General features: G+C 51.6%; 4 protein-coding genes across 5 annotated transcripts; all 4 read right to left on the reverse strand.

The window, feature by feature from the left end:
* Nucleotides 1-9,898: 9,898 nt before the first annotated feature.
* C1QB (complement C1q B chain) lies at nucleotides 9,899-16,717 on the reverse strand. The gene is made up of 3 exons (XM_052635746.1): nucleotides 16,599-16,717; nucleotides 11,839-12,030; nucleotides 9,899-10,615 (listed from the first exon to the last, which is right to left on the reverse strand). Exons 2-3 carry the CDS (start codon nucleotides 12,005-12,007, stop codon nucleotides 10,041-10,043), a joined length of 744 nt encoding a protein of 247 aa, XP_052491706.1. The 5' UTR covers nucleotides 12,008-12,030; nucleotides 16,599-16,717; the 3' UTR covers nucleotides 9,899-10,040.
* Nucleotides 16,718-21,952: 5,235 nt separating this feature from the next.
* On the reverse strand, nucleotides 21,953-23,140 carry LOC128043406 (heterogeneous nuclear ribonucleoproteins A2/B1-like). The gene has a single exon (XM_052635748.1). The coding sequence runs from the start codon at nucleotides 23,108-23,110 to the stop codon at nucleotides 22,001-22,003; it is 1,110 nt and encodes a 369-aa protein (XP_052491708.1). The 5' UTR covers nucleotides 23,111-23,140; the 3' UTR covers nucleotides 21,953-22,000.
* Nucleotides 23,141-24,805: 1,665 nt separating this feature from the next.
* C1QC (complement C1q C chain) lies at nucleotides 24,806-29,145 on the reverse strand. The gene is made up of 3 exons (XM_052635747.1): nucleotides 29,064-29,145; nucleotides 28,600-28,789; nucleotides 24,806-25,588 (listed from the first exon to the last, which is right to left on the reverse strand). The coding sequence occupies exons 2-3, from the start codon at nucleotides 28,769-28,771 to the stop codon at nucleotides 25,032-25,034; spliced, it is 729 nt and encodes a 242-aa protein (XP_052491707.1). The 5' UTR covers nucleotides 28,772-28,789; nucleotides 29,064-29,145; the 3' UTR covers nucleotides 24,806-25,031.
* A 4,259-nt stretch (nucleotides 29,146-33,404) lies between these two features.
* C1QA (complement C1q A chain) lies at nucleotides 33,405-36,384 on the reverse strand. 2 transcript variants are annotated; one of them, XM_052635745.1, is made up of 3 exons: nucleotides 36,279-36,384; nucleotides 35,199-35,368; nucleotides 33,405-34,148 (listed from the first exon to the last, which is right to left on the reverse strand). In XM_052635745.1, the coding sequence occupies exons 2-3, from the start codon at nucleotides 35,359-35,361 to the stop codon at nucleotides 33,577-33,579; spliced, it is 735 nt and encodes a 244-aa protein (XP_052491705.1). In that variant the 5' UTR covers nucleotides 35,362-35,368; nucleotides 36,279-36,384; the 3' UTR covers nucleotides 33,405-33,576. The 2 variants fall into 2 exon arrangements, with proteins under 2 accessions (XP_052491705.1, XP_052491704.1); XM_052635744.1 differs by lacking the exon at nucleotides 36,279-36,384 and adding an exon at nucleotides 35,734-35,796.
* Nucleotides 36,385-69,280: the final 32,896 nt, after the last annotated feature.

Raw genomic sequence — 69,280 nt, forward strand, 5'->3', positions numbered from 1 at the left:
CGGCAGGACCTGATTCTGACATTGTTCCTACCTTGCCTTTCTCCCTTCCCTTCAACAGCTATTTACTGACCTAGTATTATTGACATCTATCTCCAAACCCTGTACTCTCTGGAGTAAGAAAGATTTACTGATTAATTTGTTAACAAACACACATTTGGTTTCATTCATTCATCTGATAAGCACGAGTCTTCCAGGCTCTCCGACCTGTGACATGTCTGTTTCTAGCCTCCTTTGTTCCCTTAGGGCCCTGGCTACTGTCTGTACAGGTGAGGATACTGGATAAGTGAGGTGTGATGGGGGATTTGCGCACTTGCATCCTTCTTGATCAGTGACCTGGTAATAAATTTTGTTTCTTTCCCTATGGGGAGCACAAGCCCTCCTAGGTTCCTGATCAGTACACTTGGGGAGGGCCTGAGAATCTCTGTCGCAAGGCGAGGCTAATGCGGCTGATCTAGTGCAAATCTTTCCTTCTGTGGGGAAGTCTGAGGCTCAGAGAGGTGTAGTGCTTTGTCTGAGGTCAAACAGTGAGTCGGATTCTGAGGCCAGCGTGGAGCTAGGAGCTCTTGACTTCTCATCCAGGGTGCCTTCTGCTCTGCCAGGTCCCCTCGCTGTGGGTGTCCCTGCTTGGGTGGGCCCTGCTGGATTTCTTGAACAAACACCCTTTTCTCTTGCATCTGGCCAACAGGATTGTCTATGAGAATCCCTCCTGGCTATGTGCAAAAATAAACGCAGCTCTCAGCCTGCTCTGAGAGGAGGGCGTGTATTTGTGTGTGTGTGTTGGGTTGTGAGGGCGGGAGGTAAAGGAAGGGCACCTGGTGCCCGTTGTCAGCAGGAAACCAGAAAGGCGGGCATGTAGAGGAGAGATGGGAGCTGGGCCCGCAGTGCTCAGAGCCAAGAGGTGCTCGGCGTCGGGGAGATGGACCCTTCGCCCTTTGCCCTTGCCTGTGTCCGCCAGTGAACTTGCTCAGCATCACCGTCAGAACATCATCACATCACCATGACGGCAACAATAACAGCAAGAGATTCGTCACCGAGTGCTTGCCAGCTCCCAGCTCCTGTACTAACTGCCGCCGGTGGTCAAGAGAATTCCAGTTGGCAGCGGATCAACAGGCTGAACCAGGGCCTCTACCCCTGCCACTTAAAGGGTGGTCCCTAGTCCAGCAGCATCAACTTCCCCAGGGATCTTGTTAGAAAAACAGACTCTCAGGTGCCCCCCCAGGCCTGCTGCACTTGAAGACGCGTTTTATCAAGACTTTGGGTGGGTTTTGAGCGCGTGAGAGTTTGAGCGGTCTTGCAGCATCACAGCACCCCAGTTCCAATGACAACTCACCAGCAGTAACTATAGCCAATCCCTGTGGAGAACCTTCTGTGTCGGGGGCTCTGCCCATAGAATCCCATTTAGCCCTCATTAGCTTTCGAGGGTGTCTATGATCATCACCCTCAGGGTACAGATTGAGGAAACAGGAACAGGTACAGACTGAGTAGCGGTAATGGCAGCAGTAAATTAAGTGATCAGCCTGTGCGTGGCGAGGTGGGGACTGAGTACAGCTGCTCGGTCCTTCCGATTGATGAGCCCCCAGCCTTTCCTCCCTCAGTGTGTTTCTCATCTTGTATAGGTCCCAGCAGACAAGAAGCTTGTCTTCCCTTCTTCCCTCAACCCCATCGGGCTCATGGATCCTTGTGGGAGGAGGCTGGGCTACTGCCGGTCACGGCTTTCATGTCCACCAGCTCAGCCTTCTCACTGGAGGCAGAGGGCACCCTGCATGGGAATCACCTGGGGTGTTTAGGAAAGTGTGGATTCCTGGGCCTCCAGGTCCTACAGAATCAGAAGTCCTAGGAGAGGGAGCTAGATACCAGCAGATTTCTGGGGGATTTCCTCACCCATGGCAGTTAGAGACCCGCTGCCTTTGGTCAATCAGGGTAGGAACCGCAATGTCCATTTTTACAGTCCAAGACAACGAGGCCTAGAGAGTTTTCCTGTCAACGTCCCCAGGTTGGAACCTAGCAGGAACCTAACCTAACGGAATGTGGACTGGCTTGGGAATCAGGCAGTTCTGCATCCAAGTTCCTGCTCTTCTCTTTCCAAGCCTAGAACCACAGTTGGGTCTAAAGCAGAATGGCAAGTCCAGCCCAGAGATGGTGTGGCTTGCTAGCTAAGAATGGTTTTATGTTTCTAAATGGCTGAAAAAAACAATCAGAAGGAAAATATTTTGTGACATGAATATTATGTAAAATTCTAATCCCAGCATCCTTAATGACTGATTGGAACAGAGTCACGCTCACTTGTTTTTATCTTGTCTGTGGGCTGTTTTCATGCTACAGAACAGAGTTGAGAAGTATAGCAGAGATTGTATAGCCCCCAAGCCTAAAGTAATTCCTATTGGGTTCTTTACAGAAAAGGTTTGGCAGCCCCTAGTACATGGAAGTGGTTCTCAGACTTCAGCCGCATCATAATCACTTGGAAGGCTTGTTTGAAAACACAGAATTCAGGGCCCTATCCCCAGACTTCCTGATTCACTCAATCTGGGATGGGGACTGAGAATCTGTATTTCTAACAAGCTCCCAGCTGATGCTGATGCTGGAACCGCGCTTTAAGGACCCTGGTTTAGAGGAACTTGGGTCTTCAAAGCTGACCCTCAGCCCCCCTCCAGAAGCTCACAGCCTGCCCAGGGAGCAGGATGCACTTGGGGAGAAGGAAGGAAGGAGGCAGGAGCTTCAGGTCCCATCTCAGCCGCCTGCCAGCTCCTCTTCTAAGCCGTCCTTCTCCTGGTATCTGCTCCCCCCTGGTGGCAGCAAGGCTAGAGCTGGCCTGGCTTGTTCAGCCTTGACAGGCCATCCTTCCATTTGGAAACACACCTCAGAGATTTCAAAGTTTACGTATCCTTTCCCCAGGGAGTCCACCTCTAGGAATTTAATTCAAGAGAAGAATCACGGCTGCATACCAGGATGCAAACTGCATCATTTGTCTGTAAGGGGATGACACAGGACAATAGGGAAGTCACTTGACATGCTCGCATAGTTGGTACAAATGCTCAGGCAGGATTTGATCTGAAGTCTGTCTGACTCAAGAACCAGTGGCCCCAGCTGCCACCCCACACAGCCCCACCAGGGTCTCTTGCCTGCTCCGGAGAGCAGTGACTCTGCAGCCAAACTGCCCTGTGTTGAATCCTTGTTGTGTTACTTACTAGTGTGTTATGTCAGGCAAGCCATGCCACTGCTCCGCGCCTCCGAGACCCCCTCTGTAAAAGGGGGACATGATTGTAAAATTCACCAAGCGTCAGGCACTCTGTGAGCTGTTATTATTACTTATCAAGCCCTTGCCTTCCTTCTTTGCTTTTACCCTCCTTTCCCTTCCTTAAGTGGCTCAAAGCTTTTTGGTCCTTGGGAGGGACTGGGCTGGACGTGGAGAAGCAAGGATAGGGTACCAAGGTGCCTGCCAGGTGGCAGACCTGAGAGGGCTGCCCACGCCACGCTGGGAACTGCCCTGCCCACCCTGCAGTCTAGGCAGGAGGGCACAGACTGTAACACACGGTTCCCTGGGTTCCATGGAACACGTGGTTCCCTGGATCCACGTCCTAAATTTTCTGTGTGGCATGGGCAAGCAACACCCGCCCCCGCCCCCGCCGTGAGCCTCAACATTCTTATCTATAGAATGGGAACAATTAAATTAGGAGAGTGGTTCTTTAAGTGTGGTCCTCAGGCAGTAGCAGCAGCAGCATGTGGGAACTCTCAGGAAATGCCAGTTCTAAGAAGCCCCCCTGGTGATTGTGAGACCTGCTGACGTTTGAGAACCACAGAATTAGAAGATTTGCTCCTTAGGCTTGTTGTAACTAGTGCAGGGGAGAATATTTGCTGGGCGTTTAGGTCAATAATCACGAACTATGATTATTTCTGAAAAATATTTACTTGCCTGTGCCAGCTCTTAGTTGAGACATGTAGGACCTAGTGTCCTGACCAGGGATTGAACCCGGGCCCCCTGAATTGGGAATGTGGAGTCTTAGCCATTGGACGCCCAGGGATGTCCCCTGAACCACTATTATAGGCCTGCTCCTTCTTGGCCTCAGCTGATTGGGCAAGGAGTGTCCTTGTTCCAAGCTGGGTCAATCAGATTATCCCCTCTCCTGGGAACTGGGGATTGGGGATGTTAGTCTCTGTATTACTTCCTCCAGGGGTATGGGCTGACTTGGCAGTCAAGGCTGTCATTGGGGGCATGCATTTCTCTCCATTTGCCTAACAGTTAAGAGGACCAGTCTGCAGAGTGAGGCTCAGATCCAAGAGCTCTCAGAGGAAACCCCAGTCAGGCTCTCATGTCACCGAGACTGGGCTGTCCCACCTGCTCCTGGCTCCTGTAGGGGAATTCTGGTCTCTCCTGATAAGCCTGTCGTTTTGTACTTTATGTTTCTAGGAGATTTCTCGGAAGCCTTGAAACTAAAAGGACTCTGGCATGTCGAGGGTTATGAGTCAGGGTCAAAGTGGCTACATGAAGGTCAAGGCACACAGGCCCAAGGAGATCACTTCCCTTCCTTCCCCTGTCCAACTGTTAGCCCATCCAGGAGATCTGAGTTTCAACCCCATCCCCTCTGAGAAGGGGCACAGGGGAAAAGGCAGGTCCAGACAGTGAAGGAATAGGCGAAGTCCCGAGACCCATCTAGGGTCACCTCTAGAATTCCCCATTATTCTTGGTTTTGGTTCCTGTTTGATGAAACCTCAGCTGTTCCCCTGGAGAGCTGAAGAAGTGAACCCTCCCCAGGGGGTGGGAGAGAGCAATAACAAAGGTGAGGGGTTTAGATATATTCATGCTCGTGTAAAGCAAGGTATGTTTGACTGCAGTGGGCATGACTGAACACACAGTGAGAGTCCCGGGTTTCTGGCAGATCTGGAATCTGAGTGGGGAGGCCCAGAGGGGCACTGTTCAGAGTGCTGTTGTTGGGGGGATGCTGGTGGAGGATATGCGGCAGGGTCAGGGTTTATGGGTCAGAAGTCAGAGGAGTGCGGTCCTGCAGGAGAGGCAGCTGGCCTGAGGCAGCACCAGAGACAAGCTCTGCTGTTACCTTGGCCGTGGCTGGCTTTGCCTGGATCCTTGTGGCCGGTTGGGAGGCCCTAAACATATGTGACCGGCAGCCAGATCGGCCCTTGGGGTGAAGGGTGGCCACGTGCAGACAGACCCAATGGTAGAAGCTCGAGAACATGGACCCTGGGGTCCCATGTGTTCAGGTGAGAGGCTGGGAGACTGCAGAAGGGAATTCCAACAGGAGAGGGTATTGAGACCTTCTAGAACTAACAACACCCAAGAAAGATGTCCTTTTCCCTTCTTCCCTCAACCCCATATGGCTCATGGATCCTTGTGGGAGGAGGCTGGGCTACTACTGGTCACGGCTTTCATTTTCCACCAGCTCAGCCTTCTCACTGGAGGCAGAGGGTCCCCTGCACAGGAATCACCTGGGGTGCTTGAGGAAAGTGTGGATTCCTGGGCCTCCAGGTCATACGGAATCAGAGCCCTAGGAGGGGGAAGCTGGACACCAGCACATTTCCAGGGGATTTCGTCACCCATGGCAGTTAGAGACCCGCTGCCTTTGGTCAATCAGGGTAGGAATCTCAAAGTCCATTTTACAGTCCAAGACAACGAGGCCTAGAGAGTTTTCCTGTCAACGTCCCCAGGTTGGAACCTAGCAGGAACCTAACCTAACGGAATGTGGACTGGCTTGGGAATCAGGCAGTTCTGCATCCAAGTTCCTGCTCTTCTCTTTCCAAGCCTAGAACCACAGTTGGGTCTAAAGCAGAATGGCAAGTCCAGCCCAGAGATGGTGTGGCTTGCTAGCTAAGAATGGTTTTATGTTTCTAAATGGCTGAAAAAAACAATCAGGAGAAAAATATTTTGTGACATGAATATTACATAAAATTCGAATCCCAGTGTCCTTAATGACTGATTGGAACAGAGTCACGCTCACTTGTTTTTATCTTGTCTGTGGGCTGTTTTCATGCTACAGAGCAGAGTTGAGAAGTACAGTAGAGATTGTATAGCCCTCAAACCTAAAGTAATTCCTATTGGGTTCTTTACAGAGAAGGAATGCAGAAGAATGAAGCCAAGAAACACCTGGAATAACAGGCAGATTTGGCCTGGGAGTACAGAATGAAGCAGAGCAAAGGCTAATAGAGTTTTACCAAGGGAACGCACTGGTCACACCAAACACCTTTCTCCAACAACACAAGAGAAGACTCCACACCTGGACATCACCAGATGGCCAACACCGAAATCAGACTGATTATATCCTTTGTTGCCAAAGATGGGGAAGCTCTATAGAGTCAGCAAAAATAAGACTGGGAGCTCACTGTGTCTCAGATCATGAACTCCTTTTCTGCCAAATTCATACTTAAATTGAAGAAAGTAGGGAAAACCACTAGACCATTCAGCTATGACCTAAATCAAATCCCTTACAATTATACAGTGGAAGTGACAGATAAATTCAAGGGATTAGATCTGATAGACAGAGTGCCTGATGAGCTCTGGACAGAGGTTCATGACATTGTATGGGAGACAGGGATCAAGACCATCCCCAAGAAAAAGAAATGCAAAAAAGCAAAATGGCTGTCTGAGGAGGCCTTACAAATAGCTGTGAAAAGAAGAGAAGCAAAAAGCAAAGGAGAAAAGGGAAGATATACCCATTTGAATGCAGAGTTCCAAAGAGTAGCAAGGAGAGATAAGAAAGCCTTCCGCAGTGATCAGTGCAAAGAAATAGAGGAAAACCATAGAATGGGAAAGACTAGAGATCTCTTCAAGAAAATTAGAGATACCAAGGGAACATTTCATGTAAAGATGGGCTCAATAAAGGACAGAAATGGTATGGATCTAACAGAAGCAGAAGCTATTAGAAACAGCAAGAATACACAGAAAAACTGTACAAAAAACTTCATGACCCAGATAATCATAATGGTATGATTACTAACATAGAGCCAGACATTCTGGAATGTGAAGTCAAGTGGGCCTTAGGAAGCATCTCTACAAATGAAACTAGTGGAGGTGATGGAATTCCAGTTGAGCTATTTCAAATCCTACAAGATGATGCTGTGAAAGTGCTGCACTCAATATGTCAGCAAATTTGTAAAAGTCAGCAGTGGTCACAGGACTGGAAATGGTCAGTTTTCATTCCAATCCCAAAGGCAATGCCAAAGAATGCTCAAACTACTGCACAATTGCATTCATCTCACACGCTAGTAAAGTAAGGCTCAAAGTTCTCCATGCCAGGCTTCAACAGTATGTGAACTGTGAACCTCCAGATGTTCAAGCTGGTTTTAGAAAAGGCAGAGGAACCAGAGATCAAATTGCCAACATCTGTTGGATTATCAAAAAAGCAAGAGAGTTCCAGAAAATCATCTATTTCTGCTTTATTGACTATGCCAAAGCCTTTGACTGTGTGGATCACCACAAACTGTGGAAAATTCTTCAAGAGATGGGAATACCAGACCACTTGACCTGCCTCTTGAGAAATCTGTATGCAGGTCAGGAAGCAACAGTTAGAACTGGACATGAAACAACAGACTGGTTCCAAATAGGGAAAGGAGTACGTCAAGGCTGTATATTGTCACCCTGCTTATTTAACTTATATGCAGAGTACATCATGAGAAACGCTGGGCTGGATGAAGCACAAGTTGGAATCAAGATTGCCGGGAGAAATATCAATAACCTCAGATATGCAGATGACACTACCTTTATGGCAGAAAGTGAAGAAGAACTAAAGAGCCTCTTGATGAAAGTGAAAGAGGAGAGTGAAAAGGTTGGCTTGAAGCTCAACATTCAGAAAACTAAGATCATGACATCCAGTTTCATCACTTCATGGCAAATAGATGGGGAAACAGTGGAAACAGTGACAGACTTTATTTTTGGGGGCTCCAAAATCACTGCAGATGGTGACTGCAGCCATGAAATTAAAAGACACTTACTCTTTGGAAGAAAAGCTCTGACCAACCTAGACAGCATATTCAAAAGCAGAGACATTACTTTGCCAACAAAGGTCTGTCTAGTCAAAGCTATGCTTTTTCCAGTAGTCATGTATGGATATGAGAAAGTCATGTATGAAAGAAAGCTGAGCACCGAAGAACTGATGCTTTTGAACTGTGGTATTGGAGAAGACTCTTGAGAGTCCCTTGGACTGCAAGGAGTTGCAACCAGTCCATCTTAAAGGAAATCAGTCCTGAATATTCATTGGAAGGACTGATGCTGAAGCTGAAACTCCAATACTTTGGCCACCTGATGCGAAGAGCTAAGTCATTGGAAAAGACCGTGATGCTAGGAAAGATTGAGGGCGGGAGGAGAAGGGGACGACAGAGGATGAGATTGTTGGATGGCATCACCAACTCAACGGACACGAGTTTGAGCAAGCTCCGGGAGCTGGTGATGGACAGGGATGCCTAGAGTGCTGCAGTCCATGGAGCTGTTAAGAGTCAGACAGGACTGAGTGACTGAACTGAACTGAACCTAACTGAGCTGAAGTGCCTTAAATCCCTCCTACCTCTGGACAGGATTGGTTGAGAGTCTTGGTGGGTGGGGCTAGTATGAGGGGCTGCAGAGAGCAGGTGCAGGGCTGGGAGGGGTTCAGCGATGAGCAGGGTAAGGGGCTCACAGCTTAGCCCGGGAGATGGGGTGAGCATGAGTAAAGGCTAGATGAAGGCAGTGTGTGCTCAGACCTGAAAAACTGAGAACTGGGGTTAGAGAGGTCCGACAAGTAGGGGCTGTGAGAGCTGAAATGGTCCACTTTTAGGGAGAAGGTGTGACTTGAATGAGGTTTAAAAGGATGATTAGATAGGTGGAATGAAAGGGGAACGTAAGATCATTGAGGCAGGAGAGCTTGCATCTTGCCTAGAGGACAGGAAGGGCCCAGCTGGTCTGGAGTGAAGATATTCTTTGTCCAGGAGAGGCGAGATTGGGACTAGAAGGTCAATTCATAGAGAGGCTTGAATGCCAGGCTCATGGGCAGGCATTATTCCAGTTGGCCGTGGGGAGCCATCGAATGTTACTGAGCAGAGGAGCCATTGAATGTTACGTGTTCTAACTGGATGGCTGAGCCTGAGTCAGGCTGGGAAGATATTGGGAGGGAGAGCATGTGAGGAGAATCAGAAGGGGAAGGATTGTGATCCCAAGGTCAGGTAAGACTACAGAAAGGCTCTTTGGCTCTTTGGGTGGAGGCATGTAGCGTTACATGCAGAAAGCCCCTCTAGGGGCCTAGATGTCTTGTCTTGGAAGAGCTCTCAGGTCATTAGTGGACAGACCTGCCTCCCAGCTCATCTGTGGGGTTGAGAGCAATCCCTTCACCCCTGCAAATCCTCAGTTTTCTCCTCTGTGAATTGGGCATGATTTAGCCTGTCTTCAAGGATGAGTGTGGGGATTAATGAGAGAAGGAAGAAAGGGTCTCGTCCAGTGTTTGGAGCACATAGGTGCTCCGCAGATGGTGTTCCCTCCCCATCTCCCATTGTGTGGCTGGCACAGAGCTGGACACAAAGCCTGGCCCTCCAGTCACCACCAATTAGATAGAGCTTCTGCTCTCAGGAAGGGAAGTTCGGACTTCCCTGATAGCTCAGTTGGTAAAGAATCTGCCTGCAATGCCAGAGACCCTGGTTCGATCCCTGGGTCGGGAAGATCCGCTGGAGAAGGGAAAGGCTACCCACTCCAGTATTCTGGCCTAGAGAACTCCATGGACTGTATGGTCCATGGGGTCGCAAAGAGTCGGACACAACTGAGCAACTTCCACTCACTCTGCTTTCAGAGGTCATTTATTATTCAATCATTCAGAGTCATTTCAGAGGTCATTTATTGTTCCATCATTCAACCAGCATTCAAGCAACATTTCCAAGCACCTACTATGTACTACTTGTGGGGACACAGAGTTGAATTAGACCACTGTCCCTTGGGCTGGGAAACTTTATTAACTCATCCATTCAGCAATGCCCATGGAGCCCTCCTGTGCACTTTGGCCGGGATATGGGGGGTGGTGTTGGGGAGAAAGAGAGCTTGGCTGGTGGGGGTGGGGGTGAATCGGCCCCACAGGTCACACCTCTGCATCAGGGAAGAGCAGGAACCCGGAAAAGATGCTGTTGGCGCCTTCGATGCCCACCAGGGCATTCTTTTCGGTGGCCTGCAGGAAAACGGTCTCCTCCTTCTCTAGCTTGAGCACAATGCTGCCCGTAGTGACCTGGAAGGTGTTCTGGACATAGTCGCAGAAGGTGACCACTTTCTGGGGCTCTGCCTGGCCCCGCATGAGGTCCACGCACAGCTGCCCTCGGGAGCTGGCATGGTAGGTGAAGAAGTAGAGCCCGGGCACCTTGCACGTGAACTTGCCGCTCCGAGCCTGGTAGTTATCGTTGGCGTTGGTGATAATGTGGTCGAAGCGGATGGGCTGGCCAGGTCTCAGGTGCTGGTTGATGGTGCGTGAGGCCGAGAAGGCAATTTTCTGCGTGGCCCTGTAGTCTCCTGATTCACCCTTGGGGCCGCGGGCTCCGGGAGGCCCTGGGACACCCTTGGGCCCAATGGGGCCCTTGGGGCCGACTTTTCCTGGCATCCCAGGAAACCCTGGGTCCCCCTTCTCGCCATTCTCGTTGAGGTGGCTAACTCGCCCTGGAAGCCCTGGAAAAGCAGAGATGAGATAAATGAGGGGGCCAGAGATGAATGGGGACTGGAAGGGGCTGGGCTGGGAGGCAGGGAGCCTGACTGGATAGCCTCAGACAGGCCCCTCCTTCCCTCTGGGCCTCTGCGTCCCATCTGTGAACACGAGGATGGGCAGGCCTGCAAGCCTCCTTCCAGAAAGCCCCGCTTTCCACATTTGGGATGTGCTTGGTGATAATGGGGGCCGAGGGCCGTCGGGGTGGGGAGTGGTGTCTTGCTGAACCTAGAAGTGGGCATTCGAACCTTTCTCACTCCACCACTCCAAACCCCTCCTTGGTTTGGCACAAGATATAAAGCTTTCTCTTCCAGGAGAGCGGCAGAGTCTGGTTACTGTGAATGCGGGCTCAGGGGGCAGGCAGGCGAGTTTCTCACATCACCTCTGCCATTCTTAGTCGTGTCCCCTTGACTGACTCACATTGCCCAAGGCTCAGCTTCGTCATCTGGAAAATGGGGATGATGTATTTTGCGGGCTCGTGAGGATTTGCTGAAATTGTGTGATGAGAGCAGCTGGCTGTGGTTAAATGGATGTGTGAATTACATACATCTCACGGGGGGTTTGAGGGGCAGGCAGCTTCATTAAACCCACTGACAACTCTGCAAAGGAGCACCATCCTCATCTTACAGGTGAGGAAAGAGCAGTGCCGAGGGCTGAAGCCGCCTACCCTGGAGGCACCCAGGACTCTGTGGCCACCGTGGATTTAATGGTAAGACAGCCAAGGTTTGGCCTCAGCCTCAACATCGACTGGGCCTCCCCAGTGGCTCAGACAGTTAAAAAAACCTGCCTGCAATGCGGGAGACCAGGGTTCAGTCCCTGGGTGGGGAAGATCCCCTGGAGAAGGAGATGGTAACCCACTCCGGTATTCTTGCCTGGAAAATTCCATGGACAGAGGAGCCTGGCGGGCCACAGTCCATAGGATCGCAGAGTCGGGACACCACTGAGAGACTACCGCTTCACTTTCGACGTTTACTGGGCTCCCCTGGGCAAGCCAGTGGCCTTTCTGGACACCAGTTCCCCACCTGTAGAGTGGGAATCAGAATCCCTTCCTTGCAAGGTTACTGTGAAGGGCTCAGCAAGCTGATGGCTTTGCAAGTGTTTTGTGCTCTCTAAGGAGGGCCGCTGACTTGGGAGCTGGCTGACGGGGCCTTGGGGAGTGACTCTCGTGCGTTCCCAGCGTCCACAGTACCTTTCTCTCCCTTCGTCCCTGGAGTCCCAGGCTTGCCATCGGGGCCTGGTTTCCCGGGAATGCCCGGGATGCCAGGGATGGACGGCCCGATGCAGTTGCTCTGGGCCCAAGAGACACGGAGCAGATTCAGGAGCAGCAGCACCAACACGCTGCCCCAAGGGGTCTTCATCGCGGCCCTGTCTCAGCTGCTCCCTGTTGGGGGACAAGACAATGTGATTGGTCTTGGCCATTCATTCCTTCACTTGTTCCTGTTCCCTGAGTGTCTCATCCACCAGACCCTGTTCTGGGTGCTGGGGATACCGTGATGAACAAGACAGATATGGTCCCGGCCTTCATGCAGCTGACGGTCTGGGGAACTAGACACAGGTCAACATGCACGTCAATGGAACTGGTCATACGCTGTGGGGAGCGCTCTGGCTGAAATGAAATGAAAGGGGGCCCCGAGGGCTGGTTTTGTGAGGGGCGTGCTCCTGCCAGAAACGTTTTCTAGACAAGGGAGGCATCTCTGAGAAGTGATGTTTAGGCTGAGACCCAAAGGATCAGACAGGGCTGGGGCAGGAATGTTCCAGGAGGAAAAGACAGAAGGCAAAGGCCCAGAGGCCGCACAGTGTCTGGAGTGTTGAGAACCGACAGGGAGGTCAGGGTCTTGATTGCTGTGGTTTGATATTTTGGTCCAAGGGTTCTCAGTCATTAGAGTTTCTGAATTCGGGCAGCCTGTGCTTCTTCCAGTTATATCCTCAGAGCACCCCTGCACGGAAGAACCAATGTTTCTACACTGAAGAGGAAACTGAGGTTCAGAGAGGTCAAGTCACTTGCTCAGGATCACACAGGAAGGACTGCAGCCAGGACTGAACCCAGGCTTGTGTGGCGCTGAAGCCAGTGACCTTGCCAGCATAGCAGGCCACCTCTTCTGGCAGAATATTCTCAGGTCCCTCCAAAGGCTCTGGGCCCTGGTGAGAATCCTGGGGAATGAGACAGAAACCCCGGGGCATCTTGAGCTTGTCAGCATGGCCAATGCCCATGGCATCACTTCTCAGGACAGAAGGGACCTTAAAACTCGTCTCGTCCAACCTTTAGCTTCTTCCTTTTTAAAAACTGAGTTGATATTCTCATAGCATAAATTTAACCTTTTAAAGTGAGCATTTCAGCACATCCACAGCATTGTATAACCCTCTCCTCTGTCTATTTCCAAAGTATTTCCATCAATTCAATAACCCTCAGATAACATTCTGTACTCACTAGTCAGTTACCTCCAAATCCCCCTCCCCGCTTCGGTCCCTGGCAACCCACTCCTCTGCTTTCTGACTCTATGGATTTACCTATTCTGGATATTTCATAGAAGTAGAATTGTATATGCTATGTAACATTTTGTGTCTGACGTTTCATTTAGCATAATGTTTCTGAGGTTCATCTACATTGTAGCTCGGATCAGTATCTCATTCCTTCTTAATGGCTGAATAATATTCCATTGTATGGACATATTACATCTTGTTAATCCACTTATTACTGATGGGCATTTGGGAAGTTTCCACCTTTTGCTCATTGTGAATAGCACTGCCGTGAGCATTCACATACAAGAATTTGTCTGAATACTTATTTTTAATTCTTAGGTGTATCCTTAGTGGAATTACTAGGTCTTATGGTAATCCTGTGTTTAACTGCTTGAGGAACCCTCAGCTTATTGTTAAGTCTCCTCAACAACATCTCTGCCCAGGCCTTTTCCCATCCAGCGCTTGTACCATCTCAGTGATGGGAAGCTCATTACCTTCTGAGGCAGCCCATTCCACCTTTGCCCATATCCAATTTCTCCCCATCTTTCAAGGCTCCTGTCAAAGCCTTTCTCTTCCAGGAAGCCTTCCCTCATTACCCCTCAGCCCACAAAAGCTGGGCACTCTCCTGCTCTTAGACAGGCGAGCAGAGTGGTCCCAGCCCATCTCCCAGGATAACCATGAGGACCCAGGCAAGGCCATGGCTGGGAAAGAGTCACGGGGTTTGGGGACTCTAGTTCAGGCCCACAGCTGCTGTTGTCTGATCCTCACAGCACTCTGGAGAAGTGGGTTGTGATTATTTTCCCATCTTGCAGATGAGGACACTGAGATGCAAACATTAGGAAACAACCCTTTCTAAATCGCCCAGTGAGTTGGTTAATGGCAGGGCTGCGGTGAGGCTGTGGTCTTCTTTGCCTAACAGTGCCTGTGCCAACACAGAATTTGGCACCTGGAGGCCTTCCTGAGACCAGAAAAACCTGCTGATTTGGGCTTGTGTGCTCAGAAAATCAGCCCCAGCCCCCTTGGTCTGGTCCTGATCAGTTCATGGCTCAGACTCCTGAGTGAGGCTGGAAGCTGTGCTGGGTACCAGGCAAAGAGGGACTGCAAAGATGGATGTGACCAGGGCCACGAGTGACCAGCTTGGGCTCTGTCATGCTCCCGAGAGAGGCTGACATTCTATTTATCTTGCCAGAGGTTTTACAAACGACAGTTTGACAACCTTAATAATCAATGCATTGGGCACTTCGCAGGTGTCAGGCTCTGTGCCAAATGCTTTACAGGTCATTCTTTCATTTAATTTGCTCCTTACAGCAGCCCCCTGAGAAAGCACCCCTGCTTTTTGATTTCACAGATGAAGAAACTGGGCAGTGGAGAGACTGGGAACCTTCATCAAGGTCACACAGCCATACGCGGCTGGGATTCAAACCCACTTCCACTGGCTTTAAACCCCGTGGGGTGTTTCATTAAGAGGCCTCTCTGCACGCACGCTCAGTTGCTTCGTCCTGTCTGACTCTTTGCGACCCCGTGGACCGTAGCCCGCCAGGCTCCTCTGTCCGTGGGATTCTCCAGGCAGGGATACTGGAGTGGGCTGCCATGCCCTCCTCCAGGGGATCCTCCCGACCAAGGGATCGAACCCGCATTTCCTGTGGCTCTTGCATTGTAGGCAGATTCTTTGCTGCTCAGCCACGGAGAAAGCCCAGAGGCCTCTCTACCTGGGGGTTAAAACACAGGCTTTGGAGCCAAACGGCCTGAAACAAGGAGCAACAGCATGGCCTGTGCTCAGCGCAGTGCTGGAGGCGGGGCCGGTGCTCCGTGATGGCTGTTATTATCATTATTATTATTGCTGCTGTTGTTGGGGGTGTCACCAAAGGTGAGAGGCCTGGAGGGTCACAAGGAGAGGAACACTGCTCCCAAGAGGGTCCAAACCAGGCTTCTGCTCCTTCTTAGCTATGGGCCTTAGGCAAGTGGCTGCTCTCTCGACACAGTTTCTCCTTCTGTAAAATGGGGATAATCCTGACCTCTGCCTAATCTCTGCTGAGCTTTCTCATCAGACTGCAAGGAAATAAGAGAAGGCAGGTATCAGAGAAATTGCTGGGTGGGCGGAGGTGGTCCTGGGTCCTGATTTCATCTCTGCCTCTGACATACCCTGAACCAGGCAGCATGCTAAGCAGTGACTGACGGGGTTGGTGGGAGGACAGATGAGTTAGGGCTCACAATAGCCTGGCATATTGGAGATGCTTAATGAATATTAGCTATTTTAAAATTATCAGCATCATCTGGGAATCCCCAAGTTTCAAGACACTGCAAAAGATGCTTGGAAAACTAAAGAAAGAATTTGGTCCATTTGGGAGGCTGGGCTCAGGGAGGGGGTCTGTCAGATGCAGGCGGCGCAGGAGTAGGGGGAGATCTGGTTGGCTGTTAGGGTGGTGGAGTAGGGGTAGCTGTTGATGATGAGACTCAGGTCTCTTGGGGAAGCTGGAGGTGGGGTGGGGAAATGGGGCGATCTGGGTTCTGGCCTATTTCAGGGCCAGAATCTTAGACTTGGGCCAAGACTTAACCCTCAGCAGGTCTGACCACCCTCTGCCTTTAACATCCATCACCACCATCAGCCTCACCCCTCACATCTTTCCTGGCATCATCCATCTTCCTCCAGCTCCAACAGCCCCTTTTCCCCTGACTTGGAGTCAGGCCAGTTTGACCTTGAACTCCCCTTCTGCTGCTACCTTGCCACATGACTTCAGGAAAGTACCTTAACATCCCTGAGCCTTTGACAAAGTTTATTTCCACCTGACAGGGCTGCCAGAGAATTACATGAGATGGAGCCTAGAAGGATCTCGGTCTCTAGCATGGTGCCTGACCGACCACACACCCTCCTGCACAAGCAGAGTTGAGTTGTGTCAACGCTAACTAATAACTCATCGCAACTCCACCTGCCATCATCCCACCTCCTCCTTGAAAGAGGCTAGCGGAGCTCTCTCACCAGACTGCGAGGACATAGGAGAAGGCAGGTGTCAGAGAAAGGCTGGGTGGGCAGAGGGGATTCTGGGTTCTGGTTTCACCTCTGCCTCTGGCATACCCTGAGCCAGGCAGTGTGCTAAGCAGGGGCTGAGCTGATCTCCTTTAGGGCTCCCAGCACCCCTGAAAAGTTCTGTTATTCCCCGAGAGGATCCAGGGTGAAAGGGGTTATGTCACTTGGGCCAGATCGCCAGCTCCTGAGAGGCAGAAGCAGGGCTCAGCTCCAGTCTCGGTGACCCCAGAGCCTTTACTCTGATGCCTCCCCATTACCCGGGGCCCCAGGTAGCAGCAGACTCTCGAGCTGACCTCCCAGAGGAATTGAGTCCTGAGATCTGGGATGGGGTGCAGGAACCCTCAGAGTCCAACCCTCCAAGTGGCTCAGAGACAGAGGATGTGGGGCCCTATACTCAGGAAGCACCACCCTCTGGCATACTGGTCCTGCCAGCCGGTCCCCCTATTGCTAGGCCCCGTCCTCACCTGGGAGCCTGTGTCCTCTGAGGCTGCTGGGCTGGGCAGAATGGGACCGGGTGCCGGGAGCCTCCTGCTCTCCGTCCAAAGCGGAAGTCCCATTCCTCAGAGATGAGAGGGGCCTCTCCCTGACGGCACTCTCCACGGGCCCGGCAGGCCAGCCTCCTTCCCTGTTGACCCCACTCTCACGCTTTCTGCTGTCATCAGGCAGTTTCAGGTCCCATTTCTGCAATCGGGAGGGGTTTACTGTAAATAGGATGGGTGGGTGGCCAGTTTGGTTTCGCCAGCTCAGCAGCTGTTGTGGGGATTAGGGTGTTCCAGGGGAATGTCCACAGTGGTTGGGGGGAGCACCTGCCACGGCCCCTGACCTCATGAACTTCTGCAGGAACTGTGGTGTTCCTCCACGAAATGGAGATGTGGCCAGCCTGCTGCTCGAGGGCTGCGTTTGCAGTCAGAAACCCTGATTCAGATTCTGGCTCTGCCACTTAGCAGCTAAACATCTGTTGCTGTTTAGTTGCTTCAGTCCTGTCTGACTCTTTGCAACCCCATGGACTGTAGCCCGCCAGGCTCCTCTGTTCATGCGATTCTCCAGGCAAGAATACTGGAGTGGGTTGCCATTTCCTTCTCCAGGAGATCTTCCCTACCCAGGGGTCGAACCCGCATCTCCTGCATTGCAGGAGGATTTTAGTGGCTGTATTTACAGAATTAGGATTCCAAAGAAAATGAGTTTTTTGTTGTTGTTGTTTAGTTGCTAAGTCGTGTCTGACTCTTTGTGACCCCATGGACTGTAGCCCAGCAGGATCCTCTGCCCATGGAATTTCCCAGGCAAGACCCAAGGATCCAACCTGCATCTCCTGCATTGGCAGGCAGGTTCTTTACCCCCGAGCCACCAGCGAACCCTAGGGAGCCCCAGTTTCCTCTACTGTGCGATGGGACCACAATCGCACTTGCTTTCCAGGTTGCACAGGGCGCTGCGGAGCTCAGACGGGACAGTGGAGGAGAAAGAGGTGGGTCAACTGTAAAGCGCAGTGCAGGGTTAATTGTTAGTATCAAGCTGTGTCCCAGGCGTCCCCTTTCTGGGCTCATCTCTTCTGCTTTGCTTCTCTTCTACAGCCCTGCTCTTTTTTTGTTCTCAGAAAGTAATCTAATAATGAAAAGTGAATTCTAAGTGTGGTCATTATTTATTTATATCCCTTCCTCTTCTTCCAGTGGACCTGATCCTGTTGCTTGTTGATCCTGGCATCATAGGATTCCAGGAGAGCAGGACTTGGAGGTCACACCAGCCATTGCTGTTCATGTTATATATGAGGAAACTGAGGCCCAGGGGGGAGAAAGTTATCATTCAACAAATATTTATCATGAGCCTCTACGTATACTGGAGATGGAGCCACAAGCAAAACAGCCCTGGGTTCGGCCCCCAAGGAATGTCTCTTCTACCGGGGGAGACTGGTATTAAACATCAGTTCAGTTCAATCACTCGGTCATGTCCGACTCTTTGTGATCCCATGGGCTGCAGCATGACAGGTCTCCCTGTCCATTACCAACTCCTGGAGTTTATTCAAACTCATGTCCATTGAGTTGATGATGCCATCCAACCATCTCATCCTCTGTCATCCCCTTCTGCTCCCGCCTTCAATCTTTCCCAGCATCAATCTTTCCCAGCATCAGTCTTTTCAAATGAGTCAGCTCTTTGCATCAGGTGGCCAAAGTATTGGAGTTTCAGCTTCAGCCTCAGTCCTTCCAATGAATATTCAGGACTGATTTCCTTTAGGATGAACTGGTTGGATCTCCTTGCAGTCCAAGGGACTCTCCAACTTTTTGAAACCCCATGGCCTAAAGAGTCCATGGAATTCTCCAGGCCAGAATACTGGAGTGGGTAGCCTTTCCCTTCTGCAGGGGATCTTCCCAACCCAGGAATCAAACCCAGGTCTCCTGCATTGCAGGTGGATTCTTTACCAGCTGAGCCACAAGAGAAGCCCAAGAATACTAGAGTGGGAAGCTTATTCTTTCTCCAGTGGATCTTCCCGACCCAGGAATCGAACTGGGATCTCATGCATTGCAAGCAGATTCTTTACCAACTGAGCTATCAGGGAAGCCCCGGTATTAAACGTTAAGGGGCACAATGGTTTCACTGCTTCTGTGAAGAATGTCACAAGAAGTGGCTACTGGAACCCGTGCCTCATCCTCATGGCGGATCAGGACTCAGAGCCAGGCATCCCTGGTGCTGAGATGCAAGCCCTCTCACTGAGGCTGCATTCAAGGTAACATGAGGCCCCTCTCAGGGATGCTTGCCCAGCAAGTCTCAGGAGCTGCCATAGGTCGGCAGGGCTCTCTTGACATCGGTGCTTGGAGGTAGAAAATCATTTCGCTTGTGGATGCTGCTTGATGGAAACGAAGTGTTTGCTGTAGTGGGTGAGAGACTCATTTGATAAAACCCAAGGGCCTCTGGGCCCAACCAAATATAGACCCTCCAGTAATTTGGTGGCTGGTGACAATGGGAAAAGTGAACTTGAACTTGAGGTAGACGCAGAAGGAGCCTAGAATAGGAAGCAGCATGGTTTGGGGCCAGGAGGGTTGGAATCGGCCCCCTGCAAGTTTGAATCCCAGGCCTACCTCTTTCTAGCTATGTGGCCTCAGGCAGCTTCCCCCCATATGAACCAGGGACCTGGGCACCTACCTCCTGGAGTGGTTGTGGGGGGCCAGTGAGGTAGCCCTGCATGTCCAAGGCTTAGCTGAGCACCCAGCCCTTGGTAGGCACCAATGCAAAGTTGAGAGTAGTATCATTTCTCTGAAGAGAAGACAGAAATCTTGGAGCCTGTGTGCACAAGAGCCATGCCTGGATTGGAAGTCAGGAGCTAGGGAGACCCTTGGCCCCTGAGTGAGAGCCAGCTGGTCTCATGTATGTGTACGTGCTAAGTTGCTTCAATTGTGTCAGACTCTTTGCAACCCCATGGACTGCAGCTTGCCAGGCTCCTCTGTCCACGGGGATTCTCCAGGCAAGAATACTGGAGTGGGTTGCCATGGCCTCCTCCAGGGGATCTTCCCAACCCAGAGCTTGAACCCAGGTCTCCCGCATTGCAGACAGATTCTTCACTGTCTAAGCCACCAGGGAAGCCCAAGAATACTGGAGTGGGTTGCCTTGCCCTGCTCCAGGGGATCGTTCTGATCCAGGGATGGAACCTGCGTCTCATGCCTCCTGCATTGGCAGGCAGATTCTTTACCACCAGTACCACCGGGAAGCCCAGTTGGTCTTTGACTTCGGGCCTTCCCTGATGGTGCAGTGGTTAAGAACCTGCCTTCCGATGCAGGGGACGTGGGTTCAGCCTCTGCTCTGGGAACTAAGGTCCCATGTGCTGCAGGGTAACTAAACCCATGTGTCAGAACTACTGAAGCCCACTGCCCTGGAGCCCAAGAGAAGCTGTTGCAATGTCCCCTCACTGCAACTAGAGAGCTGCCCCCTCGCTGCAACTAGAGAGCTGCCCCCTCGCTGCAACTAGAGAGCTGCCCCCTCGCTGCAACTAGAGAGCTGCCCCCTCGCTGCAACTAGAGAGCTGCCCCCTCGCTGCAACTAGAGAAAACTGCACACAGCAAAGAGGACCTGGCACAGCCAATAGATAAATCAATCTTTAGGCAAAAGTCACTCACTTTCCTCCCTGGTAGAGAGGGATTGATGGAAAAGAAGCCCAAGAACCCCCCACACCCCGTGGTCTTAAAAGAGGCCCCCTGCCCCCTGGGATGCCTCATTCCAGCTTCTCTACCACCCTTGCCTGTGCCCTTGAAAGCCCTCACCAGCTCCCCTAAGCCCAGCAGACAAGCTGGCGTTTTTCAAAGGCCGGTCCCTCCTGACAAAGAGAGAGCAACAAGAAAACAATTATGGAAAATAGAAATGGCACCAAAATGGTTGCTTCCAAAGTACAGGTCTCTGATCTGACACCGTGGCCTACATGAACGGTGTATTGATTTTTTAAACAAAAGAGAAACGAGAAGAAAGATGTATCACTTGAGGCACTGCCGGGCAGACCGCTGAGTGGCTGCTGGAGGCTCACTGTGAGTGGACTGGCCCCGTGACCTCTGCCTTGTCCCTGCCAGAGGCTCTCAGACCCTGTGGAGCAGCCTGGGTTCCTGGGCCGTGGCCTCTGTTATGTGTGTGTGTGTCTTCTCTCTTTCCTTCTCATCTAGCCCGTTTCCCATGCCCTCCTATGCATGAGCCAGGTGTGTATCAAATGGACCTGCCCTCTAGGACGCTCATGGTCCAGCAGGGAGGCAGACTTATAGGGAAATAAGTGCATAAAAGCCAACTGGAGGACGATATCTGTTGAATTCGCCTGGCAAACCGCCTGCCCACCCACATCTCTGTCCTCCCCAAACCTGTCTTTTGGTATGACCATATTTATTTGTGAAATCCAAAAAAAAGAAAAAAGAAAAAGATTAAACTCAGAAAAAAAAAAATCATGTTTGTGGTTCCCAAGGGCAGAGAACTGGTAGAAGGAAATACAGGATAAAGGTTGTCAAAAGGTACAAGCTTCCAGTTATAAGATAAACACAAAACATGTAATGTATAACAAAAACTCATACACCACAATAGCAAATACCAAATTGTGGTATGGACCAAGGAACTGAATAGACATTTATCCAAAAAATATATACAAATGACCAATAAGTTCATGACATGTTATTCAACATTTTTAAAGCTGTAATGAACAAGGGGACCAAAATTAGCACAGCTGTAGGATATTACAAAAGTTGTTAAGGGAGTAAGTCCTAAGAATATTCATCATCACAAGAAAAAAAAATTTTTGGTAATCATTTCATAATATATGTGAATCATATCATTACACTGCACAGTTCAAATTTTGATATCCTAAAACAGGAAAAAATTTAAAAGGTAAAAATGCAAAACATTCAAAGAGGACAAGCCACTACTGTTTTACTTTTAGAATTATTTTATTACATCTTCAATGTACAACAGCTTCTTAACTCTACACATGAAATACATTTCTTAAGAAGAATGATATTAGTCTTAGTCTCCCTTGATTCTGGCTAACAGTTTTTCAAAACTTGGAGAAAAATCTTGAAAAAGGTTTCCCGTGTCAACCGAATCTTGGCAATGGGACATTATCAAAGAAGGGATGATTCTGCACTCTTCCAGAGACCGCTGGAAAGGCAGAACATTTCAAAAGCTAAAAAACCAGCTCAGAAGCATTTTCTTTACGTTTTTGCTCCACAGGAAGATAGCGCTCGTACATGGCTGAGCCCACTCACAAAGTGGCTTCGGAGCTAGCTCGGGGGTCTTCTGCCGTGGCGCTGCGCATCTGTGCCTGACCGAGGTGAGCGCTCCCTTAGCACTGCTACCTTGATCATCCGCAGCCCCTCCCTTCCCTCCGGGCGGTGATTCCTTCCTCTGCATACAGTCAAGCCCACGGCCACTGAGAAGGCCCCCAGTGCCTGGTCTCTCCACAGCCCCCACGGCCGCTCCTGCCTCCTGGGCCGTGCTTTCCTCCAGTATACGACCCGCCCGTGTTCCTGCTCTCTCTCAGCTTTCCACTCTTCAGTAAATCGTACCTAGAAGGGTTCTGCTTCTGATTGCCTGAATCGCTGACATTGCGACTTGTGTGACTTCCTCCTCCATAGTTGTCACAACGGGCTCTGAAGCCCTCATCCTGGTAGCCGTCTGCAGACCCCCCACCACCGCATCCTCCCCGTCCTCCCCCGTAACCAGGCCTGAGCCCCCAGCTGCCACCTCCAGCTCTTCCTCCGTACCCGTGAGAGCCATCCCCAAACTGACATCCTCTTCCATACCCACTGGCTCCTCCTCTGAAGTTCCTTCCTCGTCCTGCTCCCACATCTCCACCAACACCATGAAAATACCCCAAACCAACATCGCCTCCTCCTCGACTTCTGAAATGTTGGCCTTCTTGCCTCTCTTGTCTAGACAAGGCCTTTCTTACTTCTGCACGATGACCATCGATGGTATGATTTTTCTGCAACACGATCTTATCCACGGGATCATGGTCCTCAAAAGTAATAAATCCGAAGCCTCTTTTCTTGCCAGACTGTCCATCAGTAACTATCTCAATGGCGCTGATTTTTCCGTACTTCTCAAAGTAATCTCTAAGATGACGTTCCTCCGTGTCTTCTGTGATCCCGCCGACAAACAGCTTCTTCACAGTGACGAGAGCCCCCAGCTTTCCATGGTCTTCTCTTGGGACAGCGCGTTTGGGCGTAACCATCTTCCCATCAATGAAATGAGGTCTGGCCGCCATGGCAGCATCCAGCTCAGCCATGGAAGAGAATGTGATGAAACCAAATCTTCTTGATTTTTGGCTGGCAGGGTCCCTTATTAACACACAGTCTGTAAGATATCCCCACTGCCGGTAATAGTTCCACAGACTTTCTTCTGTGGTCTCAGAGCTCAAGTCACCGATAAAGAGTTTACGGAATTGTTCTTTTTCTCTCTTACTCCTCTCCGAAGGAACAGATTGTGAAGCTTTCTTCATCACCGGCTTACTAGCTTCAGCCATTTTTCCCGATGCAGAGGAGGGTGAGAGAGATCTCAGGGGGCTAGCAGGGCTGAACTGGGTCCCCACGCTATGATGAGAACTTGCACCTGACCCGTCCTGACCCTGGGGTGCGAGCCTCCACTGCCCCCCACGGGAACTCAACACTGCTGCTACTGCCTCTGGAGTCTCTGCGGCCCTTGAATCAACCTTGAGTAGCTTTCAGGTTTTCAGAATAGGTTGATTGGTGAAACAGGTCGATGCAGGTTCACCTGGTTCCAAGAGCTCTTCTGTGACTCACTCCTGAGATGTAAGACAGCCTGGAGCTTGCTGGAAATAATAGTCTTCTCAAACTTCTGTAACAGGTCTGAGTCCAGAGATCTGCTTTTTGTTTTGTAAATAAATCCGCAAGTAATTTTGCTGCACCCGCAGATTCGGAAACCTGGGCTCTAACAAGTCATGCGTCTGTGGTCCAAGTTGGCGGAGGATGCTGTGGGGACACGAAGGGAAGAATCAGAGAAGGCTTCATGGAGGAGGTGATCCTTGTGTTGATTCCTGACAGCTGAGTGTGTATTATCTAGGTGGATTGTGTGAGTGGGGCAGGAGCTCTCCAGAATGAAGGAACACCATGGGTAAAGCTCTGGAGGTATGAGACAGCAGCTTTCAGGAACAAAGAGCCAAAGTGGATGGAGGTGGGTGGAAAGCTGGGCTCTAGCCTCCGCTGTTAAGGCTCACCTTGAACCTCTGTGAGCCCCACAGGGCCTTGCAGAACCAAGCTGAGACCCCAGCCGGGCTGTGGCGGCTCTCCCTGGCCTGGGTGAGTCTCATGTCTCATTGGGCTCTGAGGCCAGAGCCACAGTCTGGGCAGGAAAGTTACACTTTTTATCTCTTTGAACCTGAGCTGTCAACCCCTTGTTGTGGTCGGCACAGTGAAAGTGCAGCAGTTCACGCCCAGCTTCCTGGTTCTCCAACAAGATGACCCAGCTGGACCCACCCTTAGGAATCTCACAGTGAAGCCCAGATGGCTTATGGGAAGCCATGGTTTTGGATAATCTCCTGGGGGCCCCCAGAGTCTCAGTTATTCAGGGGGAAATCAGACTCCAAGAGTCAGATCCTCCCTCACCCATCCATGCCCACCCAGAGCATAGTTATGAATGTTAAATGATTTAATAGGTGGGTTAGCATCACACCCGGTGCACAGTAAGTGTTCAATAAATGTTAGCTATTACGATTTTCTTGACTCATTCACTCGCCCTGCTTTCAGTCATTCATTTACCCCCTACTCATTCATGCATTCACCCCAATGCATTCATTAATTCAGCACAAATTCATTGCGCATCGTGTCTGTGTCTGCGCTGCACCCACCTGAGCCCCAAACCCCTCTTGTGATGGGTGCTCCAGAAATTCAACAGGGACCAACATAGGATGGGAATTCAAACACATTCCCGTTCACCTGTGAGCATGGATATCTTTAAGACAGCAGTGCCTCTCACATGAACAAGTGACAGCGGACACCCCCTTGGGGACCCCTTGCAGCCTTTCGGCCACATTTGAGCAGCTCTCTCCCAAATGGCCAAACGGTGCCAAGCGTCTCCACCTTGGCACCAAGCTTTACTGATGCCTGAATCTGGAGGCCACAGATGGCTGTGATAGGTGCGAAGTGGGAGATGAAGGGAATCGCTTTTTAGGGAATCGGCAGTGAGGATTCAGAGCCGTGCATAGCTGTTGATTTAGTTATTTATTTATGTGCCTCCTGCCTCTTCCCAGACTTGGAGAGCACTAACCAGAGGAGGAGGGAGAGAACTCAGGGCAGGAGGGTAGGGTGGGCTTCCTGGAGGAGGCGGCGTCCATCGGTGGCAAGAGGGGCCTGAGCATCGATGCTGCACAGCGGGGAAGCTGCGGGAGACGGGGCGGCCCCCGGGGGCCCAGCGCAGACGTGCCCACCCTAGTCAGGGAAGAGCAGGAAGCCGGAGAAGACGCTGTCAGAGCCTTCTGTGCCCACCATGCCGTTGTAGTCGTTGACCGCCAGCCACACCTGCTGGCCTTCCTGCAGCCGCAGCAGCACGCCGCCCGAGCTGACCTGCTTGCTGCTGGTCATGTGGTCGCAGAAGGTGGCCACCTTGAAGCCGCTGCGGTAGAGCAGCACGCACAGGTTTGACGTGTGCGACGTGTGGAAGACGAAGTAGTAGAAGCCCGGGACTTGGCAGGTGAATTTGCCCGTGTCCTTGTCAAAGTGCCCCTGCGGGTTGGTGATGACCTCGTTGAACTTGACCAGGCCGTTGGCCTCCGGGAACTGGCCAGTCTGCCGTGTGACCGAGAACACCGACTGGTGCTTCTGCTTGTACCTGCCCTCCACACCCGGCTCCCCGGGGGGGCCCACGGTGCCGGGAGCCCCCGGAATCCCTGGGGTCCCCATGGGACCGTTTTTCCCAGGATAGCCAGGTGTGCCGGGGTCTCCCTTCTGGCCCTTGGGTCCTCGGGTCCCAGGGGTAGCTGGGATTCCTGGGGAGAGAGCAGGTGGGAAGGCAGTGAAGGGGCAGGGGATGGGAAGAGGGACCCCACGGTCCTCCAGGGGCCACCCACCAGGGTTTTGTCCCTAGACTCTCCTTCCCCGAGATGGCGGCCTATCCACCTGGGAGCACTGTGCAGAGAGTAGGAGGGGAGGGAGACCTTGGTTCAAATCCTGCCTCCCCTTGGTCTTGCCCTCTAAGCTTGGCTAAGGCTTGGTCCTAACTCTCAGCCTCGGTCCCCACATTTGTGATAGAGAGGGTAGGACCAGGCGGCTCAGGAGGTGTCAGAGCCGGGCTGGATCTCAGAGACTGTGCCAGAGGCCATGACTGTTAGCCCACAGACACCACTTAGCCTCAGATACCTCCTCACCGAGAAGTCTACGAAGATGGGTCTGAGGCAGATTTTCTGGAAAGCTCCTAAAACTTAAACATTAGGCCCCATTAACTTGCACTGACCCCGTCATGGTCCTTTGGGTAATTTTATATAAGTTTTTCAACTTTTTATGTTGAAATAATTACAAATTCACAAGAAGTTGCCCCCCCCCCCAAAAAAAGGGATGAGGAAGCCTTGTGCATTCTTTACCCAGTTTTCCCCAGTCTTGCAGAACTGAAGTATGAAATCAAAATTGAGAAACTGACCACAGCTCCTCTTTTACACACACTCTTTGTGTGTGCGGTTCTAACACAGGTTTGTAGTGTATAGAGGTTTGTGTAAACACCCTCCCCACTGCATCAAATGTATCCGTAATTTTGTACTATTTTTCTTAAAGAGGGTCCTCAGTATTTGATAAGATTCAGAGCTCCACAAAACTGCTTTCTATGTCTGAGCTGGAACCACTCAGGCCAGCTTAGCACATGGGGTCCACCAGATGGAGCCTTCCAGGCTGCCTCTCTCCAACCCCTCGACCCCCTCTCAGCCCAATTCAGCCCCTCTGACAGCTGGCTCAGCTCAATTTCCTTCAAGTTTCGGATGGGGAAACTGAGGCCAGAGACCTGCCCAAGGCCATGCCACTGGTAGGAGGTGGAGTCAGGACTCAAAAAATCAAGTCTGGCCGAGTCCCAGTCCAAGTGTCTGATGCTTGTTGCTGCCCTGGTTATCGGAGCTTCTGTGAGCTTCTTCTCCCCTTGTCCAAACCATACTCATCTTTCAGGGCCTGACTCCAGTCTCCTCTTCCAGGAAGCCCTCTCTGACCACCCCTGCTGGCCGTCGTGGCTGTTTCCCCTTCTGACTGCCTTTACGGTGAGTGTTGGTGGAGACACACTGTAACAGAATTCTCTGCAACTGGTGAGCCATGTAGATCCCAGGTTAGAAGAGAATCAGAACCAAGCAGACCTGGGCTTCAGGCTGTGCGATCCCGGGCAGGTGACCTCCCCTCCCAGAGCCTCTGTTTGCCCAGGTGAGATAAAGGCATAATGGAAGGGATTCCCCCGGGGTGGCTAGCAGAGCGGGGTGGGAGCATGCGTGTGCTGGGCACCTCATGGGTAGTGCTCTGAAATGTCAGGTCTCAGGGGTGGCCATCAGCGACGCTGAGCAAGGCTGTGCCTCTTTCTTCAGGCAGTTGGGGCGGACATGCCCATGGGAAGGACAGCCTGGGAGGCAGTGGACGGTAGCGGCGGGAGGCTGTGGCCTCGGGAATCCAACAGGATCCCAGTGTGTGACTTCGGGCCAGTGGCTCAATCTCCCAGAACCTCAGCTTCAGCATTTGTAAAAAGGGGGTAAACCACATCTTCAAAGGATTTTGGTCTCAGCTTTCTCATTTGTAAAATAGAGTTAAGTTTTTTCTACCCCGAAAGATGAATCTATGGAGAGCACTTGGAACCTGTGTCTGGCACAAATTAGGAGCTTGGTGCCCATCAACCACCCTGGGCAGTGAGATAGCCAGAGGCAGTGGTGAAGTTCAGGGTCCTGGAAAAATGGCAGATCTGGGGGCTTCCTTTGACTCAGGCTGAGTTGGAGGATTCCTTCTGGAATGTTGGTATAATTCCACTCTCTTTCTAGGAGGGCAAGTGACAGTGGGAAATTCCTAAGGACATCCTTCTCCACTGGTCTCCCTCGCCCAATGGCTCTGCCACCTCCGTCACCTCTGCCCAGCCCCGCCCCAGCCTCCTTCACACCCACTCTGGACACACTCCACCCCCCCCCCCAGATGTGTGCCCACCACCAGACTAGGTGCCCCCAGACTCCAGATCTCACCCAGCACCCAGCGCCCATTCAGGTCCTCAGCCCTCTTCACTCAAGCTGGGGCTTGCCTTCGAATCTCTGGCAGATGGTTCTGTGACTGCGACCCTGACTCCTCACTCCCCACCCCTCCAACTACCCAGAGCCCTAGGGAGGGAGGGGAGCACACACCCCTGATAAAGACAGGGATGACAAGAGCAGCAATGACCAGAGTCTGCACTTATGGATACCTACCACATGCTGTTTCCTATTTAATCTCATTAAGCATCACAGCACCCCTGTGCAACAACTGCTGCCATCTCCCCATTTTACAGATGAGGAAACTGAGGCACTGGGAGGCTACATAAGTTGGGCAAGTACACACAGCGGGTAGGGGGTGGGGAAGCAGTGGGGCTGGGACTTGAACCCTGACCATCTGGGCTATAGTCACTGGGGACCACGTTAGAGGACAAGTTGCGGAAGTGTTGGAATAAAACAATAGCAAAGTGTTTTAGAAGCTTGCCAAAGATTTCGCCTGGATTATCTCCTGGGACCCTCCCCACCACCTTCTCAGACAGGCACTCTAGGTCTCTCCTTGATATCAGATGGGAAACCTGAGGGGCAAAGAGGTGAATTAGGGAGACTTGAGGCCTGGGCTCTGAGGGGAGAGGGGGCAGACCTGCCACAAGGGTTAAAACTCAGCCGTGGGAGCGGGTGTGGCCAAAGGGACCACCCTCCTCACCACCAAGCCGCTGTCCACCTTCCCTGAGTTGGTCCCGGATGGACAGTCCAAGCCCTGCCTTCAGGCCCCAGGTGACCTCTCCCTGCCAGGCCAGCAGACTCACCTGGTTCACCCTTGGGCCCTGGCAGTCCGTCATACCCATCCTTCCCGGGGGCCCCGGGCAGGCCCGGCATCCCGGGGATCCCATAGCAGTGTGTGCCCGTCTGGCCCCCGAGTGGCCGTGCCAGCAGCAGCAGCAGGTTTAATACCAGGAGGGGCCAGGCGCCGGGCCCCATGTCCACCTGGGGAAGGAGCTGGATGGGGAGAAAGCTGAGCTGGCCTCTGGCCCACCCTCCTCACCCTCTCTCTCCCCAGGGGGCCATACTTCTCAGCCCTCGGCGGCCGACTCCCCTTCCCTGGCCCCTCGCCTCTGGGGGCCACCCGATGGATGGGGAGTGGGGCCCCTGCTTCAAGCTCAGGCCCCTGGCTCAGCAGAAACAGGGATCTTCCTTCCCGTTCCAAGTCAGGCTGTCCCTTAGGGCACGTGTCAGGAGGTGGCAGCGGGGAAATGCTGCCATCTGCCCTCACCTGGACAGGTGGGAGGTGTCCGGTCTGGTCACGGAGAGGTCCTCGGACTGGCTTCCCCTCTCCAAGGCTGGAGGACGCCGTGTCAGAGTGCACCCAGCCAGGAGGACCCGGAGCAGACTGGGCAGCTCCCTCCCCGCCTCCCCCCAAAACCACATCCCCTTTCCCATAATTTTTCCTGACTTAGTACTTTATTCTGGGTGCTGAGCTAGGCTGACCACAGTGATACCCCTGTGTGCCCCCTGGGTCTTGAGTGTCTGAAATGAGGAAATGATCACTTCCTTGGATCTGGTGAAGGGTGTGTGTGTGTGTGTGTGTGTGTGTGTGTGTGTGTATCAGTGTGTGTATCAGTGTGTGTATGAACCTCAGCTGCCTGGGCAGGCTTCTAGAGTCAAGTTCAGCCCAGCGAATGCCCATCCCTGTTTGCTGCCATTTACTGTGCCTGAGACAGCTATTTCACAAGATTCACAGGAGGAAGCTATAACCCTCCTCTTTACAGATGAGGAAACTGAGGCTGAGGAAAGTGAAACCCTTGTCCAAAGTTGCACAAGTGAGTGGTTTCTTGGGTCCAAACCCTCGCCCTGACTGCTTCATAGCTGTCCCCAGAAACAAGTCTTGTATGCACTTGTCAAATGGCAGGTTTTATCTTAGAAATGTCCACACTGTGCGTGCTAAGTCACTTCAGTTGTGTCCGACTCTGCGACCCCATGACTCTAGCCCACCAGGCTCCTCTAGCCACGAGGATTCTCCAGGCAAGAATACTGGAGTGGGTTGCCGTGCCTTCCCGACCCAGGGATTGAACCCATGTCCCTTATGTTTCTTGCATTGGTGGGTAGGTTCTTTACCACAAGTGCCTCCTGGGAAGCCCAACTTTCCATATGCCCCCTCCCATTTGCCCTACTTGGGGGTGCACTCAGAGGGGGCGAGCTTTGATAGAAGGCAGCCTGCTGTGGCAGACAGACTCCTCTGGGATCTCCTCTCAGCCCTGCTGCTCCCTTGCCTGGAGGCCTTCAGCAAAGCACTGGTGGCTCTAGGCCTCAGTCTTCCCATCTGTATATTGGGGTGGGGTGGGGGAGGGGAGGCCCAGGCTTTGTGTGTTGGCGTTTCTTCCTCTGCTGGGGCCCTGGGTGAACCTACCTTCCCTGCCAGCTCCACCTTCCTCACCTCCATCCCCAGCACCCCACCTCTGCTCTCAGAGCCTATTATGGCTGGCTAGGGGTTGCCAGTCGGGGCCAGGCTGGCAGAGCTGAGAGAGGTCCATTATCCCCTTCTCATGAGAAATTTCGGGGAAGAAGGAGGTAATGGGCAGTAGAGTGTTCCAGCCCTGACTCTGTGCCTGCCATTCATTTAAGTGAGTGGTTTGACTTCCCCAAGTGTCGATTTCTGCTCTGTAAGTGGGGTTTCCAGGAGCTTCCATGCAGGGCAGGGCTAATGCACACGCCGTGCCTAGCCCTGTGCGAGTAATGAGCTGAGTTCGGAAGGCCACCCCCGCCTCATTCAGGGCCTGTCTCCCCAGCTGGCCCTCCACCCTGTGGCTCTGGGCTGCAGAGTGTGCGGCAAGAGCGAGAATGTGAGGGCAATTGGCCCTGGAATTCTCAGGAGGGTGGAGAGCTGGGGAGAGCAGAAAGGAAGGCTGCAGCATCGTGAGGGCGTGGGGGACCCGCCAGAGGGCATCCAGGCCCCCTACCTGTCTTTGGCCCTCACCTCCTCTGCGCCTGGTCCGGCTTGTCCAGCAGGTGGCAGCCTCTGCCCGTGCGCGGCCCTCCCTCGCCCTGCCCGCCTGGCCAGCTGGACTCTGCTGGGTCCCCTCCTCTTGGAGGGGCCATGATCTGCCTCAGCAAAGAGGAGTGGCTGTGGATGGAATTCAGGGTACAAGGCAGTGGTGTACCCCCCTGCACCCACCATTTTTACAACCAAGTCTCCAGCTTCTTATGGGACTTCCACCCCGATGGTGTCTGTGAGCCCCGTTGCGATGAGAGAAGCCCTCCTGTCTGGGGTGAGGCAGAGTTCAAATCCAGGCCCTGCCACTTTCTGCCACTGGGCCTTGGGTAGATGCCTCTGTCCTCTGAGCCTCAGGTTCCTCATTTGTTTTGTTAGGATTAAATGCATTGATGGTTATGAGATGTCCAGCACACAGTAGGGGCTCACAGATCTGTTTTGCTTCCCAGTCAATGCGTGTGTGTGTCCCAGGCTCGGGGGGAAACCAGGGCAGAGTGGAGGCCAGAGGGGAGCTGAAGAGTCTCTGCAGCCCCACTCTCTTCTTCATGATCCCCCAAGACTGTTGATGGGGCCAGACAGCCCCCCAGAGAGTCCCAAGTGTGTGGGGAAGGCGGTGGCGGGGGTGGGCTGTGGGTACGTGAGGACTCCAAGGTCAACGCTCGAGAGAATGAGGGCATTTCCAAGGTGCGCGCACGTGGGAGGGTGAGGTGTGAGTATGCACTTGTGTGTCAGGGCTGTGTCTGGGACACGTGTGAGTGAGAGCACTACTGATGGTCGATGGGGGCGCCCGGAGAGTCAGCGGCGGGGTGTGCGGGTGTGACCCTGTGTATCCCTTAGTGTGTCTGTGGGTTTGAAGTCATAAGTAGTGTGTCCAGGAGTGTGCCCTGCAAGTCTCAGGGAGTGGGTGTGTGGGTGAGGAGTGAATGAGTCTTGGTCCAGGAATGTGGGTCCACGTGCATCTCAGGAAGTGTGTGTGAGTGTGTGATGTGTTTACATGTGAGTATGAGCAGCACAGAGGTAAAGTTGGCTTCCTTTGGAGAAAAGCACAGGGCATGTCCAGGACTGAACTTCTGGTCTCCTTATCCTTCTCACGCACAGAGGACACAGTGGGGCTTTTGCTTCTCAGCAGCACCCGGACAGGCCAAGTGGGGCTCTGGGAATGGGCCAGGAACATTCCAGACCCTCCAAGGCCCCAGTGCAAACGGGATGCATGCCCAGCCTCCACGCCTGCTGGGGTAGAAGTCCAGAGCTGGACTCAGGACACCTGGCAGAGAGGACTTTTGGATGCCCTTGGATCAGGTGCTCCCTGTCTCTGAGCCCCTGCCTTTCTGGTTCAGCCTTGGAAGCCATGTGTCAGGCGTGTGCCTGTGGAGGCTGGCGAGGAGAGCAGGTAAACGCGCATGTTTGGGCATCAGCAGGACCTGGGGGCAACCTACCCTCTCCCCTTACATGCTGCTGCTGCTGCTGCTAAGCTGCTTCAGTCGTGTCTGACTGTGCGACCTCACAGATGGCGGCCCACCAGGCTTCTCCATCCCTGGGATTCTCCAGGCAAGAACACTGGAGTGGGTTGCCATTTCCTTCTCCAATTCATGCATGCATGCTAAGTCACTTCAGTTGTGTCTGACGCTGTGTGACCCCATGGACAGCAGCCCACCAGGCTCCTCTGTCCACAGGATTCTCCAGGCAAGAATATTGGAGCAGGTTGCCATGTCCTTCCCCGCCTTACATGCTAACCTTGGGCTGTAAATTTTCATTAACACTTACTCAGTTTCATTATCTATAAAAGGGGGTCAATCATAATACCCACTCAGAGTTCAACTGTAAAGACTAAACAAAATACAATTAAGGCTAAAATGTATGTGTGTGGGCTCAGTCGCTCAGTCATGTCTGACTCTTTGCGACCCCATGGACTGTAGCCCGCCAGGCTCCTCTGTCCATGAGATGCTCCAGGCAAGAATACTGGAGTGGGCTGCCATGCCCTCCTCCAGGGGATCTTCCCAACCCAGGGATCGAACCCAGGTCTCCCACATTGCAGGCACATTCTTTACAGTCTGAGCCACCTGGGAAGCCCCTTATTAATGCACCAGGAACTCCTCTGCAGTTTTCATGGATCAGGTCATTTAATCTTCCCAACAACACTTCCCTGGTGGCTTAGACGGTAAAGCGTCTGCCCGCAATGCTGGAGACCTGGGTTCGATCTCAGGGTTGGAAAGATCCCCTGGAGAAGGAGATGGCACCCCACTCCAGTCCTTTTGCCTGGAAAATCCCACGGATGGAGGAGCCTGGTAGGCTGCAGTCCATGGGGTCGCAGAGTCTGACACGACTGAGCGGCTTCACTTCACTTCACTTCAACAATGCATTGAGGTGGGCGCCGTCAGTATTCCCACTTTGCAGATCAGGAAACAGATTCACCAAAGCAACGTAAAATGAACATAACTGGATTTAAGCAAATGGTGGCCCAGGATTCGAGCCCAGGCTGATGGGGCTCCCAGGACCTCCTAAATACACGCTGTAAAATGCTAAATATGGGCCTGCCTTGTAAGCACTTAAGTAACTGTTGTCATTCTTCAGCCTCCCTCCCAATGCCCGAGGTAACCAGTGAATTTCAGGCTCAGCACAGGTGGATTCAGATATTTATTCCAGGAAGAGTTCCAAGACATGATCTCCATTCAGGCAGCTAAAGCAACAGAACCCCCACTTGATGGGGCAGAGCAGAGATGGCCAGAGAGGTGGAGTGAGTGGGCCAGGATGCAGAGGCCACGGTGGGGACTGGGGGGCGGGGGGGGGTCTTCCCTGCTCAAGCAGATGGGAAGATGAGGAAGCCGCTGAAGATGCTATCGGCCTCTTGGCCGTGGTAAATGCGGCCCTTACTGACATCTTTTTCAATCCAGACCTGGTCTCCCCGCTGGAGATGCAGTACCGTGCTCCCAGACACCACCTGCAAGAGTCCCTTGCTGTTGAAGTCACAGAAGCCCAAGGGCTGGATCTGGTCCCTCCGAGAGGACCTGATGGACAGGCAGATGTCCCACTGGGACACCACCTGGAAGGTGAAATAGTAGTAGCCTGGGACAGAGCAGCGGAACCTGCCCGTGTTGCTCTGGTACACGTTCTCCTGGTTGGTGATGACCTCTCCGAAGACGACCACGTTGTCTCTCGTCAGAGGGTTCGGTCTCACGGCCGAGAAGGCTGGCCGCGGTTGGTCCTTGATGTTTCCGGGGGTGCCTTTGGTGCCCTTCAGCCCCGGGAGGCCAGGGGGCCCCATGGGACCAGAGGGTCCTGGGTAGCCCATTCTGCCTGGATTTCCAGGGGGTCCAGGGTCGCCCTGGTCTCCTTTAAGGCCGCGGATGCCTGTCTGGATGGCAGGGGCCCCTGTGGGGAGACAGGTCAGGTTGGGAGTGAGAGTCTGGTAGCCTCCAGACCTCAGGGAGGTGGCTGGGGACCCAGAGAGCTGCGGGATAAGAGGGTAGGGGAGTGTCTGGGCCTGATTGATTCTGACTGGTTCTGTGTGACCTCGGACAAGCGTCTCGACCTCTCTGAGCCCCAGCTTGTTTGTCTATAAAATGAAGAGAAATTGAACAGACACTTGGGGAAGGATCAGGTTCTGGGAAAAGGCAGTCCCCTGGCTTCACTGCACTCCTGCCCACAGCTGGGCACTCCCAGTTCCCCACCAGGCCATTGACCCCGACTTCTTCCGATTCAGGGACTGCCTGTAGGATGCCCGGGTGCAGATCTGCAAATGCCTAGGCAGATCTTTCTGGTGGTCTATGGACTGGGAGCCTCGGGGTGATTACATGAGACCATCTTTTCCAGCTCTGGTCTTGCCCTCCTCCCTTTTCCTTCACCCTTGGCCTTTTTTCTAGAATATGAGAGTTTCTGAAGCTTGAGGGGGCAGGGAAGGGGGAAGCAGGGAGAGACATGCAGGGAAGCTGGAGGCAAAAAGGATAGTTGTTATGGATTGATCCCTCTCCACATGCTAGGTGGGATCTTTCTCCCTTTTACAGATGAGGCAACTGAGGCTCAGAGAGGGTGAGTAACTCACTCGAGGTCACACAGCAAGACAAGGGCTCTCAAATTTAGAGACTAGGGCATTCGTCTTTCTGGTGATTGAACAAAGACTGAGGCTGGGCACAGCTTGAGGACCTTTCGTAGGCCTTGCTTGAAGTGGCCTACTCTCCAGAGGGGGACAGCAAGGCCAAAGAAAGAGGATGTGGCAGTTAAGGGGGATACAGAGAGGCCCTGGAGGCCTGTGTACATGACCTTGGGAGAAGGCTAGGCCCTGGGACCAAGCACAGACTGGAGGGGCTTCATGTGGGGGCCCAGGGAGACTCCTCTGTTTCTCACCGCCACCCTGAGCCACCACCTCCAGAAGGCCAGCCCCGGCCCAGGGATGCGGGACTGGGGTCCTGTGGGAGGGCTTACCCGGCTCCCCTTGCTCCCCCTTGAGGCCCGGCCGTCCGGGTCGGCCAGGTATTCCTGCGTTCCCGTTAATCCCATCCGGGGCTCGGCACACGTCCTGGGTCACAGAGGAGGCCAGGGAGATGGCCAGCACGCTGATCACCAGCCAGCCCCGGGGGGCTTCCATGGTCCCACTGTGGAGACAAGGGCAGGGCCTGGACGGGCTGGACGTCACACACTCGTGCACACCCAACTCACACCTTGAACCTCGCCACGCCCCCCCACCGTGACATCTGTATATGTCCCTGACTGTTGCACTCATACCCCACCCAGGGCCTTTGAAGTCCACCCTCCACCCAGCTCCAAGGACCCCCCAGCATACACACAGAACCACAGACTCACACAGATTGACACACACAACCGAACATACCCATAGGGTTACACAGACACACGAACACAGCTTTCAGCCTTCACACACCTACACAACACAATAAGCAAACGTAAAAGCCCACCACACACCCCTGGACAGGCCGATGGACACACTCCCTCCCTCACTTACCTGGACACAGTCATATACTCCCTACAGGGGATTGGTTCCTTTGAATAAATATCTGTTTAGCGCCCGCTCCCTGTTTAATGAACACTCTCTTGCCCAGATGGCAGAGGTGTACATCCACACCGGAATTCACCAACACCTGAGGCACCCCTCTGCTCCCTCCCCCCCACACGTGGTCCCTCTTAGCACCCACTGGAGGACAGACAGCCGACTGTCCCCTGCTGGCCCCCTCTGAGGGACCCCTCTGTTGGGCTCTGACACCCCAGCCTTTCCCCAGCCTCTCGTGTTTTGGTGGGGGGCCAGGATCCAGGAATTCTGGTGAGAGCTGATGGCTCTGTGGCTACCTCTCCGACTCCCTCCAAGCCTCTGGCGTTAAGGTCCCCCCATTTACTTGTTCTGGGTCCTAGATCACTGCCCTCCAGCCCTGTCCTGGCACAGAACCAGCTAGCAGCACTCTCCCTCCCTCCCTGCCCAGTCCAGTCTCCTGGGCCACCTCCCCTGGCTCATTAAATGTCACAGATGCCTTCCCCACCCAGTGGTGGCCTCACCTGCGTCCAATCTTCAACGCACTGGATACTCTGGTCCTTCACGCAGGGACCCCGTGGGACACCCAGCAGGGCGGTGCTGGCCTGGGGCCAAGTTTCACATCCCTTCCCACTTCTTCTCCTTCCCTGGAACCACCCTGGGGGCCAGAGGCCAGCAAGGGACATTTTGAGCAGACCTCAGCAAAACTGGAACATGGGACATCCTACCCCAGCCACAGCTGGCGCAAGCGCAGGGACAGCGAGGCTGGAGGCTGCCGGGATGGGGGCGGAGGAGGGGTCCCTGGGCGGGGCAGTGGACTCCTGGAGGCACAGAGCAGCGGGGTAGAAGGAACCTTCTCTCAAATCAGTGACTTGTAAGACTTTTTCACGATCACGGAAGCAGCCCGTGTTCATTGCCAAAAGCTTGGAAATACAGAAAAGCACAGAGAAACAAGGAGAGTGACGCAGTGGTGAGAGGCTCGGTCATCAGCTTTCTAGACTGCCACTTCCTCGCTGCATGTCCCTGGAACTGTACTTAGCTTCCTGGGGCCTCAGTCATTTTTTTGGTTGTCGTTCATAAGTTGGAAGCAACAGATTCTACTTTGCTGAACAGTATAAAGGTTTAGTGATGTAATACACATACAAAACACTGGACACTTAATAATCAGCGTCCATCAACATTTAAAAATCAAAAAATAAAAATCAGTAATAAACGCCCATCCAGAGAACTGCTGTCACCATCTGGAGGAATCTCCCAGCCTTGCTCGCGGTCACCGACGGGGGGCTCACTGCCTGTCAGCCCAGCTCCCTTTGTCGCTGCCAGCCCAAGAACGCCTTTCTTTAGATCGTGCTTCTGTCTCCCCCAGAGCGGAGGCCAGCGTGTTCAGGCCTGGGCTGGCCGCCGCATCTTTCTGCTTCTTCCCGTGGCCGTGCTTTTTCATTGTCGTTGCTTTCTTTCCTTTTCCAGAGGGAGGGGGAGAGGGCGAGGAGGAGGAGGAGGGGGAGGGTTGTTGCACCTGGGCAGGCGAAGACAGTCTAGGACCAGGGTTTCCAAGCCTTTGGGGCTCCCTTTTCCTTGCAATCTTGTGTGACAGATGATGTCACTCAGCAAGTACAGGTGGGGATGCTCTTTAAGGGTAGGGGCCCAGAGCTCCCACCGCCAGCCCCTTTCCTGCTCCTCAGGATTCAGGGGTTCAGGGGAGCTAGTGCCTCTCTCTGAGCTTGCGTAAGCCACATCACTTCTCTGGACCTCGAGTTTCTTTACCTGTAAAATAGGGATGATACAGTCCCTTTGGGGGGTTGCCAAGGGATTATATGAATACATAAGGAAGTTTGGGTTTCCCAGGTGGTGCTAGTGGTAAAGAACCCACCAACCAACGTAGGAGACGTAAGAGATGAGGGTTTGATCCCTGGGTCAGGAAGATCCCCTTGAGTTGGGCATGGCAACCTACTCCAGTATTCTTGCCTGAAGAATCCCATGGACAGTGGAGACTGGCAGGCTGCAGTCCATAGGATCGCAATGAGTTGGACATGACCGAAGTGACTTAGCATGCATGCACACACACAAGGAAGTTTATACTGTCAAATACCACATTAAAATAAGCCATCATTATAAATAATATCTGTGTGACCTTGGGCAAGTTGCCTAACCTCTCTGAACCTCCCTTTCTCAAGAAGAAGGAGAAGATGAGGGAGAAAGCAGGGAGGCTGGTCTGTAACATGCCTTCCAGCATCGTCTTCTTTGATTGCATTGTGTCAGTCTTGCTCCCCTGCAAGAGGAGTTAGAAATACTGCGTCAGAGCCAGAACGATTGGCCTGATTGCTCCCATTTTACAGATGAAGAAACTGAAGATCAGAAACAGAAAGACTTCCCCAAGATCATATAGAAAATGACAGAGTTGGCATGAGGAAAAAACAAATACTATGAAAGGCTTCTCAGAGTACAACTTTCAAAATATTAAATGCACAATTCACGTAGAAATATACAGTGAGGGGCTCCCCTGGCAGCGCAGTGGCTGAGATCCTGTGCTCCCCATGCAGGGGGCCTGGGTTCCACGGCGGTCAGGGAACTAGATCCCACCTGCCGCAACTGAGATCAAAGATCCCAAGGGCTGCAACTAAGGCCCAATGCAGCCAAATAAATACATAAATATTTTTTAAAAAGAAATACATAGGGAGCATGTGTTAGTTTTCTTTTGCAGTTTATAAACGAAGGAACAAAGCTTGTTCAATGAAGGATGTGAGAAAAAAAATTATATATACCTCATTAGGGTGAGAGAGATTCAGTGAAAATAACAATAACAACAAAAAAAAAAAACCCAAGAATTCTGGAATATTCATAGGTTGCGAAGGTAGTTACAAAACTGGTTAATGCTCTTTAGGGCAATAAAATCATCATGTTGGTGTTATCTACTCTACTGGAAAGAAATCATTTGCATCTCTACCAGACAAAAATAATTGGCAACTTATCAGTTTTCTACCAGCTAACAGCTATCTTTACAGAGCCTGGGCCCTAATCAATAGTAAATAATAAGTCAAGCAAAGTGACATTCCCCTGGAGTGTCAGGTGACCCTTAGGAGGGCTTGTTAGACATGACTCTAATTTGACTTTGAAAGGACACCAGTTATCTATTTGCCTTATTTCCTAGCGTTGGAGGATTTCACTTATCAGGCTGTTGCAAGAGTATAAACACTTCCCAAGAAATGAAAGACATCGATAATAATGAACATATCATTAGTGTGAAAAGTAATGGGTCAGCAGTAGCCCTATGAATGTCACAGCCGGGACACCTTCAATCAGAAGAGGAGGGTGTCTTTTTCATTTTCTCCAGAGCTCAGGGTCCTGGAGGGGAAGCGGGAGTGGAGGAATGAGAGGAAATCCCTTGTCATGCTCGTGAGGTCGGGATCCAGGAGCCCCATCCCAGAGAGCAGTCGAGGGTCTGGGGGTAATCAGAGAAATAATTTTTAAATTACTCAGATTCTTCCTGGTGGAGTCGTCACCTCCCACTCAAGGGCTGCATTCCAAAATCAGCATATGAAGTAATAATTGTCAGTGGCCAATATCACCTTTGGAAAAAATTCTTAGGAAAGCACCATGCTGAAGACCATTATTACTGTTTCAGGATAGTTCTATGTGGTCACTTTTAGCTTTGACATTAGAACAGGTTTCTAGTCCTTCAGTGGAGTATAAGTTGGCTAATGTATACCCCCTTTTGAAAAAATTAAATCTTTAAAGACTGGAGCTGTACTTAGTGGTGAGGTGTTTAGATCACAAGAGGCTCTGGATCTGAGGCAGATGGTGGTGGGAGGTTGGGGGAGGGGTGGGGGGTTAGGGGTGGGGCGTTGGAGGTGGGGGATTGGGGCCCGCAGGTACACGCTACAGAATAGGCTCCTTGAGGGTCTGAAGCAGCAGGGATGGACAGCAACCCCTGCTGTATTTTAATGGGTATCTTTAGTTTTTTCTTGGAGAAGGAAATGGCAACTCACTCCAGTACTCTTGCCTGGAGAATCCCATGGGCGGAGGAGCCTGGTGGGCTACAGTCCACGGGGTCGCAAAGAGTCGGACACGACTGAGCGAGTTCACTTTCACTTTAGTTCTTTCTCTCTGAATTTTATTAGGCAAAATGCAGATAGCCAAATGTGTATATAATTTAACTCTAAAGTTCTTGTATTGCATTTAAAAAACACGGAAGTGTTATTTACACACAGTAAAATGCACAAACCTTAAATGCCCCTGTTCAATGGCTTTTTAAGTAAATGAAGACACCCTTTACCACACCCAGGTCAAAACACAGAACATTTCCATCACCCCAGCAACTTACCTCGTGCCTCTTTTTGTACCATTGGCCCTCAATGTCTGCATCCACAGAGCCCACCAACCATGGATCAAAAATATTTGAAAAAGAATTCCAGCGAGTTCCCCCAAAAGCAAAACCTGAATTTGCCACACACAGGCAACTATTCACTACCATTTGCATTGTATTTACAATTATTTACATATCATTTACATTGTATTAGGTATTATAAGTAACTAGAAAGGATTTAAAGTATACAGGAGGATGTGTGTAGGTTATATGCAAATGCTACTCCATTTTATAAAAGAGACTCGAGCATCCTCGGATTTGGGTCTCCAAGGGGATACAGGGGTGTCCTGGAACCAATCCCCTGCAGATACCAAGGGACGACTGTATTCCCTTCTACCTGCAAAGAGCCCAGGGATTCGACCTCTCTCACCGCGGGTTACTTCTACCTGTTCTTAAACTTCACGTAAATAGAATCACTCGGTGTCTTTTGTGTCTGGCTTCTTTCATTTCACGTGCTCGTGAGATTCAGCCTCGCTTTCGCTGAATGCCGGCTCGGTTTTATTGCTGAGTAGTACTTCGTGGTATGCGTGCAGCCCATTTCGTGTTGCCCCGCTCCTTTTCATGGAAATTTTTGGTTATGATGAAAAAAACTAAGAACATTCTCGTACAATCCTCCTCCCTGTGAACGGATATGTTCAAATCCCCACGTTACTGTCTGAACCCCAAGACGGGGACATGCACTGACACGGACACCCCTTCACTCTCATCTGCTACCTCGCACCTCCCTCTCCATCAAAAACACAAACCTCCAGACTCGCTACCCGATCCACTTTTTCTCCTTCTCCTGGCCGGCTCTTTATTATGGAGATTGTCTTAATCTTGTCTTTCTTGCGAAATCCTTCCCCTCCTCTGGGGGCCTTCAGAATCTCTCCTTCCATTCTCCTTCCCTCCACCCGTAAGATCAGGGTTTCTTTCTTCAGTGCGGGGAGTGTTTGGGAATTGGGGAGGGAACTGTCAGAAACCGCCTGGACTTTATTCTTTGCCTTTCTCAGCAGATAAAAGAGCTTCGGGGGATTGTTTTATGAAAAACGGAGGGGATCGCAAAACGACAAATAATTTGTTGTGGAGATGGAGGCAGCGCAGATTCAAATTCAGCATCTCCCCTCTTTCTGCTGCGTGTGCTCTTGCAGGAAAGAATGCCCGTGTTTGGGGATGACATTGACCTCTCGGACTGGGATGAGGCTTCTGGTCAGTGTTGTTTGAATCTGGTGCATGGCAGGCACTTAGCAAAATTTCCACCTGCTACTCAGGGCTGCCCATGCAGGGAGACCAGCTGAGAAGTTTGGTGGGGGAAGTAAAAAGAAGACCAAACACAGCAGAAATAATTTTGTGGGGAAGAGTAAGAAAAATACCGGAAAAAAAGCAAAAAAGCAGACAAGCTCCCCTAACTGCTGGCTGCAGCTGGAGACCAGCATCCTGGCTGCCCAGGAGGGAGAAGCCAAGCCTGCCGGGAGCCAGGTGGAGCTGCTCTTGGAGACGTTCCCAACGCGGAGATTGCAGATCCGGCTGGAAAGGCGCTAATGGAAGCCACCAGGCATGCAGGCAGGTGAGACGTAAAAAGATTAGGAGGATTAGGGGCGAGCTTGGAACACAGAGAGTGCCAGCCAGGAGGACACACCTCTGCCTGGTGGAGGCCACGTCTGGGTCCTGAGGGATGTCTCGATCCCACATCCAGGGAATGTGGTACCCAGAAGGCCTGCTAATGCAACCTTCCAAGAAGTTCACACAGATGCAAGCAGAGGGGCCCGGGCAAAGCCTCCTCCCCACCCCACCTTTAGATCCTCACCCCTAGTCACCATGTGGAAACGATCTCCCTCGGTTTCCTATCACTGGGCCTGCAGTTCCACCTTTACTCATTCTTTCCCTGGGGATAAAGGATGTTCTGTTAAACGATAAAATTAAAGGTGTGTCTTAGGGCATTTGCAAGGTGTTAATGGGCTCTAATTAGTGAGCCCTGCTGCTAGACTTAACACTAGTGTTTTACATACTAATTTCATCATTGCAACCCTAAGGAGGTAATACTATGATAAGACCCTTTAACAGATGAAGCTCAGAGAGGGTAAGCAACTCGCCCAAGGTCACACAGCCAGAAGGTGGTAATTTCCACCTCATCAGGTGGCTTTCTGAAGATGTTCACTGGAATCCTGCAGATCCAAAACAGGAACTCTGGAAGGGAGAGAGGAATGGTGGAGATGAAAATGTTGGGTATGGGGACTCTGAAGGCAAGATTTGCCAGCTTCACAAATTTACCTCCCCTGTGCCAAGTATTTTTCATATATCGTCTTGCTTAACTTACACAGTATCCTTACAGGGTAGTGTTGCTGCTGCCGCTAAGTCACTTCAGTCGTGTCCAACTCTGTGTGACCCCACCAGGCTCCCCTGCCCCTGGGATTCTCCAGGCAAGGACACTGGAGTGGGTTCCATTTCCTTCTCCAATGCATGAAATTGAAAAGTGAAAGTGAAGTCGCTCAGTCGTGTCCAACCCTCAGCGACCCCATGGACTGCAGCCCACCAGCCTTCTCCATCCCTGGGATTTTCCAGGCAGGAGTCCTGGAGTGGGGTGCCATTGCCTTCTCCACAGGCTCATTTTTCAAGATGAACAAACTAAGGCTCAGAGAGGCAGTGACTCGTGGGCCTAGGGTTGCCAGATTTTGTTTGTTGTTCAATCGCTCAGTTGTGTCTGACTCTTTGCGACCCCAGGGACTGCAGCTCGCCAGGCTTCCCTGTCCTTCACTATCTCCTGCAGTTTGCTCAAACTCATGTCCATTGAGTCAATGATGCCATCCAACCATCTCATCCTCTGTCACCCCCTTCTCCTCTTGCCCTCAATTTTTCCCCGCATCAGGGTCTTTTCCAAGGAGTCAGCTCTTTGCATCAGGTGGCCAAAGTATTGCCAGATTTAACAAATAAAAATACAGGATGGCCTGTTCAATTTGAATTTCAGATAAGCAACACTATGCATAGGATATACTTACATTAAATATATATATATTCATCCTGTACTTCATCTGGCAGCCTCCAGGGGCCATGCAGCCTCTGAGTGGCTGTTCTCCCTCCACTCCCTGGCTCACAAGGAAGCCTGTCTTGGTAGGAAGGGGTGGGCTGAAGGTGTGCACCTCTCTGCCTCCCAGGGCAAAGGGGAAGAGGAGCCTTCATCTCCATCTAGGGTCTCCAAGACCCCTGCTCCTGTGGGCGAGCCAAGAACCCCAGTCAGTTCCCTCACTCTGACCCTCCCTCCCCACTTCATTACCACATCTCTTCCTGCCTTAGATTTTCATCAGGACAGGTCACTATGGGCTGGAGGCAGGGGACTCCCAGCTCTGTGGGTGTCCATGGACAGATGACCCCTCTGGGCCTCAGTTTCCCTATTTGTAAAAAAGAAAAAAAAAAGGAGGGAGGAGTTGAACCAAAATAGTAGTTCCCTGAGTCAGAGTCCCATTGAGGAGCTGGTTAAGGAAACCATTACTCAAGTTGCACTCCTATGTCCTGAACAGAATTTCTGGGGTGGGGCCCGGAGATTCAGCGGTTTTCATAGGTGCCTCGGATGAGCTGAGGCAAGCAGTCCAGCACCTTTCTGGAGCTCTGACAGCAACTGGGCGTCTGTCCAGTCTTGACACATGGGCTGCGCCTGTCTTCTGCTTCCAACACGTGGGGATCAGGTGCTGAAGGGTCTCTAGACACCTTGATCAGAGTAGGACAAAGGAGGAAAGTCCAGGTTTGTTGGGTTGGGCCAGGGTGAGAGGGAGGGAAGATCACTAAATCTCCCCTGAGCTGAGATCATTTCCAACCTGGGAATTTCAGGAGTATCTCTTACCTCTGAGTAGAGATGGGTGTTTTTCACAGCCCCTGCCTGGGTCATGTGACTGCCCACCAGGGCACCAGCGAGGCTACTGTTGTCAGTGCCAGTGAACCAATGGGTGGACGGCGGCTCGGAGGGGGCAATCAGTTTCCGGTGTCACCCAGCAGAGCTTCCCTGGTGGCTCAGCTGGTAAAGAATCTGCCTGCAATGCGGGAGATCTGGGTTTGATCCCTGGGTTGGGAAAATCCCCTGAGAAGGTGATGGCTACCCACTCCAGTATTCTGGCCTGGAGAATTCCATGGACTGTATAGTCCATGGGGTCGCAAAGAGTCAGACACACGACTGAGTGACTTTCACTTTCCCAGCAGAGCTGCTTCAGTCTCCAGTCTCTGGGGGTGGGAGTCTGTGCCCCAGCCTCACCCTAAGGCAGTCCTGGAAGGTGTCTGGGGTGGACGATGCTCTGCTCCTGTGGTCCAGGCGCTGCTTTCTTCATGGCGATGTTCTGAGCTTCTGCCTCTGCCCCACCAGCCGCTCACAGCAGCTCACAGCTGTCCACTCCCGCACCCCAGGTCCAAGCTCCCTTCTCCTTTCCCTGAACAGGGGGTCAAGCCTGTGGGCTGAGCCAGGATCTGGGCGCGGATCTGCTGGGAGGGGCGCCTCCTCATTTTTGCCCCCGCGGGGCAGCTTCGGAATCTGGGCAAATGACAGCTGCTTCAGCCGGTTCCCTCCCCCTCTCTCCAGCCCTCTGCTGATTACAAATAAACACCCGGGCTACGCGGGAGAGTAATTAACTCTCCAACATGGGGAGAAAGTAATCAGCCTGGAGTTTGCTGCAGGTGGGAAAAGAGCAGGCTTTTCCTAAGGAGTATGCAAATACATCGGTAGTTTGCAAACCACTCCTTGGGCTCCAGGGAAAGGCTGTCAGAGCTGGGAGCGCCCAGCTGCTAAGCAGGGACAGACACCAGGTGATGCTGCCCCCAGCTGCTGGGGGGCCTGGCCTCTCAAGTTTACGGAGATCGGAGGGGTCAACATAGGAGTGGGGGCCTTGCCTTTGGGGCTCCCCTGCACGCCTGAGTCCTTGCGTCTGGAGCTCTGTGAGGAGGCAGAGGGAGAAACAGGCTCTGGCCTAATGCTAACCCTAACCCACTGGTCCTTGCTCATGTGAACCCGGACAAGTCGCTTCCACCTTTCTGAACCCCAGTTTTCTCACTGAAAGATGGGGATACAAAGACACACTTTTCAGGCTCGTACGGAGAGCTGGATAGACATTAAGCCTCCACCCGGGCCTGGCACTTGGGTGTTCAGCAAGTGGGAACTCTTATTAGAAAGCATCATGATCCATGTGGGCCACGTGCTCCCGAGTCAAGACCACGACCCCTCGGGGATCTCCTGGGTGCCTGGTCTACTTTTCAGGGGGTGCAGTCAGCCTTGTGACATGTAACTTGAAAGGCTTCAAGAATGGCCCTTCCCTTCTGTTTCCAGCTATCTTATTTGGTTGGCCAAAAAGTTCGTTTGGGTTTTTCAAAACTGTCTTGATAACTTTTTGGCCAGCGTAATATTGCCCCTGCCTTGCTTGAAAATCTGGGCCTGGACTAGGGTAAGGAGAGTGAGGGCCCCGTGGGGTTAAATTTAAGGAGGCATCCACTCAAGGCTGTGTGAGCAGAACTGCTCCTGAGGGTGAGCACCGCCTCAAACACGCCCCAGGCACCCGACCCAACTCATCCTCATCCAGGCTCTGGTGAGACCCCACCTTTGTTAAGCCCTCTCTCAGAATTAAACCTCGTCCTTCAAAGAGATTCTGGAGGGGAGCAGGGAGGGACCAAGAGGAAATTTTCTGAGTGATGGAAATGTTTTTTGTCTACACTGGGGTGTCAGGGGCACAGGTGTACATGTTTGTCAAAACTCACCAAATAGCACATTTAAATTATGTGTATTTCACTGTATATAAATTTTATTTCCATAAAACATAATTTTAAATTAAATAAAATGTAGGTATCTTCTGGGAGACATCTCACATTAGTGTGCAATTATGGTGATGATCAAGGTGGTCATTCAGCTTCTGCTTGTATACCTCGTGCAACAGGGAGCTCACCACCTGTGGAGCCAGGACATCACTTGTTTGGCAGTAGAACTAGGATCTGAACTCAGATCTTACTCCAGAGTCCAAGGCCTTGGGTTCGGCTCTACTGACTGTCCCAGGGTTGTGTGTGCTCGGGAATCATCGTGAGGGTTATATGAGGTGTGACATGTGAAATGCTTGTCACATATCACTGAGATATGTAAGAGCTTCTGTACATGTGGAATTGCACTTCCCCAAGTTGCCGGGAGAAATATCAGTAACCTCAGATATGCAGATGACACCACCCTTATGGCAGAAAGTGAAGAACTAAAGAGCCTCTTGATGAAAGTGAAAGAGGAGAGTGAAAAAGTTGGCTTAAAGCTCAACATTCAGAAAACGAAGATCATGGCATCTGGTCCCATCATTTCAAGGCAAACAGATGGGGAAACAGTGGAAACAGTGTCAGATTTTATTTTGGGGGGGCACCAAAATCACTGCAGATGGTGACTGCAGCCATGAAATTAAAAGACGCTTGCTCCTTGGAAGAAAAGCTATGACCAACCTAGACAGCATATTACAATACAGAGACATTACTTTGCCAACAAAGGTCCGTCTAGTCAAGGCTGTGGTGTTTCCAGTAGTCATGTATGGATGTGAGAGTTGGACTATGGAGAAAGTTGAGCGCTGAAGAATTGATGCTTTTGGACTGTGGTGTTGGAGAAGACTCTTGAGAGGCACTTGGACTGCAAAGAGATCCAACCAGTCCATCCTAAAGGAGATCAGCCCTGAATATTCATTGGAAGGACTGATGTTGAAGCTGAAACTCCAATACTTTGGCCACCTGATGAGAAGAACTGACTCACTGGAAAAGACCCTGATGCTGGGAATGATTGAAGGTGGGAGGAGAAGGGGACAACAGAGGATGAGATGGCTGGATGGCATCACCAACTCAATGGGCATGAGTTTGGGTAACCTCCGGGAGTTGGTGATGGACAGGGAGCCCTGGCGTGCTGCAGTCCATGGGGTTGCAAAGTCTCGGACGCGACCGAATGACTGAGCTGAACGGACCTCACACTAGCAGTTGGTGGGATCTGGGACCAGTTCGGTGCAATGACACGTGAGCAGAAGGGACGTCGCTGGTGCAAGTCCTCTAACACGATCTCGTCCCACTGCCGCTGTCGTGGAGTCCTCGTGCTGCGATGCTTGGAGCCACAGAGTCCAAGTGGCCTGGCTCACTGAGGGTCTGCACGGAGGACACCTGTCCTGAAGAGTCAACTGGACCATGACAAGCTTTGCAGGAGCAATGGGTAAACCTCAGTGCTGTCGAGACGCTGCAGTGTGGGTTGTTCCTCTAGCATACCTGCCTTGTCCTGGCCCATACCGCACAGGGGTGGGTCTGCCACAGAATGATATGATGTTAATATTGTTGCTGGCCTCGTGGTCTGAATCACCTTCCTCCTCTTCATTTTCAGGCTGTCATTGTCAGTGACAGCACCCTCTAAGAACCCTTCAGGCCACACCGCTTTCCGCTTATCCCCACTGAGCTGTCCAGGGTCCTGTCCTCTGTCTGAACTCTCCAGCGCTGCTCAGACTTTCATCAGCTCTGTGTAGTCTAGGCTGGGCTGCAGGGTTTCTAAAATGAGAATTAACCAGATTCACCTTCGGAGAGCTTAAATTCTGTTGTGGGGAGGCAGGCGTGGAAATAACTCCCAAAGTATGAGGTTTATCAGGTGCCAGGAAGTATAGAAACCGGAGGTGGGAGCTCCCAAAGGGTAAAACGAGTCACATCAGTGCAGGAATCTTGGGACACTTCCTTGGAGGAGGAGGAGAGGAAAGGAGGAATGGGAGGGGGAGGGGGAGGAAATGCACGGGGTGGGGGTAGGGGTGGGAAAGGGGGCAGGCCTCTGTAGCTCCCTCTGGATACTCTGGGCTCTCATCACAACTCCAGTCTGAGTCCCAGTTCTACTTCCATCTGCTGTGTAAGGTGAATCGGGCATTCTGATTTTCTCATCTGTAAAATGGGGACAATAAAAACATACCTTCACAGGGTTGTTATGAGAACTCAACAAGTTTATACATGTAAAGTGCTTACTCAGCGCCTGGCATGCAGTAATTGCTCAGTGAAGAGCTGTTATTATGACCGCGTTTGGCTCTTGCAACAACCCTGCCAGAGGACAGAAATAACTAGCATTGTCTCTGTCTCGCAAATAAGAAAAAGGAGGCTCAGAACACACAGCTAAGAAGCGGCTGAGTGTGGCCTGGCAGCTGTGCCTGCCTTTCATCACAGCCCATTTCGGGTCTCACTGCTTCCTCTGTCTTGACCACTTTTCCCAACTCTTTCCACTTTTGAGACTCCACTCTTCTTTTTCTTCAGTATTTATTTAATTTTTTAAATTGATGGATAATTGCTTTACAGAGTTTTGCTGTTTTCTGTCAAACCTCAACATGAATCAGCCATAGGTATGCATGTATCCCCTCCCTTTTGACCCTCCCTCCCATCTCCCTCCCCACCCCACCCCTCTAGGTTGATACAGAGCCCCTGTTTGAGTTTCCTGAGCCACGCAGCAAATTCCTGCTGGCTGTCTATTTTATATACGGTAATGTAAGTTTCCCTGCTGCTCATTCCATACATCCCACCCTCTCCTCCCCCCTCCCCATGTCCATAAGGCTATTCTCTATATCTGTTTCTCCACTGCTGCCCTGCAAATAAATTCTTTAGTACCATTTTTCTAGATTCTGGATATATGGGTTAGAATACGATACTTATCTTTCTCTTTCTGAGTGACTTCACTCTGTATAATAGGTTCTGGGTTCATCAACCTCATTAGAACTGACTCAAATGCATTCTCCACTCTTCTTTTTTAAATTATGGCCACATATACATAACAAAAATTCTTTAACCATTGTGACCATTTTAAACTGTGCGATTCAGTGACATTAAATACAGTTACATTGCTGTGCAGCCATTGCCGCCGTCTGTCTCCAGAACTCTGAAACCCTGTACCCATTAAACAGTTACTCTCTGCCCCCCTCCCTCCAGCCCTTGGCAACCATACTCTATGTCCTGTCTCTGTGAATCTGACTATGTTAAGTGCCTCATGTAAATGGCATCATACAGTATTTATTCTTCGTGACTGGCTGATTTCACTTAGCACGAAACATCCTCCAAATTCCTCCGTGTTTTCACATGTGTCAGGATTTCCTTCCTTGATAAATCTGAATGCTATTTCATTGTGTGTATAATGCACATTTTATTTATCCGCTCATCTGTTGATGGAACTTCTATCTTCTGGCTATTTAGTGTGATAAATGTTGTCATGAGCATAGGTGTACAAATACACTTCAGGGTCCCTGCTTTCATGAGACCCTACCACTGCCACCACCTTGGGAGCCTCTCCGAGATCTTTGCCAGGGCCCCCAGTTCCCAGTGATCCAGGAGCCAGGCCCCCAGCCAGCTCGCAACCCTCGGGCCATTCTGCTGCCCACTCGGCTCCGTGCCTTTGCTGTTGCGGCTCCTCTGCCTGGCAGCCCTTCTGCACCGTCTCCTTAGCACAGATCCATGCATTCCCCAAGGCTCACCTTGAATGCCTCCCACTCCAGAAAAACCGTCTCTGCCCTCCAGTGTTCTCTTCTGCCCAACCCTCCATCTTTCCCTTGCTTAAGTCTCTGATTATTTTTAAAATATGGACTTGAGTTTGAGCAAGCTCCGGGAGTTGGTAATGGACAGAGAAGCCTGGCGTGCTGCAGTCCATGGGGTTGCAGAGTTGGACATGACTGAGCAACTGAACTGAACTGATTCTTTAGAATTGTATTTATATATTTATTTATTGTTGTTGTTTAGTCACAAAGTTGTGTCCGACTCTTTGCAACCCCATGCACTGCAGCATATCAGGTTCCTCTGTCCTCCACTAACTCCTGGACTTTGCTCAAATTCATGCCCATTGAGTTGGTGACACTATCTAAGCATCTCATCCTCTGTCACCCGCTTTTCCTCCTGCTCTCAATCTTTCCCAGGATCAGGGTCTTGTCCAGTAAGTTGGCTGTTCACATCAGGTGGCCAAAGTATTGGAGCTTCAGCTTCAGCATCAGTCCTTCCAGTGAATGTTCAGGGTTGACTTCCTTTAGGATTGACTGGTTTGATCTCCTTGTCATCCAACGGACTCTCAAGAGTCTTCTCTAAGCACTACGATTTGAAAGCATTGATTCTTCGACGCTCAGCCTTCTTTATGGTGCAACTCTCACATCCAGGCATCGCCTGTTCAGTGTTTCTTTGCGGCTGCATTGAGTGCTGCTGCGTGCAGGCTGTCTCTGCTGCAGCAAGTGGGGCTGCTCCGTAGTTGCAGTGCTCGGGCCTCTCGTTGCCTTGGCTTCTCTTGTCGCAGAGCATGGACTCTATGGCAGTCGTCCTCAGCCTTTTCAGGACCGGTTTCATGGGAGAAAACTGCTCATCTTCTGCTGGGCAGCCCAGCTCCTAACAGACCATGGGCCGGGTGGGGACCCCTGCTTCAGGACAAGCGGACTTCAGCAGCTGTGACCCACGGGCCTAGTTGCCTCACGGCATGTGGGATCTTCCTGGACCAGGGGTCAAACCTGTGTTGCAGTCAAATTCTTAGCCATTGGACCACCAGGGAAGTCCGTCTCTGATTACTTTACACCTTACATTACTACTGTCTGTGCCTGCCTGATCTCACCAACCGCCTTCCTTCCAGAATAGGGAGTTTCCTTTAGCATGTTGTTGAGATAATCTCCCCTTGAAGGAAAGCAAAATGGCAAAAAGGAGAGTCTCCCCCCCCACCCAGCCTCCCCCACCCCCTGAGAATGTGTCCGGATAGAGTGCCCAAACCCTCCGGCTGCACGCACCAGCGGGATGACCTGGATGCGTTAAAGGTAACGTGGCCTCTTCTGTCTCGTCGCACTCTGACTTTTCAATCTAGAAAAGTAGTGGCCTGCTCACCCGCCAGGCCACCTCTGTCTCCCGAGGGGTTGGGGCCGTGTGACTTCGGAGAGCTTTCGCTGCTCGTCTCGAATGCTCCTGCCTTCCACTAAGCTTCTGGATTGCTGAAAGCCCTCTGCCTGGTTTCATTCGCTCTGCTGCCTGGCTTTACTCAGAACCTAAACCTCAAGGGGGTTGGTTCTGGTTCCCCCATCTCCAGGCTGGGTTTCTCAGAGCCCAGGTGGGTGCTGGGTCTTCTGTAGCAACGAGGTGGTTGTGACTTCCTAGGGCTTTCAGCCTCTGCGGAGGGCTAACTGGGGGTGCCACTCCAGAGCACCCCTCTTGGCTTCTCAGCAGGCAGGGGTGGCCAGGTTATTTTTGTGATAAAAGTGTAATAAATTGAAAGGCACGGTTTTCATTCTGTGGGTAATTAGCTGCCGCCGCCGCGCTCCCTCCTAATTGTCTCCCTCACTCCAGACGGGCGTAGATCAATAGGAAGCGGCCGCTGCATGGTGAAAGTCACAATTAATTAATTGCCGGGCGTGTGTGTGTCTCCATCTCTGTCACATCAAAGGCTCGGGGGCGGCAGCTGCCCATATTTCTGGCCCTGCTGGGCCAGCCCAGCCCAGAGCCCCAGATGCGCGTGACTACACGCCACCAGGCACGCTTCCTGCCTCTCCCCTGGGCAGTGAGGCTCCTGGACGAGGGGTCCCCTGAGACCTCTGGCTCAAGAGCTTTCTCTGACAGCCAGCATTTTCTTGGTACCCCATCCCAAACGCAGGCTCCACTAGATCTTTGCCCAGGTACGTGTCCCCTGGTCCCCTGCCTCGCGCTCCAATTCATTCTCCTCCCTGCGGTCTAAATCCTCAGCTTCTGGAGCTCTGTGATGAGCTAGCGGGGTGGGATCAGGGGTAGGTGGGAGAGAGGTTCAAGAGAGAGGGGATACATGTATACATAAGGCTGATTCACTTTGTTGTTCAGCAGAAACTAACACAGCATTATAAAGCAATTATACTCCAATTGAAAGAGAAAAGGAAAACAAAGTAAATGAAACATCAGAGAAAAAAAAATCTGTAGCTTTTCTAGGTTAAAACTTCAGCTGTATTCAGAATAGTGGTTGATTGTTTCTGGTGGTGGGGGTAGGTATTGACTAGAAGAGAGGACATTCAGGGATGCTGGGAATGACCTACGTTTTTATTTGAGTGGTAGTTTCATGGGCTGTGGGCTTCCCTGGTGGCTCAGATGGTAAAGAATTGCCTGCAACTCAGGAGACCCAGGTTTGATCCCTGGATTGGGATGGGAAGATCCCCTGGAGAAAGGAATGGTTCCCCACTCCAGTATTCTTGCCTGGAGAATTCCATGGACAGAGGAACCTGGTAGGGTACAGTCCATGGGGTTGCAAAGAGTTGGACATGACTAACACTTTCATTGGTGTATACCTATATGCTGCTGCTGCTGCTAAGTCGCTTCAGTCGCTATTTTGCTATACACTTCAGTTTAGTGCTAACTGTTAAACACGCAAGACTAATGCCTCTCCCCTATTCAGTACAAACAACTTTATGTGCCAGGCGTTGAAACAGGATGGTGAGGAACATGGCCCCGGGACGATGAAACCACAGGCCCTGCTTAAACATACCATCAGCCTTGGAGAAAGACAGCGTGATCCCCATTTTACATTTGGAGAAGCAGAGGCGTGAAGAGACTGTGGGTTGGAGGGGAAGGACCTGTGTGTGTTGAGGGGCTTATGTGCACCCTGAACAAGCTCAGCGCCTCACACACCTCCACCGCTCCATGAAGGTGGAGCAATGTGTCCCATTTTACAGACAGCAAAACTGAGGCTCAGGCAAGCAGGGTCCCTTATCTGAGGTCACGCACCCTGGGGCTGCTGAATTGGGTCTGGAACCAGGGTTGTCTCATTTTCAACATCTCCCTGAAGGGCAGATATGGAGGAGGTGGGGACAAGGAGAAGTGAGGGGGGGAGGTGGTTAGGGGCCTGAGAGGGGATGAGCCCATGGGGGAGTATGCCCAGCAAGGTGTGAGTGTGAAAGAGGTGGTGCTGAGGACAGGCTTCTGGCCGCACCCACACGCATGCACACACGTCCACCGCTTCTGTTCCATCCCACCCTTCCTAGGAGGGCTCCCTGCTGCTTCTCTGGGGCCAGGGAGGCCACCCTGCCCTCCCCCGTAGAGCAGGAGAGGAGCCGAGTGGTCTCATCTGCTCGGCACCCAGAGGGGGCTGGGTGAGGGGGCTGGGCTCTTCCTCCTCCATCTCAGCTGGGCTTCCAGCCCCACCCCCACCCTCCCCAGCTCGGCAGGTGACCCTTGGCCCTGGGAGGGCTCAGCCCCCACCCCCGTCCTGGACCCCCAGGGCCAGAGCTCCATGCTGTCGCCCACCGCATCCCCCTTCCCCAAGCAGGATGATCCTCCCCGACCTGGAGCCCGTCGGGTTGACAAATATTGTAAGAACTTCGTTGCCAGTGGGGCGAGGAGGTGCCTGTCCTGTCGGCTGCTTCTCGGTGAGAACACAGCAGCGGGTCCAGCCTCCCCTGCCTGGCTGGGCGTCAGGGGAGGCCACCTCTGTGCTCCCACTGCCGGGGCCGCCTGTCATTGAGCCTTTGAAGTGGCGCCTGATCTTCCAGTCTGTCTGAAGTCGCTGGCTGTTTATGCAGCAGCTGGTCCGGCAAGTCCCCCCGCCGGGCCTTTTTCCACGACGGTGCCAGCCACCAGGGACTCAGGGAGACAGCCACCGGGTCTCTGGGATGGGGGGAGGGGGGAGCAGGAGGAAGCTGAGATGCCATCTCTGTCTTCAGGGTCTTTTCTAGACTGAGGTTTGCTTATTTTTTGTTTAAAAGGACAAAAAAAAAAAAAAAAAAAAGTTTCCAAGAACCCTAATGTGCTATTCTCTTCAAAGAAAAAGGAATAAAGATTTTTAAAAAACAAAACAAAACAAAACAAAAATTAAGGGCCAAAGGTAAAGCTTTCAAATGTCTTTGAACATTTTACCGTGGTGGCAGCCGCACTGGGGAAGGTGCCGGGCTGGGAATCCTGTCGTGGATGCTAGTGTGCCGTGTGACCTTGGGCGAGCCACTGCTCCCTGCTAGTCGGATCGCTGGTGAAGGTTGGACCGATTCTGCCCCCTTCCCCACTTTGGGGTCTTCTTACAAGCTATGCTGTTTGTTTTCCCCGAGACTCACTCCCCCAGGCCACCTCTTTCTTCTCAGTATGAAAAGTCTTCTTTAGCCCAGGAAATCAGAGAGCAAAGTGGAAGGGCCCTCCAGGGATCAGACAGGCAGCATGATCCCTCTCAGACACAGGTGCAGAAAAATCTCCATCTGGGGGACTTCCCTGGTGGTTCAATGGCTAACACTCCTCACTCCCAACACAGGAGGCCTGGGATCAATCCCTGGTCGGGGAACTAGATCCCATGTGCGGCAACTAAGACTGGGCATGGCCAAATAGATTAAAAAAAAAATTTACAAAAATCTCCACTTTGAGGATGTCACAGCTGGGGATCAGAGAGGGTAAGTGACTTGCCCGAGGTCACACAGCGAGGGAGTCTGTGGCAGCAGGGTTGAATCTGTGTGTTCTAGCTTCCCAGCTGGTGGGACCGGCTTTTTCTCCTGCCTCATTTAACAATAGAAGGAAGTTCCCAGAGAGCAGTGGCCATGTTCACGTGATCTACATTTTTCAACTGAGGCCCTTGAGAGTGGAGTTTAAGGGTGAGGACTCTGGGGTAGAACAGAATTTGGGGTCCTGCATTCACTGCCCTATTTATGTGGATCTCGGGCAAACGGTTTCCCATCTCTGAGACTCAGTTTCCCTAACTGTAAAATGGGCCTATTCCACGGGTTTCTTTGTGCACAGCTATAAGGATTAAGGATAATGTGTGGTTCCTGGCATGCATGGGCCTTCCCTAAATCCAGCAGCTGCTCCTGCAGGTCCTTAGCCTGGGGCTGGAGCCACGTCTGTTTTCTCCGTCAAGCACATGGAAAAGGAGGGCACCCAGGGCCTGTCTCCCAGGTCCAGCTGTCATGTCCGCTTTGCATGCCACAACCCTCCCTCCAGAGCCCCTTCCTGGGAGGGACAGGCGGCCCTGTGGGACAGATGGGCTGTGTGGGAAATGTCAACCTCCTCTCACTGAGGGGACTCTGCTGACACTGCTGAGACCCCCGGCGGGCAGAGTGGGCAGGGAGCAGGCCAGGGCCCAGCCTCGCTCCGCGGGGCTGCCCAGACTTCCTTGGTCTCCCCGTCACAACCTGGCTTCCACCGCTGGGAGACAGCCTTGAAGCTTCCCTGGGGTTCGGGCACCCTCAGTCAAGGGGCCTTAAATGGAGCCTTAAGTGGTGGGTAGTTGGGTGGGCTCAACCTCAAGCAAGAGGTGCACAGGGCAGGTGCCCAGGAGGTTTGGGCTCGGGACTCGGAGACAGAATGAACTGGGCTGGAATCCCGACGCTGACTCCACCACTCACGAACTGTGTGCGCTGGTGTGCACTTGCTTAGTGGGCTGCTCAGTCGTGTCCGACTCTTCTGCAACCCCGTGGACTGTAGACCGCCAGGCTCCTCTGGCCATAGTGTTCTCCAGGCAAGAATACTAGAATGGGTGGCCATTCCCTTCTCCAAGGGATCTTACCAACCAGGGATCGGACCTGGGACTTCCACCTTGTAGATGGATACTTTACCGCCTGAGCCACCAGGGAAGCCGGTATGACCTGGGTCAGGTCTCTAAACTCAGGTTCTTGATCTGAGAGTAGGAACAGGGTTAATGCCCTCCCCACAGGGCTGATGGGGACACTGCAACAATCTTCCAGAGCCAGTGCCTGACACGTACAGTAGGAACCTCATAGGAGGAAGATGCTATGAATATTGTCAAGCTCTTACCCTCACAGCTGAGCATGGGGTTCTCTCATCCATCCGTTCATTCACTCCCTATTCAGTTATACCTCGTTGTTCACTTGATATAATTTGCCAGCCCGGTTCCAAGCACTGGGGAAGCATTACTGAACATAGAAAAGATCTCTGCCCCCCTGGAATTGATATTCTAGTGGGAGAGGCCCAGAGGGGACAAAGAATGGGGCTGGGTAGCAGTAAGAAGTAAAGAAAAGGACACAGAAAGCCTGTGCTCAAATCCTGGCTCAGCCACTAGCTTGCTGTGTGACTTTGGACAGAGTGCTTCACCTCCCTGGGCTTCAGTTTCCACATTTGTAAAACGGGAGTAACTGCCCAGCCCGGCATCATTAAGAGATGAGTCTCCAATGAGGCACTAGGGGAAGGGGCTCCCCCCCGCTGCTCAGCTTTCTTCCTGAGACTCAGGGCTGGGGAGCTAGCAGAGGATGGGGATGGGGGTCCCACCTATAGCACTTCTACTCAACCACGATGCCCAGCCCAGCATATCCCAAAGCTACAAACCTGGAAATGCCTGCCCCACCTATTCAAGTCTGGCCCTAAGGTGGGGGCAACAGCTCTGCATGTCTTCTCCAGCCCTAGACCCTCCAAACTAGGACCTTGAGATCCTGTTTCTTCCAGTCACCCTAAGAGTGGGATCTGGGGATCTAGGCAGCCTTGTTGTTGGAGAAGCCCACCTTCATCCACTCATCCACTTTCTGTTTGTAAGCAATCAGCCAGGCAACAAATGCTCATCCGGCATTGACTGTGTGGCAACCCCATGTTAGGTCCAGGGGCTCAGGGGTGTGTCAATTTCTTTAGCAAACATTAAACATCCTCTATTCTAGGCTCTGTGCCTGGCCCTGGGGACAAAGCGATTCATTGATTTGTTCATGGTTTAGAACGCCTGCCATATTCCCTATGCTGAGTGTCAGACAAATATCGAGGCCCTATTCTGTGCCAAGCACTATGGCAGGTGCAGGGAACAGAGACCCAGGGGCTCCCTGAGCACCAGCACGGAGCCGGGTATGCCGCACGGATGGGAGAACGGCCGCCAGCATTTTGTATGCGGACCTGAAACCCAGAGTTTCTCCCTGTGGCTAATGAATCATCGGGCTTCACAAGAGAAGTGCGAACAGACCCCCTTGTCCATGAATTTGCTAATTGAGCTCCTCAAACGCAGACATTAACCTGCATTACCATACACACTGCAGAGAACAGCCCTCCACAATTGATGCTCAATGCTAATGGAGAAAGTCGGTCGAGGAATAAAACTGAAATGGAATCATAAAACCTTATTTTCACCATTAATTTGAACCTAGTCTTCCCTAAATACCTTTGGCTAAATCTTTCTATAACGTTCCAGGGTTGGGAGAGGGTGTGGGAACCAAAAGTAGGGAGCAGCTATGCTGAGGAGGCTGGGGGTGGGGACCCTGGAGCTGGAGGGCTGGGGTGGAGGGGCCCTGGGCTGGCTGGCCTGTCTGCTCTGCTTCACTGGGGGCCAGCCAGCCCTGGTCCACGGCAGACGGAGGTGGGTTTTGGTGATGAGTGACGCGTCTCCACACATGGAGAGAAGTGAGGGGTGCGAAGAACAAGGCTGACGGAAGGGCAGGCAGAGAGGAAGGCAGGAGTGACCCCTTGGCAGGTGGATAGGGGGAAAGCACAGGCGCTGAAAGACAGATGGGCTGCTGGCCTGACCAAAAAGACCGTTAAGGAACAGACAGACCAATAGGGGGAGGAGAGAGATGGGAGGCCGGTCTGACCGCTGGGAGGACGGACAGATAGACCTGATGGTGAAACAGAGAGGAAGACCGATGGATATGCTGACAGACGGACGGACAGCCAGCCTGACCCACGAGGGGCCTGACGACCGACAGGCAGGCAGACGGGCACAGTGACAGCCGAGACGCAGATAAGGGAGAGGCGGGTGGCCAGCCTGCCCATTGAGAAGGCAGATGGACAGACGGACTGAAGGGCCGTGGCAAGCGGAGGCTGGGTTTGTGGCAGAGGCTGGTTGCTAACCCTCCCTGGATGCGCTTAGGGGGAAGGGAAGCGGGGAGGCCTGGTGGATGTCTTCCTCTCGCGTGTCAAACCCAAACCCCTTGCGTGAGGGAGTCTGGCGTGCGGGGTGCTCCCCTGGGCCCCAGGCTTCCCGGCCTCTTCCCCTCCCTCTCCTCCTCCCAGCCACGTGCAGCGTCTGGCACGCAAGGCAAGAGGCTCAGAGTTGCTGACTAGGTGTGCTCCACGGGTGGAAGGTGGGGGCAGTGCCGGGACCCCTCCCTGGGTCACCAGGGCTGAGATCTGGCGAAGGGTCCTAGCCCTGGTCTGCCACCCCTTTGCCTCACGTGTAACCTCTAACCCTCACCACCACTCTCTGTGGAAGGTTCCACTATTACCTCTGTTTAACAAAGTATCAAACTGGGCTCAGAGAAGGGAAGTGCCCAGGCCAAGGACTCAGCATGAGGTGGTGGGAGCCAGGCTGCGCGTAGGAAGCCCAGGTGGGCACCGATCCTCGGCAGTCAATGGGGCTGGCAGGTCCAGTTTCCTTGTGGCTGGGCAGTGTGTCTACCAACCCCTGGAGTTCGCCATAGGAAACCTCCCAGCTCCCAGCTTAGACAGAGGATGCCTCCTTCCTCCGGGATCAGCTTTTCCAGTGACCAAGATGCCTTTGGCCTCCATCTGAGGGACTGCCATCTGCCTCTCAGCTGGCTGCAGAGTTAGGTGGGCAAACCCCCAATAAGCACAGCCCTGGTCACGCTGACTGTTGCTTGTTTTTTGCTCTGTGAACATGGCTGGTTGGGAAAAATTTGTGACTCCCCTAAGGAGTGCCCCGCTTTTCCATGAATGGAACCTCAATTCCCACCCCCTTGATTTTTATCCATTTCTCTTTCGGGTCATCAAGTGCTCAGGACAAGAAATGCTTCCATTCATCAATATAATGATAGCAGTAGCAGCGCAGTAGCAGCAGTAACAGCCATCGACAGAGTGTTCAGTGAGAGAAGGTAAACTATGTTCTGAGCTCCAGATGCATTAACTCACACCTCACAGCGGGTCTGCGGGGCAGGCCTCTTCCTCATTTTACTGGAGGGAAAGCCAAATCTAGGTGGCTTCTCTACAGTCTCATAGTAAGAGGCAGAGCCAGGATCTAGATTCTGCTTCAATCCAAAGCCTGGGCTAGTTCTGCTGCCCCAGGCAGGCTTGGAGATGCAGCCGGAGCCTGGTGGGGCTTCTGAGAGCCATGACTGGACCATGGGGAGTACGGGGGCAGGGGAAGGGGGTGGCAGATGGCGGGGCAGGGCGGGTCAGAGAACCCACAGCGCTGGGAGGCAGGTGGCCTTGGTGGCTTAGAGACAGCTTCCTCCACCACCCTGGGCTGCTGTAGGTGAGAATTACCGTCCCATCCCTCATGAAAGAAACATCAGTGTTAATCGGATCAGGCTCCATACCCTGTGCTGGGCATCTCATCCATTTTTAATTTATTTCTTCCTTAAAACTTAACCCATGGGGAGGAGGTGGGGAGGTAGCTGAGAGAAGGCTATGGAGGGATGTGGGTGAGAGGATAATTCCACACCTTCTGGATGCATTCAGGGAGGCTTTGTAGCACAGCAGTTTGGAATCACATACATGGGGGTATTTTCAGCTCATTACTTGCTGTCCACGTGACCTTGAAAAAGTCATTTCCTCTCTCTGTGCCTCAGTTTCCTCCTCTATAACATGAGGCTAATGATATCCATGCCCATAGGTCATGCCAGGCACATAATAATGTGGAAAAAAAGTGAAAGTGAAGTTTCTCAGTCATGTCTGACTCTTTGTGACCCCATGGACTGTAGCCCACCAGGCTCCTCTGTCCATGGAGTTTTCCCAAGAGTACTGGTGTGGATTGCCATTTCCTTCTCAAATAATAGGCACATAATAGGTGTTCAGTAAATTGCAGCCATTGTGCCTAAGGGCTTGTCTGAAAAATGGAGTGTTTCGTCATTCTCATTGCCTGGAAGCTCCTTTCTTCCTGAGGCAAAATGATCCTTCACTGAAGGGACTCTGACCCTAATAAGGCATTCTTAAGTAGAGTTGAAATCTCTCTTTCTGAAACCTCAACCTTATGACTGTGGGAGGAAATATCCCAAGACCGTTTCCCAGAACAGGCCCTCCAGGATCTGAAGACAATGATAGGAAATGTTCCCCTGTCCTTACTGGGTTCTTGCTACAGTTTCTAGTTGCCTTAGCTTCCAGAACCCCCTTCAACATAATATCCTCCCCTTGATACACCCAAGGGTTTGTTTTTCTCCTCCAGCACAGTCTAGCAAATATTACTGAACCAGGACATAAGCTGCCTCAGCCTCACTTAGTCTACAAGACACTGCATCAAAAGTATTTGGACAAGAAGAGAGTCAAGTCTCTAGATGCGCCAGGCCAGCATGGAGCATGGCAGGAACTCAATACTTCCAATAATTCAGCCTCAGTTCCTCCCAAAGTCCAGAGGTGGCCTTGGAAGCAGGCGCCTGCAGAAGCAACTTCAGCACCAAGGACAGCGCCACCGGGTTTGCTGGCAAGATTGTCCAGCTGGGTTTGAGGCTCAGCGCAGCTCAGGCAAGGTGGTGGCTCCAGACCTCAGACAACTGGCTCGAGGCTGGCAGTTATCTGGTTGCAGGGTGGAAGTGCTGAGTAACTTTTGAACGAATGCTTGATTGAGTGCCTTGGTTTCAGGCAGGCCAAATTATGGAGCATAAATTCAGAAATTGGAGACCTTGAGGGGACAGCAATTTGGACCTGAAGTTGGAGGCAAGAGTCTTATCTCGCCTGAGCCTCAGTTTCCCCAGCTGTGAAAGGATGGGGAGAAGGATGGAGATATAGAAAGGGCTTGGTATATAATCCTTTTGAGACTTGACCTTTCTTGAGGATAGAGCCAGGAGTGTCTGCCTGGCCTGTGAATGATGCTGGGAGGATCTCAAAGGAGGGGGATTCCTGGGGCTCCTCTGTGCATCTGCAACTGGCATTCCATGTCTGGGATACCTCTGTGAGTATCCTTACACTGATGCCGAGTGATTCCTATTCTGAGCATCTCGACGGACATGAAGTTCTGTCATCGGGGGAGAGACTGGGGAGGGAGGGAATCAGAGGTGACCGCCTGTGCTTCGCATGCGCGCATACACACTCATACACACACACACACACACATAAGTGCCCTTACCGCCCTCTGCATACTCTCATACTGTCACCCTCTACACCACTCATATACTCAGTCACACACTGATTCCTGTCACAGTCATGGAAATGCATGTATATCACACACACACATACAATCACATATACAATAGTATTGAAAGTGAAGTCACTCAGTCATGTCCAACTCTTTGCGACCCCATGGACTGTAACCTACCAGGTTCCTTTGTCCATACGATTTTCCAGGCAAGAGTACTGGAGTGGGTTGCCATTTCCTTCTCCAGGAGATCTTCCCAACCCAGGGATGGAACCCAGGTCTCCCACATTGCAGCCAGATGTTTTCCCATCTGAGCCACCAGGGAAGCCACATACAACTGTATGCCAACTCCAACCACACACATTTGTATGTTTCATGTATTTTGGTCCCTGGGTTCCACATACAAAGACATCCATTAACTTCAGCCACCCTCACTCTCATGGCGTACACTTACTCCTCAGGGTCACACTCCAGAGACCCACACATGCGCAATCCTAAATCAACAGCCATAGATCCTCATGGAGATAATGTCACACATGCCCTTTTGCATAGTCACATGCCACCACAGGCACGAAAATGCCTGTGCCATCTCTCGGAGTCACTGAAACACAAACCCATGGCAATAGCCTCCACCACCACCCCACCCCCGGTCTCTCCCTCCTTCATCCTCCTTGTCCAGTGAGCCTGGGCTGCTTTCCCAGGTGTGAGCAGCTAACCAACTGGGTGACTCCTGATCTTAGGACAGGGTCCACATCCCTAACCACCCCCTCCAGCACACCTCACCAGTGCTCCTCCCCACAGGAGTCAGAATGACTTACTTTGGATCCTGGTTCACCACTCACCAGCTCGGAGCAAAGTTTCCTGTGCCTTGGTTTCTTTACTGGTATAAACGGGATACTGACAGCAACCTTCTCATAAGGCTGCTGTAAGGACTGGAAAGCATGCCTGGAAACGCTTGTCACCATGCCTAGCACATGATAAAAGGGTGGTAAATAGTGACTCATAAGTATTAATAACAGTAAGCCACCCACATAGGTTCCCATTAGATGCCATACACTCTTCTCTCCACAGCCCCTTTCACACAAGTGGGTGGAGGTGGGGGTAATTACTCTCAGCATCCAAAGATGATATCAGCTTTGGGAGGGAGGGTGCTGCCCCGGGCTCCTTTCCCCGCACTGCCCTGGCCCCCACCCTTGGGTCACCTTGGCTATGCCCCCACTTGAACTTTCTCCTGATGGTTCCCAGCCTCCTTTGCCTGGATCTGCATCACCCCGGCCCCTGCCAAGGCCTCCAGCCCGCTTCTTCTTCCCTTGGGCTCCTGCTATCTCAAAGCTGGGAGGTGGCTTTCTGGTTTATTTTATTTGATGCTGGGCCCCTCACTTTTGGTATTCTGAGAGAAGCTCTTACACTAATCTCCCCACTCTAAATGCTCATCACATTTCTCTTAAAGCCACAGGAGCTCCCCCCACCCCATTCCCATCTTTTATTCATCACCTTCCACCAGCCCCAACACAGGAGACTTGGAAATGCAAACCCTCCAAGGACTGCGAATTTCATGCCAGCAGCTGACCCTTCGCCAGCCGCCTAGGGTGGGAGAGATGAAGGTATCCTAACGAGGTGTCTAGGCATTGGGGATGGAGTTGGAGAGCTTATCGTCCATGGGCCTGGGCCATCACCCCCTAGGCAAAATGAGAGCTAGGGAAACAAGGGTGAGGGGGCTTCCCTGGGGCCTAAGATGCTGGCCCACCCTTGCCTGCTTCCAAGGCCTCACCCACACTCACCAGCTCCCTCAGCCGTCCACCACCCCAGAGACACCCAGTCACCCTCCTCCAGTCATAGACACCGTTCCCGTGTCTAACCCTCATATCATCTCCTGATCCTCATGACAAGCCTGTGTAGTGTGTATGGTATTGACCCCATGCGATGGGTTCATGTGGAAGGGAGGATGAAGAAACTGACCCTGAGACAGAGCAGATCCCCAGGGCCCCAGGAAGGGTCATTCGCCTGTGCCTCTCTCATTCACTGAATTCTGACCAAGATCCAGCCCTGGGCTGGGTACTGGGGTTGTCTGGCTTCATAGGGACATTCTTGGCCTTAACCAGTGGTGATTAATCACAGTGCCATGTAAGTGCTCTCATAGGAAGCCTAAGGGTCTGGGGGCACTCAGAGAAAGGAGGCATCCAGCCCTAAGTCAGGGGAGGGGGCGGGTACCAGAGTTTGAGAACTTCAGCATGGGGAAGAGTTAGCCTGAGAGGAAGGGAGAGGGAGGATATTCCTCTGATGGGAGACACACATGGCACAGCCACAGAAAAGGGCTGAGAGTGTTTACGGACCCGCAAGTGTTTTCTCCACTGGAGAAGGGACTGGCCAGCCACTTCAGTATTCTTGCCTTGAGAACCCCATGAACAGTATGAAAAGGCAAAATGATAGGATACCAAAAGAGGAACTCCCCACATCATTAGGTGCCCAATATGCTACTGGAGATCAGTGGAGAAATAACTGCAGAATGAGATGGCTGGATGGCATCACGGACTCGATGGACGTGAGTCTGAGTGAACTCTGGGATGGTGATGGACAAGGAGGCCTGGCATGCTGCGATTCATGGGATTGCAAAGAGTCGGACACGACTGAGCGACTGAACTGAACTGAAGTGTTTTCTTGTAGCTGGAGGGTCCTCTGTGGGTTTCAAGGGATGAGATAAGCTACATGGGTGGGGCCAGATAAGAAAGATACACAGAGTGGGGCCAGATAAGAAAGTTCTGCTTGATGCCTTGGAACATCTCTTCCCATGCCTCCTCTAAACCCCAGCTGCACCGTCTGTCTTCCTCTCCCCAGAAGTTCCCTCAGAGGATTAGGAGGGTTTGGCCAGCTTTGCCCACACTGAGGGCCCAGAGGGTCATTCTTCCTGGTGCTTCTGCGCTTCTTCAGAGCAGTCCAAGTAGAACAAGACTTTCTCCAAAGACAGGAGCTACTAATGGTGAAGGTTCAGACACTGTGTCTGATTAAAGGGTGAGGTCCTTGTCTATTTGAGAGTTTCCTTTTGCTCCTCAAATGGCTCCTCTAGGTAATTTGTTTTCCTTCTGCAGGTGGTTCCTAGAATAGTGATGCCAAGTACACGAAGTAAAAGAGAGTCCAAAGCTGCTTGGGAAGCCTTCCTTTGACTCATGCTGTGAGAAGTTGAGTGGCCTAGGTTCAGAACCAGGCTGTGTCTCTAATGCTATGCAAACTTGGGTGAGACCTCTCTGGGTAAGGCTAGGTTTCTCTATTTAAGAAACATGAAGGGGATGTCCCTGGTTATCCAGTAGCTAACCTCTGAATTTCCACTGCAGGGGTGGGGGTCCTATCCTTGTTTGGGGAACTAAGATCCCACATACCACATGGCCACAAAAAAAGAAAGAAAGAAACATGGAGGGTGTGGAGAACAAACAAACTGGTCCCCTCAAAGCTGTCTGGTTTTATAATAAGAGCAAAGGAACTTATTCCAGTTCCCTATGATCCTATAATTTGGCTTCTCTATTTTCTTTAGCTTGTGAGCATCTTGAGGGCAAAAATTATCTCATTTATTCCAGAATTCACAGATTCAAGCAAGGACCTGTCACAGAAGAAATGCTCGGTGAATATACAATCATTCATTTATTCATTCAACAAACATCTGTTTACATACAAATGAAGGCCACCAGTGTGCTGTGTGCTAGTGTTAAAGCACTGGGTAAATTAGATACCATACCTGCTTTTTGGAGTCTGTTGAGTGATAAGGGCAGAAGATAAGTAAACAGACAACGTATAACTTCAACAGGTTTTAAGTGCTGTAAAAATAACCCTGTGGAGCATAGCAGAAAGTGACTCAGGGAAAGGCAGTCATTTTGGGGGTTGATTATTTTGAAGACATGGAGGAACACCCCAGGCAGGAGGGAGAGCTCATGCCAACACCTGGTGTGTTCAAGAAATCAAAAGAAGGGTGTGAATGAGGGGGAGGTTGGGTGGAGGGAGGTTGCTTTAAAGCTGGAGCAGGTTTTCTTTAGGCCAAGTGAGGATTTTAGATGTCATTACCAACTTGATAGAAAGCTTTTGGAGGGGTTGTAACCAGGGAAGTGGTTTGTGTTGTGAAGATCCTTCTGGCCAGAATCCCTTGTGCACAATGGATTATGGGGGTGAGAGAGGAAGAAGGGACACCTGTGAAGAGGCTCCCACAGATGTCCAGAGGAGAGGGGGTATCGGTGGCTCAGACTTGGTGGCAAGTGTGGAATAAATGGTTAGATAGAACCCACCCAGATTCTATGACCTGCGGGTGCACCCAGTCACTGGGGCCTAGCACCCTGGACAGCGCACCCCACTCATTCCCAGAACGGCTGATTCGGGTTTCTCCCAGACACGAGTTTCCTCAGAACACCCTCCACTGTGGTTGTAAAACATTTTAATTTCTAATTAGAAAATGTTCCAACATACAGGAAAATCAGAAAATACAGTAACAGACAGGTATGTGCCCACCCAGGTTAAATGGGTGTTAACATTTTGTCATATTTGCTTCAAAGCCCTCTCTCTTTTTTAAAAAGGAAAATGGATGGAACACGATCAATACAGCTCAATACCTCTTTCCTCCTCGCCTTTCTTCCACAGAAGTAACTGAGCTGAAGCTGACGTTTACTGTCCCGGGCATGTACTGTCATCTTCTACTTATGCATGCAAAACCTATAAGTCTATTGTTACATATATTTCAAAAGTTTATATAAATGGTATAATACTGTACACATTTCTTTGACATTTATTTTTTCATTCCTTATTTATGTTCTGGAGATTTACCCATATTGGGAACATGTTGATCTAGTTTGTTCTTTTTAACTGTGGTAGATGATTTCATTGTGTTTATAAAGCAGCTTATTTTCTTGTTCTCTTGCTGAGAGGCAGTTAGACTGCTCCTCATTTTTCTATTACATACTAAGATGTGGTGAATATCCTTGACCACGTATCCTTTTGCACATGAATATGAGTTTCTCCAGGGCTTCCCAAGGGGCGCTAGTGGTAAAGAACCTGCCTGCCAATGGAGGAGACATAGATGCAGGTTCAACCCCTGGGTCGGGAAGATCCCCTGGAGGAGGGCATGGCAACCCACTCCAGTATTCTTGCCTGGAGGATCTCATGGACAGAGGAGCCTGGCTGGCTACAGTTCATAGGGTTGCAAAGAGTCAGACACGACTGAAGTGACTTGGCATGCACGCACACGAGTTTCTCTAGGATGCATGGAAAACACTCTGGGTTCTCCACCCAGATTCTATGACCTGCAGGTGCAACTCATCCCCCAGCTGCTGTGAGTGCTGGCTGCTAGGGACTCACAGCTGCTCACAGCTTCTTGGGAACTTCTTCATCCAGGAAGTTATAAGTTACCCACCCCGCCCCCTACATTGGGCAGCCCACAGTCAATGACTGATGGATACAGCCAATGACTGATGCAAAAGCCTGGCCTCTTTGCCTCAAGGCAGATTCACTCTGCAATGTTATTAGTGCTTCCGAGCTCCCCATGGGGTCAGATTGAAGATAATCTCCAGCTGAGAACCTACCATCACTTAACATTTCCTCCTACCCTATCTGCCTGCCCCTCTCTCTCCACCTGAGAGTCCTCCCTCTAGAAACCATCTGCACAAGAATCTCAGGCACTGCTTAGGGGACCTAACTTCAGACAGGCACACACCTAACCTGAGGCAGAGCCACTGTGTTTCCAAATTGTTCTCCAAAGTAGTTGTACCAATTTACATTCCCACCAGCAGTTTACAAACATTGCTGTCCCCCCCACCCGCCACACTCATCTATACTAGTGTTATAGACTAATTTTGCCAATCAGATTGTGTAATATGCTATCTAATTTTTGTTATAATTTGCATTTCCATGCTCACTAGTGATACTGAGAATCTTGTTACTATCTTTATTGGCATTCAAATTTCTTCCCCTGTTATTTGTTCACATCTTTGGTCCATTTTCCTACTGCTTTGGAATGTTTATGGTAAATTGATTCTTTGAAGCTTAAATTTTTTATTTTGGAAACTAATTCTCTCTTGGTTGGTGATCCAAGCTGCAAATATCTTCTGCCAGCTGTGGCTTTAACAAATTTGTTTATTTTTTGTCATGTAGAAGTTTTTTATTTTAATGAAATAAGATTTATCATTTCCCTTTATCATTTGTGCTTGTGTCTTATTTATTTTCTACTCTGAGATCTTAAAGTTATTTCCCTGTTTTGTTTGAAAAGCTTTGTACTCTGCTTTTTATACTTACTGATAGGACTTTGATCAACCTGGAACTTATTTTGTGAGTGGTATGAATGGGGATGTACTTTTATCTTTTTCCATGGGAGTATTTAATTGTCCTAACATCACTCGTTGACTACCATGTTTCAAACATTCAGACATATTTGGATCTGGTCTTAGTCATTATTCTGCTTTTCCTCTGTTTCTCTATTCCTGGGACCAAATCAAATGATTTTAATTATTTAAAGCTTTGTAGCAATTATTGAGATCTGGCAGGGTGAGTTTTCCTTCCTCTTCCTCTTCTTTCTTCTTCACAATTGCCTCAGCTATTCTGGGTTCTTTATTATTCCATATGCATTTTGGGCTGACCTTGTCAAGCTGCAGAGAAAACCTCGTTTCAAATCTTATTGGGAATAAAATGTATAGATTAAATTGGAGTCTACTGGCCAACTTGATAATAGGGGATCTTCTCACCACGAGCACAGTTTGTTTCTCCCGTGGCTGTTATTCTTTCTCTCCTCTGGATTCCACCTTTGCACAGGGGGCTGCCTGGAAAATGAATCTCCAAACCCTTGTCATCCTCCAATGCCCAGCTGAACGCTCCCTCCTCCAAGAAGTCCTTGATGATAGCCCTGGCCCTCCAGGCTCCATCTCCCTCTCTCTCTTTCTCCTTTGACCTCCTCTAACCCCGCTGTGTGTACCATTTTCTGGACATAGCCTCCTGGATCTGATCGAGGGAAACATTTTTGGGCTCTCTGTACCTCCACCCGCTCTCAGCTTCTAAACAGAAGGGGCTGCATGTCCATCTTTGTATCCCCAGTGGCACCCAGTCCGTGGTAGGCGGTCAGTAGGCTCTGATGGTTGGTCCTTAGAGAAGAGAGGTGTGTAGTAACACATTCTTCCTCACAGGAAAGTGCTGGTTCCATGGGGCAGAGTCTGGAGCAGAGCTTGGGGTTTTAGAGGGATACACATCTGGCTTGAGATCAAACAGCTCTGGCTTACGTGAGGGTTCTGCCATATGGGGCACTGGCCTCCCTGAGAAGGACTATTAGTGAGACTGTAGGGAACACACTACGTGGGTTTCCTCTCTGGTCCTCCTTTCCCAAGTTGGAGGAGGGGCAGGAAAGAAGACCCTTCCCTTAGCCGGAGGGGTAGCTGGAGATCATTTATTTGCTCATCAACAAGTCCCCAGGGGTATTTTCCCCAACTGTCTGAGCCACTGACTCAAATGGACACAGCGGGGCTCTGCTCTGCCTCAGGCCACCAGCCTGTCTCCTGACACTCTTTCCTCTCTCGGGGAGCAGAGGTTCGTCCTGAGCCCCTGATATAACTATGGAAGCTGCCTGCATCCTGTCTTCCCTTCCCTGCCCTATAGCGCCCAGGTGTCTCAGTGGACTCCTTGTTCCCAGGGCAGCTGTTTGCATGAGAAGATCTTTCCTCACACATTCCTCCTTCAGGGGAGTCCCCAAGAGAACACGAGGTCAGGGCAATCGAGCTCCAGGGTTAAGCACCATCTGCAGTTCACAGAAGAGAGAATTAGGGATGTTTCCTAGCAGAGGATGCGCTTCGGAGCTGGACAAACCTGAGTTTCGATTCAGACTCCCATAAAATTGACTTTAGGCAAGCTGACTTCTGTAAAACTCAGCCTCCTCTAATAACAAAATGGGCACATGAATCCTACCTCCTAGGATAGATGAGAAGACCAGAGAGGGGGAAAAAAATGTATGGGATTCATACAGTAGGTGCATAGCATAAGGCTGCTCCTTCCTTCCCAGGAGAGGTCAGAGTTGTAGGGATGGAAAGAAATGGGAGACACAGGCAAAGATGAGGCAGAATTTATTCTCCTTGTGGGCAAGTACAAGGTTCAGGATGGAGCCCACAGAGAGGCAGGTCCCTGGGGTGCCTCATGCTACGGGCAGGGGCCACACTTTTCCCAGTGCCAGGCCCACTGTGTGCCCCCCGGCCATGAGGATCCAGAGTCCAGGAACTGGGCAAGAGTGGGATGGGGGTGGGAGGAAGACAGGGTCCTCCCCAGATCGTGTCCTGACCATGTTTCCG

Source organism: Budorcas taxicolor, chromosome 2 (genome assembly GCF_023091745.1).
Source record: "Budorcas taxicolor isolate Tak-1 chromosome 2, Takin1.1, whole genome shotgun sequence".
Lineage (NCBI taxonomy): Eukaryota > Metazoa > Chordata > Mammalia > Artiodactyla > Bovidae > Budorcas > Budorcas taxicolor.

What these genes read in the sequence shown, in the direction of transcription:
- C1QB (XM_052635746.1), bottom strand. Translation starts at nt 12,007, where the DNA reads ATGAAGACCCCTTGGGGCAGCGTGTTGGTGCTGCTGCTCCTGAATCTG. An exon ending in AGGGACGAAGGGAGAGAAAG is followed by an intron (nt 10,616 to 11,838) that starts GTACTGTGGACG and finishes CTGCTTTTCCAG; the next exon opens with GGCTTCCAGGGCGAGTTAGC.
- LOC128043406 (XM_052635748.1), bottom strand. Translation starts at nt 23,110, where the DNA reads ATGGCTGAAGCTAGTAAGCCGGTGATGAAGAAAGCTTCACAATCTGTT.
- C1QC (XM_052635747.1), bottom strand. Translation starts at nt 28,771, where the DNA reads ATGGGGCCCGGCGCCTGGCCCCTCCTGGTATTAAACCTGCTGCTGCTG. An exon ending in AGGGCCCAAGGGTGAACCAG is followed by an intron (nt 25,589 to 28,599) that starts GTGAGTCTGCTG and finishes CTCTCTCCCCAG; the next exon opens with GAATCCCAGCTACCCCTGGG.
- C1QA (XM_052635744.1), bottom strand. An exon ending in GGGGGAGCAAGGGGAGCCGG is followed by an intron (nt 34,149 to 35,198) that starts GTAAGCCCTCCC and finishes GTCTCCCCACAG; the next exon opens with GGGCCCCTGCCATCCAGACA.